The sequence below is a fragment of the Stegostoma tigrinum genome, chromosome 17, assembly GCF_030684315.1.
Source record: "Stegostoma tigrinum isolate sSteTig4 chromosome 17, sSteTig4.hap1, whole genome shotgun sequence".
NCBI lineage: Eukaryota > Metazoa > Chordata > Chondrichthyes > Orectolobiformes > Stegostomatidae > Stegostoma > Stegostoma tigrinum.
This window is the reverse complement of record NC_081370.1, coordinates 35,285,244-35,357,332: the sequence shown is the minus strand read 5'-3', so window position 1 is coordinate 35,357,332 and position 72,089 is coordinate 35,285,244. Positions and strand designations below refer to the sequence as shown.

At 42.5% G+C, this 72,089-nt stretch overlaps 1 protein-coding gene across 3 annotated transcripts; it reads right to left on the bottom strand.

Annotated features, from left to right (window-relative positions):
• Positions 1 to 14,767: 14,767 nt before the first annotated feature.
• Positions 14,768 to 70,794, bottom strand: cdhr5b (cadherin-related family member 5b). Of its 3 annotated transcripts, XM_059652069.1 has the most exons (17): positions 70,473 to 70,794; positions 70,210 to 70,382; positions 67,550 to 67,600; positions 64,731 to 64,820; positions 60,893 to 60,979; positions 60,680 to 60,790; positions 58,793 to 58,960; positions 58,616 to 58,706; positions 56,053 to 56,147; positions 54,276 to 54,482; positions 53,025 to 53,141; positions 49,065 to 49,137; positions 38,759 to 38,914; positions 31,199 to 31,471; positions 25,769 to 26,041; positions 22,569 to 22,741; positions 14,768 to 18,976 (listed from the first exon to the last, which is right to left on the bottom strand). In XM_059652069.1, the coding sequence occupies exons 1-17, from the start codon at positions 70,582 to 70,584 to the stop codon at positions 18,458 to 18,460; spliced, it is 2,769 nt and encodes a 922-aa protein (XP_059508052.1). In that variant the 5' UTR covers positions 70,585 to 70,794; the 3' UTR covers positions 14,768 to 18,457. The 3 variants fall into 3 exon arrangements, with proteins under 3 accessions (XP_059508052.1, XP_059508053.1, XP_048401144.1); XM_059652070.1 differs by lacking the exon at positions 38,759 to 38,914 and having other exon boundaries at positions 70,473 to 70,793; XM_048545187.2 differs by lacking the exons at positions 25,769 to 26,041; positions 31,199 to 31,471 and having other exon boundaries at positions 70,473 to 70,789.
• Between the last annotated feature and the right edge of the window lie 1,295 nt (positions 70,795 to 72,089).

Genomic DNA, 72,089 nt, shown 5'->3' with positions numbered 1-72,089 from the left:
TTAAGGTAGTCAAGATTCCAGCCCAGATGGGATCTATCCCAGTTTATGGCGAGAGGCAAAGGAAGAAATAGCTGGGGCATTAGCAGATATCTTTACATCACCTTTGACCACAGGCGGGGTTCCAGAGGCTTGGAGATTAATCAACATTGTTCCCTTATTTAAAAAAGAAAGCAGGGATAATCCAGGTAATTATTGGCCAGTGAGCCTAACATCCATGGAGGGGATGCTCTTGGAAAAGATACTGAGGGACAAGGTGTGTGCACATTTGGAAGAAAATGAAAGAGTTGTGTCAGGCAGCCTGGTTTTATCTGGGGAAGGTCATGTCTCACTAGCCTGATTGAATTTTTTTGAAGAGATGACAAAAATAATTGATGCGGGAAGGCCAGGAGATGTGGATTGTATGGACTTTAGTAAGACATTTGATAAAGTCCCCCGTGGCAGATTGGTACTAAAACTGAAATCACACGCTGTTTGGGGTAGGCTGGCTAGATTGATATAAAACTAGCTTGGTCATAGAAGACAGAGGGTAGTGATGGAAGGGTGTTTTTCAGAATGGAGACTGGTAACCAGTGGTATTCCACAGGGATGAGTCTTACGCCTTCTGATGTAAGTGATCTGGAGGAAAATGTGGGTGGTTTGCTGATGACACGAAGATTGGTGGTGTTGCTGATGATTGTGAAAGGATACAACAGGATATAGGTTAGTGACTTGGGCACAGAAATGGCAGATGGAGGTTAATCCAGACAAATACGAGGTGATGCATTTTGGAGAATCAGATTTAGATATGAATTATACTGTAAATGACAGAACCCTTAGGAACATTAACATACAGATGGATCTGGGCATGCAGGTCCACAGTTCCCTAAAAATGGCAACACAGGTGGCCAAGGTGATTAAGAAGGCACATGGTATGCTTGGAGTAGAAGAGTTGTAACCACAATGCAACTAAATAAAACTCATGTTAGGCCACATTTGGGGCAATGTTGCAGTTTTGGTCACCACATTACCAGAAGAACATGAAAGCTTTGGAGAGAGTGCAGAGAAGGTTCACTTGGATATTATGTGGTCTCCAGGGCATTGACTATGAGGAAAGGTTAAAAAGACTAGGATTGTTTTCACTGCAAAGTCAGTGGCTGAGAGGAGACCTGATAACGGTCGACAAAATTATGAGAGGCATAGATAGGATGGATAGTCAGAGGCTTTTCCCCAGAGCTAAAGTTTCAATTACAACGGGGCACAGGTTCAAGATGAGAGGGGGAAAGTTTAAGGAAGATGTGCGAGGGAAGTTTTTCACGCAGAGTTAGGAATCTGGAACACACTGCCAGAGGAGATGGCGGAAGCAGGCATATTGGCAACATTTAAGAGGAATCTAGATGGTTACATGAATATGGAGGGAAGAGGGGGATATGGACCGAATAAGGGCAGAAGCTTTGTTTTTTAGTTTAGTTAGGGCATGGTGAGCGGCACAGGCTTGGAGGGCTGAAGGGCCTGTGCTGCACTTTGCTTTTGTTCTTGTGAAATATCTCAGTGAGATTCTTCCCAGATAAACTCCCCTTGGACCAACAGCACAGACTTAACCAGTTTAAGTTTCTGTAAGTTTGCATTGTGAAGTAAAACTAAATAAAGGAAATAGCAATTTCCAGAGATTTATGTAAGATCATTTCCTTCTACGCTTCTTCTGAATTAACTGAAATTTATGATGTTATTGTGACTTATATTGGTACTGGGGTTCTAGGAAGTAGGTCATTTGTTTAAATCGATTTAGTCAAACTCAACTGCCTCAGTAAAACTCAGACCTTAGAGATAGCAAAACAGTCTTTATTTCATTCTGACTTTGGAAAGTTGCATGTAAACCTGGGGTCAAAACAAGCAAATTCACAAAAGAAATAAAGTGAACCAGTTTCTGAAGAAGGATCCTGACCCAAAACATTAGCTTTCCAGCTCCTCTGATGCTGCCTGACCTGCTGTGTTCCTCCTGCTCCACACTGTATTATCTCAGACTCTAGATCTGCAGTTCTTGCTGTCTCTTGTTGATATCTTTTAGATCAGCAGGCCCCACTTCTGTATGTGTGTGTTTGGGGAAAAAGGTGAAATGTGTAGTCTGAACCACTGAAAAGTTGTGAATTGGTGCATTTCAATGTACCTAATAAATGCACTCATTGATATCTAGTTAACAAGTTCATTTATTCATCAAGAAATGAACTGTACTCTGCCCTTCACTCATAGTGGAGCTGATTGTGATGAAATCTTATGTGAGGAGATTTACTAGGATGTTGCCTGGTATGGAGGGCAGGTCTTACGAGGAAAGGCTGAGGGACTTGATGTTGTTTTCATTAGAGAGACGAAGGTTGAGAGGTGACTTAATTGAAACATATAAAATAATCAGAGGGTTAGATAGGGTGGATGGGGAGAGCCTTTTTCCTAGGATGGTGACGGCGAGCACGAGGGGGCATAGCTTTAAATTGAGGGGTGAAAGATATAGGACAGATGTCAGAGGTAGTTTCTTTACTCAGGGAGTAGTAAGGGAATGGAACACTTTGCCTGCAACGGTGGTAGATTCGCCAACTTTAGGTACATTTAAGTCGTCATTGGATAAGCATATGGACGTACATGGAATAGTGTAGGTTAGATGGGCTTCAGATCGGTATGACAGGTCGGCACAACATCGAGGGCCGAAGGTCCTGTACTGTGCTGTAATGTTCTATGTTCTATGTTCTATGCTGTAGGCAGCTCCAACCCAAACAGCAGATTATAATGTACACAAGAGTGCCTTCTTATGGTAAGTTCAAACCATTGCTTTCAACATACTCTCTGCTGCTTGGATAATCCATTTCTAGGGAGTTATCTGTCAGAACTCAAATAATCTACAATAAGCCATGCTACTTTCTGATGTTAATGTCAAAGTAGGTCGATACAGTAATATAAATCTCTCTGGACCTAAATCCATGGTTCCATTTCCTCATTATTAATGAGCAGATTTAAACTTTAACACAGATTGGGAGAGACAGACAAACACCTATCAGGAAGATAGTAGGTTTGGGATGGTTTCCAACAGCAATTTTTCCTGGATGCAACAAAGGGACAAGCAAGATTGGACTTAGTAATGAGCTGTGAGCCAGATTTTATTAGTAATCTAACTGTGCACAAACATATATCAAATAGTGCTCATAACATGATTGAGTTCAATGTAGCATTTGAAAGCAAAAAGTGTTATAGATTTAGATAAAGCCAACTTTAACAAGATGAGGCAAAGACTGTCCACAGTAAACTGGGAAAATCTGCTAATGGGTTCAACAACTGAAGAACAGTGGAGGATGTTTAAAGTAACATATAATGCAATACAAAACCAGTTTATACCCTTGAGAGGGAAAAGCTCTACTTCACAAAAAAAAGCTACGGAAAACTAGAGATAAGGGACAACATAAAACTAAAAGCAAAGTGCAAAATTGCAAATAAAAGCACAGCATCCTGAATAGGAAGGATGCAAAGTCCAGCTAAGGGCCACCTAGCAGCTTATAAAAGCTACTAAAAAGAATATGAAAAAAGGATATCAAAATCAAAAAGATGAAATTTAACAATTAAATCAAGGGAAAACGGGTGGTCAGGAGCAATGTTGGTGTATTGAAGACTGAAGGTGGGGATATTGTCAATGATAGTGGGGAAATGGCAGACATATTGAATAATTAGTTTGCCTTAGTATTTACAGCAGAAAAGGAGGTCAGCTTGATGGAAGTCTCGAGGAAATTAATAATGGTTTGGGAACAAGGACTGAATAAATTAATGTAAGTAAAACATCAGTAATGAGGAAATTATTGAATTCAAAGATGGCAAAATCCCAGAATCTGACAGTTTTCATCCAAAAGTGTTAAAGGAAGTAGGGGAGCACATTGTAGATGCCCTCACTATAATCTAGCAGAGTTTCCTGGATACAGGAGTCATCCTCTGGATTGGAAAATTACACGTCATTCCACTTTTCAAGAAGGGCCAAAGATAAAAACCAGGAAATTACTGAAGAGTCAGCCTAACACCTGTGGTGGAGAAATTATTGGAGTCTATATTCAAGGGCTGGGGTAACTGAACACCTTGAATATTTTAAGTTAATCAGGGAGAACCAGCAGGTAGGTCATATCTGACAGACCTCATTAAATGTTTTGAGGAGGTGACTAAGGGAGTGGACAGGTCTGTGGATGTTGTTAATATGGACTTAGGGACATAGGATCAGGAGTAAACTATTAGTCTCTAGAGCCTGCTCCACTATTCAATACGATCATTGTCAATCTGTGGGATAACTCAATACACTTATCATTTGTCCCCTATCCCTAGATAGTCTCACTGAATAAAAATGTGTATTTCAGATTTAATTTTAACAAGCGAATGAGCATCAAACATTGTTTGAGGAAGAGAGTTCCAAACCTCCACTTCTCTTTGTGTGTAAAGTATTTTCTAACATCTCTCCTGAATGTCCTGATCCTAACTGTTAGATCTCCCAGAAGACCTTTGCTAAAGTCCCATATAAGGGACTGTTAACTATAATAGAAGCCCACGGAGTTGAGGTCAAATGACTAACCTGGTTGGGAAATTGTTTCAATGGCAGGCAAGAGAAAGTAGGGATAATGGGTACGTACTCAAATTAGCAGGATGTGACCAGTGGTCTCCCATAAGGATCTGTGTTCGGGCATCAACTATTCACATGATTTATTAACAACTTGGATAATGGCACAGAAAGTCGTATGTCCAAATTTGCTGATGACACAAAGTTAGATGACATTGTAGACAGTGTGGATGACAGCATACAATTACAAAGGGATATTAATAGACTAAGTGAATGGACAAAACTGTGGCAGATGGATTTCAAAGTTAGCAAGTGTGATGTTATCCATTTTGGACTGACGAAGGGTAGATCAGGGTACTTGCTGGATTGTATGAAGTTAAATGCGGTGGAAGTCCTGTAAGACTTGCGGGTTCGGTTGAAAAGGAAGTTGGAAAAGCCATACTCTCAAGTTGTGACCTAAGGGGAGAGAGAGGATTTGTTGAAATATATTTGTGCTGATGCTTATCATAGCTGTGAAACTGAGAGGTAAAAGCTAAGGTCAGACTAGTCCCATGACCTATTCAAAGACCAGCAAACTGTAGAACTATACAATAATACAGCGCCACATCTCTTATGGGGAATGACGTGTATATTTGTGGTTGTGCAGCTGCATCTTTCTTGTATCAACCACTTCAGGTTAAATTCACAATTTATTTGATGTATCATTTTCCTGTTAACCCCTATTTGATGCACACGGGTTCTAATACATGTTAAAGTCACATTGTTACAAAGTGGCAACTTCTTGCTAATGTCTGCAATTTTTTGGGACCATTTGGTCATTTTAGTTTACAGTTACTGGTGTAACAGGGGGAGAGTGAGCTGGAGAGATGGAGGAGGCTAGGGTGGGAATCACCGAGTGGAAAATAGGCATAACCTCCAACGGTGGAATGAAAAGCAAGGGAGATATGATGAAGGGTCTAGGCCCAAAACGTCAGCTTTTGTGCTCCTGAGATGCTGCTTGTCCTGCTGTGTTCATCCAGCTCCACACTTTGTTATATCAGAGATGTGCAGAAGGCCAGATTCAGGTGCCACATGGGAGTCACATGGTCAAGGGAGGTCAAAGGCTTTACAGTTTGAACATGAGCTGAGGTTCTGGGGTTACTGAAATCTGTCAGACAAGCCCAAAATGCAGTGGATGGAATGGGGAGGTTCAGGGAATGTGGTGCTGTTACAGGGATGAGGTGGGGAAAGGAATTGCTTTACCATTCACTGGATCAACGAACGGAAAGCTCCCGGTGGTCCTCTCCTCTTGGGTACCGTGTATGTTAAGCTGTTGAAGAATGGCTGCCTCTGTTCAGTTCAACACCTAACAGGCCTTACCCACCCTACCTCCCTGCATGATCCTATGGGGAGGACAGCAGCATTCTCCAGTCTCACCACATGGTGTTGACATTGATCACGGGAGGTGAACATTGATTATCATTAAAATTGGAACCAGTTGTCGTAGGCTGGGGAATTGCTGGAAATGCCCCATCAGCAATTGGAGAAAACCGGTGAGTTCAACTCAAGTAGCCTATTAAGACTGAGAACAGATTTATAACTAAAAGGGGAATGATTTTTTAACAGGAATCTTATCCGGATTCCCTGAGTATTTTAGTAATATTCTTCTTACAGCCTTTACTATTTAGTTACACATTAACTGCCCCTGAAAGATGGTCCATAATCACAAGCATAGCTAATGGCCTAGTTACTTATTCAAGTTACAGGATTTTTGATTTATCTCAGTCAGGGAAGTTAATGTTTAATTCAAGTTCTATTTATTCAGTACATTCCCCTCAAATTTTGAATCATTGTTCGTACTTAGAAACGAGAGGGTTATTCCACCTGCTGAGTTTGCTGCCCAGGAACAAGAGATGCCCTCTTGAGATTCTCAGGAGGATGTCATTCTTCCTTCCTTTGTTCATTGACAGGATGAGGGTGTCGCTGAGCTCAGCAGCATTTATTGCCCATCCCCAGTTGCCCAGAGGGCAGTTCAGAGTCAACCACATTAGTGAACTAGATGAGTTTTACCCAACAATCAGCAATGGATCCTCATGGTCATCAATAGATTCTTAACTCCAAATATTTATTGAATTCAAATTCCACCATCTGCCATGGCAGGATTCAAATCAGGGTCCCCAGGCTCTTATGGGTCTCTGGATTAACAGTCCTGTGATAATACCGCTAGGCCATTGCCTTCCCTTGATCAAAACCATCCTTCTTGCAGCCAATACAGGGCTAGTTCCAGACAGTGAGAATTTTTTGAGGGATTCCATAACTCATGTGAGGTGAGGGATGGAGTAGGGGTATCACCCAAACCCACCAATTTCAAGGATTCAAAGTTTTAACACTACAACCAGGACCTTCTGGTTCACTGCAACTGGTCTTTCCCCAAATAGTTGAGGGGATTCTCACTCAAGCTGCAGAGCTGGAGGAAAGGACAATGGATTATGAGCAATAATCAGTCAACTGATTGGCGCGCTCATCATGTGACCTGGAGCCTTTAAGATATTCTGTCAAGCGGCCTCTTCTGATGTCAGGTTGGGATTTTCCATGCATGGGGGAACAGGTTCCTGGTCTCTGGAAAGTCAGGTGGTAACTGGATGCAGGTTGTGTTAGTTAGCAATCAGTCTTGGCCATTGTCACTGGAAGCTGTTAATGTCCCAGAATTGACCCCGGGGAAGTGGAGACAAATTCTGGAGACTCCTGCCCTTTCTGGGAGTGATAGAAATCGTACTTTTACCAGAAGCTGACTCTCAAAGCCATCAGCAAAGGTGCACCAAGTGAAAACACCCCCATCTAAATGAATTGTTTGTTGTGTGATCATAATTCCCCATAAATGGAATAATGTTATCTGCTGGCTGAGCCTTATGCCCTTACTTTCACACGTTAATGTTCCATCAGCGCAGAAAGAGTTCTTTCTGCTTGTTTTTGTACTTTTTAAATCTCAACTTGTCCTACTACCTTCAAAAATGCGTGTACTTACAATGTCACAGGTTTCTCTGTTCGTACACCTCCTTTAGAATGGTGTCATTTAGTTGCACCACTTCTGGTAATGCAGCAGCAAGGGATGCACCACATCTTTGATATGAAATCTTGCAAACAAGCTTTGTGCTCCTGAGATGCTGCTTGGCCTGCTGTGTTCATCCAGCTTCACACTTTGTTATCTTGGATTCTCCAGCATCTGCAGTTCCATTATCTTTGATCACAATTTTAACCTCACTGCGAAGCCTCTTCCAGGGATGCCTAACCTGAAGAAGTTACCCTCCTCCCTCCGGACCAACCTCAGGGGATCTCTCTCCCACTGCAACTCTCTTGTAATTTCTTCTGTCGTGAAACTGCTCGACTGTGTCCTGAAGCAAACCAGGTATCACAGCCACATCACCTTCCTCAGCACCTGCCTATGGAACTGGATCATCCCCAATGGACTACAGTCTACATTTAAGCCTTCCCAATTTGGCCCCAACCATGACCACCTCCACATCCAGAACATTCAGACCCTTCAGAAGTGTTTCTCCCTGCGAGTCCTGAAACAGACACTCGCAGCCAAACACCAGCGTCTCCTGGCACTGCAATCCAGCCTACCCCAGCTCAGAGCCTCCCTCTCCCAGACCTGCAAAGGACCTCTCCTGTTTTTTATCCTCCACAGGATCCACAAGCTGAACACCCAGTTCTACTCAGCTTTACTGGACACTAAAAATCGTAAGTACAACAAATTCACTGGCTCCTGCCACCTCAAAATGGATTCCTCCACCTCCCAACTCCCAAGCCTGTCCCTGTACCTCGCCCACCATGCACCTGCCGCCATTGACCATGAGGCCACGGCTGGTGAAACCACCGATGATGTCACATCCGCCACCACCAGGCACACAACTTCCGAGACCACGAATGCAACTGCTGCTGCAGTCACCGCCTCCACTTCCAGAACTAAACACCACACACACCACCCGCACCGCAGCTGCTGCCACCCACCCCACTCCTCCCACCGCCAATGGGACTCCACCCACCTCTGATGCCGACATAACTCCGCCCACCACTGACGAAACTCTGCCCACCGCCTTAGCCAGCAGCACTCCGCCCACCGCCGATGGAACCCCGCCCACAGCTGACGCCAATGGAACCCCGCCCACAGCCAACGCCGACGGAACCCCGCCCACAGCCAATGCCGATGGTACCCCGCCCACAGCCAGCAAACCCAGAGAAGACGGCCACACTGAGCCCTGCCGCATCTTCACCATCCCCTCAGACCTCCCCCTTGCTGAGGGCAAACGGTCAGTCCTAAGCAAGGGGCTCACATTTGTCCCCCTCCACCCACACATCAACGAATACCAGTCACGTTTGGACATAGAGCAGTTTTTCCGTCACCTTCGCCTCCACACTTACTTCTCTAACCAAGACCCTAACCCTCCCTCCGCTGACCCCTTCACACGCCTCCAACACAAGCTCTCCTCCTGGACACCACCCCCAGGCCTCCTACCCTCCCTTGACCTCTTCATCTCCAACTGCCGTCAAGCCATCAACCACCTCAACCTCTCCACCCCTCTCACCCACTCCAACCTCTCCCCTGCAGAACGTGCTGCCCTCCGCTCCCTCCGCTCCAACCCCAACCTCACCATCAAACCCGCAGACAAGGGTGGCGCAGTGGTAGCATGGCGCACTGACCTCTACATCGCTGAGGCCAAATGCCAACTCTCCGACACCTCCTCCTACTGCCCCCTTGATCATGACCCCACCCCCGAGCACCAAACCATCATCTCCCAAACCATCCACAACCTCATCACCTCAGGTGGCCTCCCACCCACAGCCTCCAGCCTTATTGTTCCCCGACCACACACCGCCCGCTTCTATCTCCTTCCCAAAATCCACAAACCCGCCTGCCCTGGTTGACCCATTGTCTCCGCCTGCTCCTGCCCCACCAAACTCATATCCACCTGTCTGGGATAATAAAATGTGAGGCTGAATGAACACAGCAGGCCCAGCAGCATCTCAGGAGCACAAAAGCTGACGTTTCAGGCCTAGACCCTTTTGTGCTCCTGAGATGCAGCTGGGCCTGCTGTGTTCATCCAGCCTCACATTTTATTATCTTGGGTTCTCCAGCTTCTGCAGTTCCCATTATCACTGATACAATTTCCACCTGTCTGGGCTCCATTTTCTCCACCTTGGTCCAGGAACTCCCTACCTATGTCCACGACACCACCCATGCCTGCCACCTCCTCCAGAACTTCCAAATCCCTGGTCCCCAACAGCTCATTTTCACCATGGACGTCCAGTCCCTATACACATGTATTTCTCATGCAGATGGCTTCAAGGCCGTCTGCTTTATCCTGTCCCACAGGCCCGACCAGTCCCCCTCCACCGACACTCTCATCCGCCTAGCCAAACTCGTCCTCACCCTCAACAACTTCTCTTTCGATTCCTCCCACTTCCTGCAGACTAAGGGGGTGGCCATGGGCCCCAGCTATGCCTGCCTCTTTGTAGGTTACGTGGAGCAGTCCCTCTTCCGCACCTACACAGGCCCCAAACCCCACCTCTTCCTCCGTTACATTGATGACTGTATCGGCACCGCCTCTTGCTCCCCAGAGGAGCTCGAACAGTTCATCCACTTCACCAACACCTTCCACCCCAACCTTCAGTTCACCTGGGCCATCTCCAACACATCCCTCACCTTCCTGGGCCTCTCAGTCTCCATCTCAGGCAACCAGCTAGAAACTGATGTCCACTTCAAGCCCACTGGCTCCAACAGCTACCTAGAATACACCTCCTCCCACTCACCCTCCTGCAAAAATTCCATCCCCTATTCCCAATTCCTTCACCTCCGCCGCATCTGCTCCCAGAATGAGGCGTTCCACTCCCACACATCCCAGATGTCCGCGATCTACAAGGACTGCAACTTCCCCCCCGGAGTGGTCGAGAACACCCTCGACCGTGTCTCCCACATTTCCTGCAACACATCCCTCAAACTCCGCCCCCACAATAACCACCCCCAGAGGATCCCCCTCGTCCTCACATACCACCCCACCAACCTCCGGATACAACGCATCATCCTCCAACACTTCCGCCATCTACAATCCGACCCCACCACCCAAGCTATTTTTCCATCCCCACCCTTGTCTGCTTTCCGGAGAGACCACTCTCTCTCTCTCCGGGACTCCCTTGTCCGCTCCACACTCCCCTCCAACCCCACCACACCCGGCACCTTCCCCTGCAACCGCAGGAAGTGCTACACTTGCCCCCACACCTCCTCCCTCACCCCCATCCCAGGTCCTAAGATGACTTTCTATATCAAGCAGATGTTCTCCTGCACATCTGCCAATGTGGTATACTGTATCCACTGTACCCGTTGTGGCTTCCTGTACATTGGGGAAACCAAGCGGAGGCTTGGGGACCACTTTGCAGAACACCTCTGCTCGGTTCGCAATAAACAACTGCACCTCCCAGTCGCAAACCATTTTATCTCCCCCTCCCATTCCTTAGATGACATGTCCATCATGGGCCTCCTGCAGTGCCACAATGATGCCACCTGAAGATTGCAGGAACAGCAACTCATATTCCGCTTGGGAACCCTGCAGCCCAACAGTATCAATGAGGACTTCACAAGCTTTAAAATCTTCCCTTCCCCCCACTGCATCCCAAAACCAGCCCTGCCTGTCCCCGCCTCCCTAACCTGTTCTTCCTCTCACCTATCCCCTCCTCCCACCTCAAGCCACACCTCCATTTCCCACCTACTAACCTCATCCCGCCCCCTTGACCTGTCCATCCTCTCCGGACTGACCTATCCCCTCCCTACCTATACTCTCCTCTCCACCTGTCTTCTCCTCTATCCATCTTTGACCCACCTCCCTCTCTCTCCCCATTTATTTCAGAACCCTCTCCCCATCCCCCTCTCTGGTAAAGGGTCTGGGCCCGAAACGTCAGCTTTTGTGCTCCTACGATGCTGCTTGGCCTGCTGTGTTCATCCAGCTCCACACTTTGTTATCTGCGATTAATCCCTGTCATATTCTGCAATAATCTTGCAGACTTAAGTCTTTTCAATTTATGGTACTTTAACCCTTGAGCAATCACTTTCTCTAAAGATATTGTCCACAGCTGACCTCTGTGTATACGGATGGGTCAGCACACCCTAGTATACACACTGTGTTGAATCACAAGGGTTAAAAGCATTAGTATAATGTTCAGTCCTCATTAAACTAAAGCATCCAGAACCTGGTCATGATAAGATGGGAATTAAATTCAATAAAGCTGGTTATTTGAGAATCGCTGTCAACAGGAAGCAATTTGCTGGGCACTTTCTGTCCGATCCAGCTTGTACCAGTCAGAGAAACATTATTGTAATTAGGTGAATAATCTCCATGACATTTGTGATAACGTAGTTATGTGTCGAGTGTCTTGTAATTAGACCTTCAGATTGGCTCTCTTGGATCAATCTATAATTGTATTTGACCTAAGTCTTGCAATTAAAGTTAAATTGAAAACCCCAGCTCTTACATAACTTTTGCCATTCTGTGTTTGCCAAAGATGATTCTCCTCACATGGAGCTGCTCATTGAACATTAGATGTGTGTCACTTGCATGTTCTTTGTGAAGGGGGAAATTTCTTGGATGTTGTCTTCTTAAATAATGCTTCATTTTTCTCTCCTCCAAATAACTCACTCCCTTCCATGAATGCTAAAAACAATGGAATTCCCATTGGAAAATCCCACTGCAAGAACTCAGAGCAGGTTAACAAAATCTTTCTGGTAGTATTAGAGATCCTCAGGCTGTTCATTGCAACTCCAGATCTTTCTATGAATAAGATCAGAATAAAATATTTCCACCATTTTTTTTAAGTGTAGCAACCATCCCTCCACACTATGTTAACGGGAATGGATTTATCCTGATCAAGTTAAGCATTTGTACAAGATAATCAAGATCACTTTCAACTTTAATGTCTCTTTGTTATATTCTGTTCAACAACATATTCAACCAAGTCAATATGGCTATATTTATGACATTCTTAAATTTGGTTAGAAAGAAAGAATTGCATCTGTATAGCTCCTTTTACAGGCTGAGGACAGCTTGGAGTTCCTTGCAGTCAATGAAGTATATATATGAGGTATTATTAATGTTATAATGTAGGAAACAAGGCAGCCAATTTGGACACAGTTCCCACAAACATATCACACTAATGCTGTTACATCAATATTTCAAAAGAGGCACACAGTTTCTTCATTGGGAGCATTTATCAGAGAAATAGACAATTTTTGAACCAGGTATTAAGCAATTTTTATTTAAATACAGTCATTTTAAACATTTGTGCTGCACATTCATTGTTATTTTCAATAGAAAAGCAAAGGTTATTTGACATTTTGATCCCACACATGCTGCAGTTTATCATCTCTTGTAAGCAAGGATCCCGTGGAACTGGAGGCTACTACTACACATTCTAGGAACAGCCCAATTTTCAGAATCCATCTATATGTGTCAGAACAGCACAGAACACTGGGAATGTTTATGCTGCCTAAGTAGTGAGGAACACCTCAGCCTATATGGTACTAGTGCATAGCAGAATCCTGGGAGTTTAGTAAGAAGTTCCCTATTCCATTGAAACTATGCTGAGGGAACATAAATGGAGATCTAGAGCACACTCAGTTGGCCAGACGGATCAATTCCTGCACCTGCTAAGGGTACCATGAAGGAATCTCCTCCTCAACCTTTCCCCTCGTATGGCACATTATGACTATTCGTCTCTGCCTGTCTGCCTGTCTCTATAATGAGCCGCGTTGGGTTAGGCAACTTCTTTTTTTGAAGCACCGCAAGCTCAATTGGCTCAGGAGTTAAACTACCAGATCTGCCAGAGCCTTTCTTTCCAAACAATGGTGCCCGAGGAGTTCTGGTTTTGTGAAAGGATGCGGATGGTGATGTGTCCCATCCTGGGCCGCTTATACAGCTTCACTCCACCCCAGAGAGCAGAGTATGGTGCAGGAAGCAGGGCAGTCACAGACTCTGTCATTGAGGGGGTTAGGTAGGTGTTCGGGAGGTGGGCAGTGGGTGAAGTGAAGATGGAAAGGCAGACTGGGGTGGTTGGTTTGAAGTGTGCAGGAGGAAGAGTCAATGTGGAGATGGAAGTAGAGGAGTTGAGGATTAAAAGAGTTGGAGAAGAAAGAGATGAAGTGTCGGTGGAGAAGACAGTGTAGGGTGGAGATGCTGGCTAATTCCAGTGAGGTTTAATGATGTTGGTGACAAAGAATAGCCAGAAATTCCAAGACCTCAGACATCACATGGCTCTAACTGAGCATGTCCAACTCTGTGCGGGCATACATACTGGAGTCACATGCTCTCTCACCACCATCCGGTCAAACAGATGCTGATATAATTATGGCCAATAAATGGAAGCTTTCAGGAAAATGAATAGTACACAGAATTTCTTCAATGCTGCTATGATTTTTCTCCTGGATTTTACTTGGGGAAGATCAATACTTGATTTTTGAAATTTGCAGGATAATCCTGGACATTTCAGAACCCTAGGGTACAGCAGGAAGGAGATAAGAAAGAATATTTTAATGTTGTCCAGGTAGTATTGGTAGGTTCTCCAGACACACCACTGATACTTGGTTTCTTCAAGTGCTTCCTCATTAGACTAACAGATGAGCCTTAAGGCTGGGATAATCTTCCTTTGGACCATGTCTACTCCAGGCATAAACCCAGTGTCACTCACTGGATCGTTCTGGAAAATCTGGACATACTGCTCTTTTTGGAAGAGAATCTCTTACTGGAATCTCTACCCCAACGAGAATTGATTCACCAGAAACAGCGGCTAGCTGTCCCAAAATTGTCTTCTGGCGAGAAAGAATCATTGCGGTGTTATGCAGCCTGCCTTAGTGAACCAGCAGGAAGGATCCAAGAGAATTACCAGCCCAGTTCATCCCCTCCCCCCACTGCACCACACAACCAGCCCAGCTCTTCCCCCCCACCCACTGCATCCCAAAACCAGTCCAACCTGTCTCTGCCTCCCTAACCGGTTCTTCCTCTCACCCATCCCTTCCTCCCACCCCAAGCCGCACCCCCAGCTACCTACTAACCTCATCCCACCTCCTTGACCTGTCCGTCTTCCCTGGACTGACCTATCCCCTCCCTACCTCCCCACCTACACCCTCTCCACCTATCTTCTTTACTCTCCATCTTCGGTCCGCCTCCCCCTCTCTCCCTATTTATTCCAGTTCCCTCCCCCCATCCCCCTCTCTGATGAAGGGTCCAGGCCCGAAACGTCAGCTTTTGTGCTCCTGAGATGCTGCTTGGCCTGCTGTGTTCATCCAGCCTCACATTTTATTATCTTGGAATCTCCAGCATCTGCAGTTCCCATTATCTCAGAATTACTTTTGGAACAGGTTTGGACTATTTCCTCTCCCAGGAAATTGATCGACCGGACCAAATGTGGATTCACGGACACAAATGGATCAGGTGAGCACAGGAAGAGCTGAGGGGTATGGCTTTAGTCAGCCTTTGTATTGGGCTTTACCAAATTGCTTTTCACTTTTTTCTATTGATAAGGTTGGTGTTTCGAGATTAGCAACTCTGTCCCTCCAATGACTGATCACTACATAAGCATCTTGCTGCACATTAGTGAGATGAATTAGCTGTCTGTTATCCGCTGGCACACCTCCGCGCCCTATCCTGTGTATTTCATAGTTCCTGTTATCACCTTTTCAGCATTTACTTCTTCCCCTTCTTACTATCAACAAGCCCTATGTCTCCTTCTCTGCTTTCCCCTGACCCCATAACCTGTCATGAGCATACATACCACACCTTTGCCCACTGTTTTCAGTTCTGACAAAGGTTCATTGGACTTAAAACATTAACTCTGTTTCTCTTGCCACAGATACTGCAGACCTGCTGAGTTTCTCCAGCACCTTCTTTGCTTGGGATAGCTGCTGCTACTGGCTTAAAAGAGTCCATTTCACTGAGGTGTGTCTTCTCTGTCTCACAAAGACTTATTACTAACCACAAGTTTCCTGAGAACTTAGTGAAGTGGTCTGCTGATTATTACATCAGGGCCACGAAGGTTTCTAGTCAAACAGTTCGGGCACACATCCAGAGACACCGCCTGCATACAATATCAATCTCAAGCTGAATATAACTAGCAAGCTTTGATAAGAAAGCAACAACATTATTATTTAATCTCATAATTTAATCTCAAGTAACTCAATAATGTATATAAATTCCCCAAGGTATGCTCTTATGGTTCGTGCAGTTATCTGAGTTCATTAATAAGAAACTTTATTGTTTCTTCCAGGGAACCACAAATATCTCCTCCAGGAAATAGAGAACTAGCATTTCTGAGGCATCTTTCACAAAATAGGGCTGTTCCACTGCTCTTTGCAGCCAATGAAGCAGTTTTGAAGATGAGCCACTTTTATAATACACAAGACATGGTAACTGACTCATGCACAACAAGATCCCACACACAACACTCTTCTCCCTCCCTCCACACTCCCTTCAATCACCTCAGCATTCACTTCCTCATTACCTTGTTACTGTGGTATATTGCTGAGAGATTTATTTTGTTGGGGCTAGACGCGATCAGAAACCGAATCTGAATAAAATGCCTGGGGTCAGAATCCACCTGGGTCTCACTGTATGAGATTGTCACTCACTCCAGTCTCCTACTGCCATCCCTTACCCAACTCCAAATTAAAATGAAAACCTTCGCCAACTTGCCCCAGAGGTTGTGAGCAAAATGAAGGTTGACCTTCCAGTGCAGTACAATGGGAGTTCCACACTGTTGAAGGTATAGTCTTTCAGATAAAGTGTTAAACTAACCAACCAATACTCCCAATAGCTCCCAAAGATCCCCTTGTCATATTTTGAAGAAGAGTGGGTAACTTCTCTTCAGTGTCTTGTTTGATATTTAGCCCTCGGTCATCACCTGTAAGATCTGGCAGTCTGATCGTTATCACATTGTTGGCTGTGGGAACTTGCTGTGTGCAAAATGATTACTATGTTTTCTCAATTACAACAATACTTCCAATTCAAAAATGCTTTTTTGTAATGCCCTGAGGTCATAAAGGTTCTACAGAAAGGACTTTTATTAAGTGGAAAAATAGAATGTGGATGACAGAGGAAACAGAGATGGAGTGACTGGGTGTTGTTTGGAGTGGAGGAGGTTTATCTTCTAATAGGATCATCAGTGTTGTGGGGACACTAATAAGGGTGAGGAGTGGGCTGAGGAAAAATTTCAGAGCATGGAATTCATAGCAAAGGGAATGGCTGAGACAGAGATCACCATTAAATCTTTCAAAGGAGAAACAAGACGAATCCTTAGCTGCAGTATTTTGTAAGGTTAGAAGGGGAAAGCAGGGCCTATTGGGATTAGTTTGGGTTTGATACGATGCAATTTGGCGAGAGTGAGCAATGCAATTAGTTTGGGATTGATACAGGGCTATGGGCTGGGTTCAAAGCTAAACATATTGATTCAGGAGATCTGAAATAAACACAGAGGATGCTGGAAATAACTCAGCAGGTGACCTTCCCTCCATCATAAGTTAGAAGTGGGGATGATCACTGTTAGTTGCCTGGTGTTTACTGTCACTTGTGACTCCTCAGGTATTGAAGCAGTCTGTGTCCATATGGGCAGCAAGACCTGGGTTTGGGTGGATAAGTGACAAGTAACATTCATGTCACACAAGTGCCAGGGAATGATCATTTAAAATGAGAGAAACTAACCATCGCCCCTCAATGTTCAATGACATTACCATTGCTAATTCCCAACTAATAACATTCCAGAAGTTATAATTGATCAGAAACTGAACTGAACAAGCCAAATAAATTCCGTGGATGAAACAGCAGGTCAGAGGGTAGGACTTTTGTTGGCGAGTAATTCACCTCTTGTCTCCCCAAAGTCTAGCCTCCATCCAAAAGACACAAGTCAGGAGTATTATGGAATATTCTCCACTTGGAGTGAAGCTCCAACAACACTCAGGATGCTTGACTCGCTGCAGAACAAAGTGATCCATTTGATTCGAATTTTATTCACCACCTTTGACATTCACTTCCTTCACTGTTAACACAGTGTGCCAGTACTATATCCCATCAACAATATGCACTGCAGTAACACAACTAGGTTCTTTCATGTTCCAAACCCACAACCTCTACTGCCTAAAAGAACAATGGTAAAAGATACATGATAACACTACCACCTACAAGTTCCCAACTAAGTCACTCACCAACTTGGAGCTATATCAGTGTCACTGGATCAAAATCCTGAGCCCAAAGACTGCTGCTTACCAATTAATTGTTGATTAGGGATGGGCAATAAAGTCAATGACTTCCTGTGAACAAAAGAGAATGGCCTGGTAGCATCTTTGGAGAGAGAACCAGAGTTAAAGTTTCGGGTTGAATGACATTTCAGGGCAGTAGGATTACTTTGGGATTGATACAGGGCTACGAAGAGTCTGAGACAATGGGATTTGTTTGAGGTTGATGCAGGGTTATGGGTAATGAGATCAGTTTGGGAATTCACTGGCAACTGATCAGCTGATATTGTTAAACTTTTACGTGCAGAATTTGCATTTAAAAAAATTACACTTCAGATCTTTTGAAATATGGATTTAATGCAAATGGAAGATAATCATTATTCTTATGAGTTTAAATTGGAGGTACAATGTCACTTTCATTGACTGATTGAGTGAAGAGAGTTTTGGTTAAAATGTGGGCACATGCAGGCACCTTGATTATACAGTGTAGATGGGCTTGCAGTGGGCAGCATGTTCTTTAAGATGCCTAAAGTGTTCCACAGATGCAAGCTCTGGGCATTTCTAAACATCTTTAAGAAAGCAACGCATGCAGTGCATTAATTTACAAAAATAATTATGATTTCTTATTTTCTGCTTTTGTGAGTCGGCTGTTGATGGATCTAAAGGGTGATAGAATGTTTATCATATGACTTCAGTTGTATCATACAGTCATCTTTGTTTATGCTATCCAGATCAGAGTAACCTTCTTCTACCACTTCTTCATCATCATGCCACTCTATTACATGTTCTTCATTTGCTTCTGGCTGGATATCCTCCTTAAACCACACTGACTTATAGCCTTCATCTGACCTCCTCTCCTTGGTGAGGATGGATTTAACCTCTGTGTCATTCTCAGTCTCTTCGGAGGAGCGATGTGCTTTGTCATTTTCTTGGATGGTGGAGACAGCATTGGTACTTTGGGATATGGTGGCAGATTGGATATCCGAGGATTCTGTTGGATTGCTGTTTTCCTTTGGTGGTTCCAGGATAGCAGCCAGACCACTAGATTCTAAGATGGGAGGATTCTTCCACCTTGGCCAACTTAACTTTTCAGTCCCTTCAGATTTTGCTTTCTCCAAATATCCTTCATTTGTAAATTGCAGCTTGTCACTGTTTGACTGCAATGAACCTCTGGAAAACTGCAGTGGAGAAGAGAATTCTTGTAGATACGTAATCCCATTTATTGTTAAAGCGTGAGGGCAGTGTCAATTATTCACATCAATAATATAGACACATAGTCTATAAAGACTACTTTTGTGATACCATTACTGTTAGATCTCTATGAATATTCAAGGTTATTTTCATGGTGATTGACAGATGATTAAGGAGAGAGGAAGGAAAGCACTATTCTGAAGATCATGTGGACAGTCAGAAACAACATGTTTGGACAGGGTAAATCTGGAACTGTCTCCCTTAAAGGACTGTGCAAGCTGGAGGCCAGTTGGGATTTTTGAGTTTGAGATTGATAACTTTTTGAGGGTGAGGCTATTGAGCAAAATGAAGCACATGTGGGTGAATTGAGTTCAGTTATGACCTTATGGAGCAGTTGAACAGGTTTGAAGGGGCGACTAATCTCTTCCTGTCCCTTAGAGATAGTGGTGAGGTGGAACTGCTAAGCTAGTGTATACGTAGAACAAGATGCTATGATGTCACTCAGAGCAAACATGTAGATGTGGATGAAGTTAAACTGTAGTGAGAATTACTCAAGATTTATTACAGCCCATCTATCCCAAGGATAGCCATTTGGAGAGTTCCAGAAGAACAAGAAAAGGACGTTTGTCCCAACATATTGGCATCAGCAAATTGAAGTAACCGTGCAGTTAATTTCATTCCACTAAACATTCCCCACAGGCCTCTCCCGCTTTCACCATCAAGTGGCTGCTTCTCTTTTGAGAGTTATTATGGAAATTGCTTCCACTGCCCTTACAGGCAATGGGTTCCGGGCCACAACCATTCACTGTGTAAGCAAAATATTTACTCAAGTTTTGTTTTTATTCATTCATATCCTGTGAATATCACTGGCTAGGCCAGTATTTATTGCCTATTCCTACTTTCCCACAATGCTGTGGGCCTGGAGTCACACATTGGCCATGCCAGGTAAAGATGGCAGATTTCCTTCACTAAAGGTCGCTGGCAAACCAGGTAGGTTTTTCTGAAAATTGACAATGGTTTGATGGTCGTTATTAGACGCTGAGTTCCAGATTCTATACTGAATTCAAATTTTACCATCTGCCAAGGTGGGAATTAAGCTCAGGCCTCCAGAACGTTAGCTGAGTTTCTAGATTAATAAAGTCAGACGTCACACAACACCAGGCTATAACCAATCCATAATCTAGTGTCGTGTGACTACTGACTTTGTCCACCCCAGTACAAATCTAGCACCTCCACATTCGGGATTAATTGTCCAGTGATAATACCACTAGACACAGTTACTATTTATTTACACTATCAAAACAGTCCTTGATGTAGAACACTTCTTTAAAATTTAGTCTTAATCTTCTCAGCTGTAGAGAGGACAATCCCAGAATTTCAATTTTCTCTTCATTACTACCATTCCAGTAATTCAGTACTGCCACAGGGATCAGTGCTGGGGGCCACAGATACTTACTACATATGTTAGCAACTTGGATGAGAAAAGTGAATGTCCTACAGCCAAATTTGCAGAGGGCACAACACTAAGTGAAGGAATAAGTGATGACGATGACACAAAGAGTCCGCAGAGGGGCATAGGTTAAGTGAATAGCAGGTGGTATATAATGTGGGAAAATATGAAATTACGCATGGTGGCAGGAAGGTTGGAGGAGCTAAATGTTAGTTAAATGGAGAAAGACTACAGAAAGCTATGATATCAAAGAATATGTGAGTCCTTGCGCATAAATCACAAGAAAGCTAGCATCCAATTTTAGTGGGGCCTTATCTAAGGAAAGATATACTCGCATTTGATGCAGTCCAGAGAAGGTTCATGACATTAATCCCCCTTATGGAGGGACCATCCCACGAGGAGAGATTGAATAGGCTGGGCACATTCTCATTGGTGTTTAGAAGAAGGAGAGGCAGCCTCATTGGAAAATATAAAATTCTTGAGAACTTGACAGGGTAGATGTGAAAAGATTGATTCCACTTTTGGGGAAAAGTCTAGGACCAAGGGACATAATTTTAAAATAAAGGGTTGCCCATTTATGACAGAGATGAGGAGGAATTTTCTCTCCAAGGTTAGTGAATCTGTGAATTTTTTTACCACAGAGTTGTCAAGGCTGGATTATTAAGTATATTCAAGGTTGAGATGGACAGGTGGCTTAGATATAGGGACTGAAAGTAAGTTTGCACAATTTAGTCATGATACTGAGACAGATAGGAATTTAAGTTATGAAGAGGACATATTTAGGCCCAGATAGGTGAAGCGAGTAAGCAAACATTTGGCCGATAGAGTATTATCTAGGGAAATGTGAACATTGGCAGGAAGAATGGAAAAGCAGCATATCTTATACAAGATCAGAGATTGACAGAGAGATCTGGGAGCCCTGGTACAAGCATCACAAAAAATTAGTATGTGGGTGCAGCAAGTGGTTAGGAAGACCCATGGAATGTTGCCATTTATTGATATGGGAATTGAATATAAAAGTTGAAATACTTTGCTACAGTTGTATAGAGCAATGGTGAGGCCACATCTGGAGTACTGTGCATAGTTTTGGTCTTTTTCTTTAGCTAAGAAAGGATGTACATGCATTACAGGCAGTTCAGAAAACGTTGGCTTCACTGATATTTTTGATGGGGAAGATTTTCCTATGAGGAGAGGTTGGACATGCAAGGCCCCTTTCCTATGGAGTTTCGAAGAATGAGACATGATCTTACTGAAACATATAAGATCTTGAGAGGGTGGATGCTGAAAGAATGTTTCCCTTTGTGGGAGAAATTAGAACTAGGGGGCCTACTTTAAAAATCAATTAAGACTGATATAAGAAGGAATTCCTTTCTCTCAGAGGATAGCGAGATTTGTTTGGATTATGCTCAGAGAACAATAGAAGTGGAGCTATTTAAGGCAGAGATAGATAGATTGATTGATGACCGCCAACGGAGTCAATGGTTATTGATGGTAGATGGGAATGAGAAGTTGAGGTCACAATCCAATCAATGATTATTTGAACAGTGGCTATAAGTACCAAATGGCCTGCTCTTGCCCTTAAAATAATGCTTGGTCCACTTACTTTAGATTGTCTCCCTTAATTGCCCTGACCAAAATATATCGGTCTACAGCTTTCATTGAATTGCATTTTGTTTCCTGATGCCTTTTCCTAGTTTTCTTGGTCTTTGCCACATCTCTGAGCTTTGGATCATCAATAGATTTTGAAATGATGCCCAAGTCATTTCTAGATATAAAATGCTATGATATCCCACCTCTTCATTTGAGATTGCCTTTTCCTAGTTTTGTCCAACCAGGCAGACAGGTTTCTCTGGGACAAAAACAAAGTTGCTGGAAAAGCTCAGCAGGTCTAGCAGCATCTGTGATGGGAGAAACAGAGTTAACACTTTGGCTTCCTCAGTTCTGAGGAAGGGTCACTGGACCCGAAACGTTAACTCTGTCTTTTCCTTCACAGATGCTGCCAGGCCTGTTGAGCTTTTCCAGCAGCTTTGTTTTTGTTCCTGATTTACAGCATCTGCATCTCTTTCAGTTTTTAGACAGCTTTCTCTGTTTAGGTATCTCAGGGTTCAGCCACTCAAATTTTTTTTTACCTTTGTCAATGATCTATCCTGTAATCTTTCCCATTCCATTTTCCTCACGTGGAGTTTGCGAAGAAGAATTCCAATGATGATGAAACAAATAATGAGCAATATGGCTAATGGAACTCCAAGCGCTGCCATGTGTTTTGCTTCATACATCAACTTTGGGTTTACTGCTGGTAAGCCTGGAAGACAGCATTTTATTGAAACAGATGGCATATTGAATCTCTGTGATGCCAGTTATCAAAAAAAATTAATTAACATTTTTTCTTTGAATGATAAAGACACAGAAGCAGCATGAACTCTCTGAGCTTGCTGGCACAGTCCAGGAATATATCCAATTTAGACCTCTCACCCTTGTATTCCACATATTCACCCCTCATCATATCCTCTTCCAGCTGCACAACCCACAATAACTAGTATTTACTTAAGATCTTTAATGTAATATATATAAAAACATAGATCATAGGAACAGGATTAGACCATTCAGCCTATCAAGTTTGCTTGCCCATTCAACATGATTTTGGCTGATCATTCAACTTAGTGCTCTGTTCCCACTTTATCCTCATATCCTTCAATCCCATTAGACCTAAGAACTATATCTAATTCCTTGTTGATAACATTCAATGTCATGGCTCAAGGTGAAAGTATCCCAAGGTGCTTCACAGAGGCTTATTGATTCAAAACTATTGACACCGAATCATTTAAGAAGATGTAAGGCAAAATGTTGCTGAGACAATGGGGATCTTGGTCAGTGATGAGATCCCCGTGTTTTATTTTTACAAGAAGGTCCATTGCAACTTGTTTCATTCAGACTCTCAAGAGGCCAATGGTGAACCTTCCTCCTGGAGATTAAGTAGCTTGGGGGGTGCTGGAGGGCGGGGCGCAGAAGTCTTCTCGATCAGCTGCTGGCCAATCAGAGTCCAGCTCCACAGTGCCAGAAGTGCCACAAGGTGACGCAGACAGCTTCCAATGGTGTTGATCAAGGAGTGATATGGGGTAGGGGTCACAGGAAGAGGGCTGTGGGACAAAGGAGATCAGCAGGAAACTGTCAGTTGACAGCCCAACCTCTGCTTAAGGTCCTCAATTTATGGTGGGACAGGAAGGGACCTGAAGGACTACTCAGCAAGGATTTCAATAAGGGTGGAAGTAGGAAGGTGGCATGGTACTGGCCCTATCACCCACTCAATCTGATTAAATGTTCTCCCCACACCAAATGCCATGGGGGATGGCACAAGATTCCACCTGCTAAGTCGATTGGCCACAAGCTCAGACACAAAGGTGGGTTTAAGGAGTATCTTAAAGGAGCACGGAGAGTTAGAAACATGGAGATACTCAGGGAGGGAATTCAAGAGCTTAGGCACACAACAATTGTGAAATGATTAAAATTGGAGATGCTGAAGAGGCCAGAGTTAAAGGGGTACATTGGTGATAATGGCTTTTGGTGCAAGGGAGTCTACCGAGATAGACAGGGATAAGCACATAGAGAGGCTTGAAGGAGAAATTTATAATCATAAGATTTATGCTCTTCTCTAATTCTGGTCAATTTAGTATCCCATTTTAATTGCTTCAGTATTGACAGCCATGCCTTTAGTCTCCTGGCTCTGGAATTCTCTTCCTCCCTCTGCTCTCTGCTTTTCTCTTCTCCTCTATGACACTCCATAAAATCTGTCTCTTTCTAGGACCTTTTCATCGCCCTAATACCTTATACCATTGCATGGCAAATTTTGTCTGGTAATATCTTTGGATATTTCACTACTTGTGAGGTAATGTTTAAATTCAAGTTGTTGTTGAGATGGTTCATTACATAAAGTACCATTGTTGGTCAAGCTGTACAGTTACAGAAAAAGGGAGAGGAAATGGAATGTAAAACCAGTGCCTGGCTTACTCCAACATACAGGCGCTATCCTTGGCTCAGAGTGACTTGTGCTTTGAAGCTAAAGAGAGCAGAAAATGGGAATATAATCACCATACATCTTAGCAAAGCCTGCCCAATGTATTAAATCAGTTAACATCACACATCTCACATCCAACCCAGTGCCATATGGTCTTACATAAATTTCTCAAGGGAGCTTCTGTGTGAGGGATTCAGGACTAGACTGCCTCCAGCCCTTGACTGTCATTCCAACCTCACTCACCTCAGTTCAGGGGTGCCACAACATTCCTGGACCTCTGGCAGGTGCAATGTCACCAGCTGGAGCAGTCCACAGCGGTGAATAGTCTCTGATTAGCCTGCATCCCTTGGGAGGCCAGACCCACTCCCCAAAACTTGCCACTTCTCTGCTAGTGGTGGTCACAGGAGGAGGGGGCGGTGGCAGCCGCCAAAGGGAAGGGCAAGGGAGTGGCTTTCAATAGGACACCCTTCCCAATACCAGGATCACTGGCATCAGGCACATAGTACCTGATAATGAGGGCATATCCTCCTCTGGGGAGAATTTCTTGAATGGCCTTCCTAGGATACAGGAAAGCTGTGTGTCTTGGGTTAACATATGGATTTAGAGAAGAGTGGACTATTCAACCTCTCTAAGCTGCTTTGCCACAAATGAATTTCACTGAATCATGGGGTCTCAGCTATAATGGGCATTAATTGCTTCATTAATGAACCTGATTGTCAGTGAGTAGCTGGGAATTCTGTGTTGCTAGTTTTGCCTGTTGACTTAATCAGGGAGGCTCTTCCACTTCTGGGACACTGATAGATGGCATTTCCAATAATTCACTGGGCCCCAGCACAGTTCCCTCCGCAATGGGCAGTATTTAATCTAACCCCGTGTTTCTGTAATAGCTTTACACAAACCCCATTCATCTTTAATTGAGCCATTCATTTGCTCTCTCTTGTTAGAAATAATTCTGCATTTGATAAAACGCATTTAATTTTTTTTCCAAATTTCTCCCTGATTTAACCTTATTCACCGGCCTACAGTTGGTAGTAAACTTTTCATTACTTCTTATTACAATCCATTTAAATTTACATACATTGTTGCACTGCTCTGTGGCCTTGACAATTCCCTTCAGCTTGATAAATTTTGCCTCAGTTTGAATTTGCATTGCTTTATAATTCAAAGCCCTATCTTCTCTCCATTTTTGAGTTGCCAAGACACCAGGCCCAGCCCAGTCGCAGTGAAACCTGTCCTAACAGAACAGCCTGATTGTGGGGATCAGTAAGTGAGAGTGATGGTGTAAGAATTGACATGGTGTATGACCAGCTGGCTTACTTGTTGTTCCTGATCCATCGGGTGGTTTCCTGGATGGAGTTATTGACCCAGGAGGCTCAGGGTTATTGGTTGTTATTGATCCAGAGACATGAGGTTTGGTGGTTGTTGGTCCGGGTCCAGGGGGTTTTGCTGTTGTGGATCCTTGTGGGGGTCTAGGAGGGACTTTTGTTGGAGTTGATGGCCCAGTGCTGGTTGGCTTGGTCCCAGGAGGTTTACTTGGTGGTTTTGGTGTTCCATTTCCATTGGATGTGGTCGTTTTCACAGTTGTTGTTGCTGGGTTAGAAAGGAGCTCATTTTAGCAGCCAGGAAATCAGAGAATGAGGATTCATTTGCAACTCTTCAAATACTGAAGTAGTGCATGTGAAATTGTAGCAGGACCTGGACAACATCCAGACATGGACTAAAAATTGGCAATTAACACCCATTCCACAGAAATGGCAGGTAATGACTATCGCCAACCAGACAGAATCTGACCATTCCATACCATATCCATCACTGAAACTCCTTATAATAACACTCCGGAGGTTACCATTCACCAGAAGCTAATTTTCCAACGAAATACTATGGCCATAAAACCAAGTCAACTGCTAGGAATTCCATAGTGACTGACCTTCTGTATCACTAATGCATGTCAGAAGTCAGAAGCATGATCAAATTTCATACATTTGCCTAGTTGGTACAGCTTACACTCAAGAAGCTCTACATCATTCAGGATAAAGCAAGCCGTTTCACTGGCTGCCAATCCACCTAATTAAATGTTTTTTTCCCTTCATCACTAATACAGTGGCAGAAATGTGTACAATACATAGATGGAGTGCATTAACTCACTAAAGCTCTTTTGTCAGTAACTTCCAAGCATCTGATATCTATCAGCTAGAAGGACAGGGGCCACGGCTGCATGGGATCACCACTACTTGCAAGTTCCCTCAAACTGCACACCATCGAGATTTGAAAATATGTTGCCTTTCCTTCAATATTGCTGTGTTAAAATCCCGGAATTTCTTTCCTAACAGCACTCTGGGTATTCCTCCACAAGGACAGAAGTAGTTCAAGAAGATGACATTCCATGGCCCATTAGGAATTTGCATATATGATGGCATAACCAGGAATTCCTATTTCACATGAATGAATTTTAAAAATTGGGATGCCTGAAGTTAATGATAATCTTCAGGCCCTAGAGTGAAAGAGTGTGGCTAGCAAGTTTTTGGCCTGCAAACTGCTTGATCAGGAAGGAGCGAAATCATTTCTGAATCTCTTCACACTTAATTGGCAGCGTGTTGACATTCCTCAGATCGATGTGCACATTAGCAACACATAAAACATTCATTAAAGGATCAAAGGTCAGTTTTAATTCTTTTTCATTTCCTGTTTTCCGTCTGTCTATTTTCCTTAAATCATGGACAGCCAGTTACAGATTTACTTTGCAAAATCAAATGTGACCCAGGTTGAATTGGGTGTACTAAAAGAATTTGGGATGTGGGACTGAAATCCTGATTCAGATCCATGTCTTATTATCTGTGTTAACAACAGGCATGAAGCTCAAGACAAGCCCATTTCATTGAAATATCCTTTCCTTTCCTGAAGTGTTTGTGATGATAAAACTGGTATCACCAACAAGGAAACTGACATGTCATAACAAATAATCATAATGCTTTGTAAAAGTGGGCAGCATATTTTAAATCTAACAAAATTTGTCTTTTTCAATTTTTCAGTCTAATTTCCTCAATACCTCTAGAAGTAAATTGTGAGGGAATTCCTTCTGAAAAGGTTTACAATCTATGCTACACGTAATTGCCTCAGTTATCTCAACTCCTTGTTGCTAATATGAACCAAGGGTGAAATTTTTACAGCTGAAACATTTCACTTTGATCCTTGCTGGCTTATCTGGAGGTTAAACATCACGGTCAATGTCCAGTAGGTGTTGCTAATTTAGATTCAGGCAAATTGCTCAACATTTTGTTGTCAGGTATCAACGGCCTATTCCAAACAAAACAGTGGAACTTTTGTTTTAGCAAGGTTCAGTTGATAATCACTCAGTCTAAAACACAAGGTGTATAGATTGATCAGTAATTCCAGTTACAAGAAAAGAGTGAAATTTCCCTGGAGTACTGGAGGGTTATTAATAAACAGTGAAATTTCCAAGAAGAAGGAACTGAATTTGGAAGGAAACATGACGAAGAACAAGATAGACTTTCTGTGAGAATGCAATCCCTTAAGCACCATGCATTATGCTTTAGTGAGAACAAGGACATTATAGTGCATTCAAATAGAATTTTGACAACTTTCAGAGGAGAAGATATTGTCAGATGAATATGATACTAGATATTTAAAAATTATCCTTAGCATAAGGGAATCACTAACAATGCTAGCATTTATTGCCCATCCCTAACTGCCTTTGAGAAATTGTGATTGATTGCCTCTTGAATCGCCACAGTCCATGTGATACAGTTACATCCACTATACTGTCTAGTGAGGAATCCAGGATTTTAACCTGATGACAAAGAAGGAACTGCAGTATATTTCCAGGTCAGGGTAGTGTGTGATATGCAGGGAGACATGGAATGTCCTACATGGTTTTAATTCTCAGTTATAACTTTTTGGATGTTATCTTGCCACCTAACTGAGGGCTTAAGGCCCATTCCGGGGACCTGAGGAAATAATCCAACTCGATAGTCCTGGTACAGTCCTTGGGGAGTGCTGCACTATTGGACAGGCAGAACTGAGGGAGCAATGCACTATTGAAGGGACAGTACTGAGGGAGCACTGTATTATTGGAGGGGAAGTACTGAGGGAGCACTGCACTATTGGAGGGGCTGCACTGAGGGAGCACTGCACTACTGGAGGAACAGTATTGTGGGAGCACTGAACTAATAGACGGACAGTACTGAAGGAGCACTGCACTATTGGAGGAACAGTATTGTGGGAGCACTGAACTAATAGACGGACAGTACTGAGGGAGCACTGCACTATTGGAGGAACAGTATTGTGGGAGCACTGAACTAATAGACGGACAGTACTGAGGGAGCACTGCACTATTGGAGGAACAGTATTGTGGGAGCACTGAACTAATAGACGGACAGTACTGAGGGAGCACTGCACTATTGGAGGAACAGTATTGTGGGAGTACTGCATTACTGGAGGGGCAGTACTGAGGGAGCACTGCACTATTGAAGGGGCAGTACTGAGGGAGCACTGCACGAATGAACGGGCAGAACTGAGGGAGCATGCACTGATGGAGGGGCAGTACTGAGGGAGCACTGCAATATCAAAGGATCAATATTGAGGAAGCACTACATTATGATGGCCCATACTGAGGGACAACTATGTTGTTGGAGAGTTATTACTAAAGCAGTGCTACACGTTTGGAGGGCCAGTAATGCAAGAGTGTTGTATTATTTGACAGTCAATACCAACAATGCCCTGTCCTCTTGGACATGTTGCCTAGTGGATGAGAAATTAATCTAGGATATCTTCTATTGTCTTGTGTGAGTGTGAAAAGCGAATCTCACTGCCCCCTCTCTCCTCATGGGTCAGTATCAATCTGAAACTAATTCCACTCACATTCTTGCTATACTTTGGGTTCAATCCCAATCTAATCCCAATGCCCCACTTTCACTCCATAGCATGACATACTGCTCGACTTCAAACATGTATTCAACTTTCCCTGAAAAGGTGCAGTTATCCCTTTCTTGTGAAAAAAAAGCTTTCTATACTCCAAATATTACCATTGAAGCAGCATAGAAACAAAAGGTGATCACCCCAACCCTTTTAAACTGTTCTGCATTTCAATTACATCATCTACTCCATGCAAACCCACTTTGCTCCATATCCAGTTTTTAAATTTATCATCAAACAAGTTACCCTTTCCAGTGGTTTAGCGATACAATCTATATCAAATCCTGGATGCATTGTGAAATGTGAGCAGGATGGTGTTAAAATTCTAAAGAGCACAGACAGGTTGATGGAATGGGCAGAGAAGTGACTTACTGCATACGAAACTGATGTGTGAATTGCTTTGATCTGAAGCTGCAATATAAAACAAAGGGTATAATTCTGAAGGTGGTGCAGGAATGGAGGGATTATGATTTATGTATATTTGCAACTCACTGAAACTCACAAAATGGTTGAGCCAGTGTCTACAGTAGCATACTGGATCATGGGCTTTATAAATGGAGGCAGAGAGTACGAAAGCAGTTATGTTAGAATGAACCCTTTAAACCAATTCTTCAACCTTAACTATAATATCATGTCCCGTTCTAGGCACCAGATTTTCAGAAGGATATATATACACAGGAACACAGAAACAGAAATAGGCCATTTGGCCCTGGCAACTGTTCCACCACTCAATGAGATCTGTGGCCTAACTCCATATATGTGCCTTTAACTCCTATTGCTTAATACCTTTATTTAGCAAACATTTCTCTATCTCAGATTTAAACTGATCTCACATCCAGTGCCATTTGCGGAAGACAGTTCTAAATGTCTATCACTCTTTGTGTGTACAGCTGTTTCTTAACATTTCACCTGAATGGTTTGGCCCTAATTCTGAGTCTCTCTCCCCTAGCTCTAGAATCCCCAACCAGAGGAAACCATTTATCTTTACCTACTCTCATGTTTCCTCTTAATACCTTGAAGAATTCAATCAAATCACCCTCTAAATTATAGAGAAAAAAAATGTAACCTCTCCTCATATCCAAACCTCTGAAGTCCAGGTATCATTCTCGTAAATCTACGTTGTACTCCATCCAAGGTCAGTATATCCTTCCTAAGGTGTGATGCCCAGCTCTGGGCAGGGTTGTCAAACCAGGGTTTTGTACAACTCTAGCATAATGTCTGCTTCCTGTAGTCCAGTCCTCTAGATATAAAGGCCAGCATTTCCTTAGTTTTCCTAACTATTTTCTGCATCTATTCATGACATTTTAAAGATCCAAGTAGCTGAACACGTAAGTCTCTTTGAACATTTACTGTATGTAACTTCATATCATCTAGAAAGTACCCTCAACTACCTCTTCTCTGTCCAAAATGGATAACCACACATCTGCTTACATTGAAATACATCTGCCACAGTTCTGCCCATTCACTTGGTGTAAAAACACCCCTTTGTAATTTTGTAACTGTAACCTTATTCGCTGGTCCAGTTGCAACTAAACTTTTCATTACTTCATACTATAATCCATTTAAATTTACATACATTGTTGCACTGCTCTGTGGCCTTGACAATTCCCTTCAGCTTGATAAATTTTGCCTCAGTTTGAATTTGCATTGCTTTATAATTCAAAGCCCTATCTTCTCTCCATTTTTGAGTTGCCAAGACACCAGGCCCAGCCCAGTCGCAGTGAAACCTGTCCTGACAGAACAGCCTGATTGTGGGGATCAGTAAGTGAGAGTGATGGTGTAAGAATTGACATGGTGTATGACCAGCTGGCTTACTTGTTGTTCCTGATCCATCGGGTGGTTTCCTGGATGGAGTTATTGACCCAGGAGGCTCAGGGTTATTGGTTGTTATTGATCCAGAGACATGAGGTTTGGTGGTTGTTGGTCCGGGTCCAGGGGGTTTTGCTGTTGTGGATCCTTGTGGGGGTCTAGGAGGGACTTTTGTTGGAGTTGATGGCCCAGTGCTGGTTGGCTTGGTCCCAGGAGGTTTACTTGGTGGTTTTGGTGTTCCATTTCCATTGGATGTGGTCGTTTTCACAGTTGTTGTTGCTGGGTTAGAAAGGAGCTCATTTTAGCAGCCAGGAAATCAGAGAATGAGGATTCATTTGCAACTCTTCAAATACTGAAGTAGTGCATGTGAAATTGTAGCAGGACCTGGACAACATCCAGACATGGACTAAAAATTGGCAATTAACACCCATTCCACAGAAATGGCAGGTAATGACTATCGCCAACCAGACAGAATCTGACCATTCCATACCATATCCATCACTGAAACTCCTTATAATAACACTTTAGGCGTTACCATTGACCGGAAGCTAATTTGCCAACTAGAGAAAACAGAAATTGCGGAAAATCTCAGCAGGTGTGGCAGCATTGATGGAAAAAAATCAGAGTTAACTTTTCGGGTTCAATGAACCATCTTCAAAACACTAAATACCATCTAAATACTATGGTTTCGATAGCAGGTTAGAGGCTAGGAATCCCACAGTGATTGATCTTTTGTATCACTAATCCCTGTCAACCATCTGCAAGGTACAAGCCAGGAGTATGATCGAATACCCTATGTTTGCCCAGTTGGTGCAGCTTCTACAACACTCAAGAATCTCTACACCATCCAGGACAAAGCAGGCCATTTCACTGGCTGACAATCCACCTCTTTCCCTTCACCACTGACCCAGTGGAGGTGATGTATACAATATATAGATGGAGTGCATGAACTCACCAAAGTTCTTTTGTCAATACTTTCCAATCACGCGATCTCTACCACCTAGAAAGACAAGGGCCATGGTGCATACCATCCAGATTTGGAAATAAATCGCCATTCCATCTTTGCTCCTGTGTCAAACTCCTGGAATTTTCCTTCCAATCAGCACTCCGGGTATTTCTCCCCAAGGACAGAGTAGTTCAAGAAAACGACGTCTTAAGGGCGTCTAGGGCAGTGCACTAAATGCTGGTATAACCAACAGTTCCCATTTCCCATGAATGAACGTTTAAAAATTGGGAGACCAGAGGTAATGAAAATCTTCAGATTAGGATTTGCAGGGGTCTGGCTAGCAAGCCTTACCCTTGCTTGATCAGGGAGGAGCAAAACTATTTCTGAATCTCTTCAGACTTACCTGTTGCACATCCATCAGTTTGATTGGTACTTTAGCAGCACCCCAATCATTTATTATATGAATGGAGGACAGTTTTAATTCTTTTTCTCATTTCCGCTTTTCAGTCAGTCCCCACATTATTTTTCTTATTTCACAAACAGGCAGTTATAGACTTGCTTTGCAAAATTATATTTGGCACAGATTGGATGAACTATACAAAAAGAGTTTGGAATGTGGGTCTGGAATCCAGATGCAGCTCTGTGTCTTATTATCAGTGTTAACGATGGGCCTGAAGCTCAAGACAAGTCATTTTACTGAAATATCCTTTTCCTTTCCTCAAATGTGGTGATGACAAAGCTGGTATCACCAACTAGGAAGCCTACCCCTCATGGCCAACAAATAAAACACATTGTAAGGTTGACAGCATTATTAAAATCTTAAAAAATTGCCTTTTTTTAATCTTTCAGCCAAATTTCCTCAATGTCTCTGGGAATAAATTGTGAGTGAATTCTTTCGGAAAATGCTTACAACCCATGCTACTCATAAGTTGCCTCAGTTGTGAGATAAATGTGAGGTGCTACATTTTGGAAAGGCAAGTCAGGGCAGGACTCATGCACTTAATGGTAAGGTCCTGGATTATTGTGAACAAAGAGACTTTGGGGTGCAGGTTCATAGTTCCTTGAAGGCGTAGTCACAGTTAGACAGTGTCATGAAGAAGGTACTTGGGACATTTGCCTTTAGTTTCAGTGCATTAGTATAAGAGTTGAATGTAATGTTAGGACTGCACAAGACATTGGTTAGACCACTTTTGGAGTATTGCATTCAGTTCTGGTCTCCCTGCTATAGGAACGATGTTGCGAAACTTGGAAGGCTGCAAAAGGGATTTATATAGATGTTGCCAGGACTGGAGGGTGTGGGCTATGGGGAGAGGCTCAATAGGCTGGGGTTATTTTCCCTGGAACATCAGAGGCTGAGGAGGGACCGCACAGATATTTGTAAAATCACGAGGGGCACGGACAGGGTTAACAGCCAAAGCTTTTTTCCCCGGGTAGTGGAGTCCAAAAGTAGAGAGCATAGGTTTAAGGTGAGAGGGGAAAGATTTAAAAGAGATTTAAGGGGGAAATGTTTCACACAGAACTGTATGGAATGAGCTGCCAGAGGAGTTGGTGGAGGCTGGTACAATTACAAACTTTAAAAGGCATCTGGTTGGGAACATTAATTGGAAGGATTTGGAGGGATATGGGCTAAATGCTGCCAAATGGGATTAGATTAATTTAGGATATCTGGTCAGCATGGATGAGTTGGATTGAAAGTTCTGTTTCCATGCTGTACAACTGTATGACTCCATCGGAACTCCTTGTAACTGATCTAAAACCAAGGGTAATAAAATGTGAGGCTGGATGAACACAGCAGGCCAAGCAGCATCCCAGGAGCACAAAAGCTGACGCCTAGGCCCGAGGCGTCAGCTTTTGTGCTCCTGGGATGCTGCTTGGCCTGCTGTGTTCATCCAGCCTCACATTTTATTATCTTGGAATTCTCCGGCATCTGCAGTTCCCATTATCTCTGATACTAAAACCAAGGGTGAAACTTTTACAGCTGAAACACGTCATCAAGATTTGATCCTTGGTTGTTTATCTGGAGGTTAAATATCAAAGGGCAATGTCCAATAGGTCTTGCTAATTTAGATTCATGCAAATTGCTCAACATTTTTTGTCAGGCAACACGAGCTTATTTCAAACAGAACAGTGGAACTTTTTTTAACAAGTCAGCTGATAGTCACCCACTCAGAACTGGGGAAGTCACCGGATTCGAAACATTAACTGTGTTTATCCCTTCACAGATACTGCCAGACCTGCTGAGCTTTTCCAGCAACTTTGTTTTTTGTTCCTGATTTACAGCATCCGCAGTTCTTTCAGTTACATCCCCATTCCCTGTTCTCCCTCCACATCGCCCCCTACATTCACCTCAAACTCCAAGTACAAAGAACTCCTGCATATTTTCACCTCCTAATTCAGCACAATTCTTGCAGATGTTATCCCAGAACTTCCTGCTATCTCCCACTCACTCTGTGTTAAACACCTAATCTGTGAGATAGTACTATGAAAGATTGTAGCAAAGAGATAGATCATTGAACTCATCACCTGCATGACAATTGCTGGGGCAGTTCTGATTTAATTCCACTTTGTCTCTTTGTGCCTATAGCCCAAAATCAATCCTAATCTAATCCATTGCCCTATTCACACTGTCACAGCCCTGTATCCATCACAGGCTAATATCACTGCCCTCTCTCTATTGAGAGCCTGGTATCAATCCAAAATTAGTTCCAGTCACACTGTCACTCTACTTTGGGATCAATCCCAATCCAATCCCAATACCATACTTTGACTCTATAGCTCTACAATTTGCTCTGCTTCAAACATTTACTCAACTTTCCCTTAAAAGGGGAAAATTTTCTCGTCTGAATTGATTTGATTTGGTGAGAAGAATGGAGCTGCAATATAAAGCAAAGGTTATGATTCTAAAGGGGGTGCAGGAATGGTGGGATTATGAGATATATGCAAGCCACTGAAAGTGGCTGGTAGGCTGAGCCAGGGTCTAAATAGCAGACTGAATCCTGGGCTTTATAAACGGGAAGGAAGGACAAAAGCAAGTTGTTAGAATAAATCCTTTAAACTGATTCTTCAACCTGAACTATAATATTGTGTCCTGTTCTAGGCACCAGATTTTCGGAAGGATATACGTACACAGGAACACAGAAACAGAAATAGGCCATTCAGCCCTGGAGACTGTTTCACCATTCAATGAGATCTGTGGCCTAACTTCATATACCTACCTTTGACTCCCTTAATACCTTTATTTAACAAACATTTATCTATCTCAGATTTAAAATTAACAACTGATCCTGCTTCCAGTGCCATTTGTGGGAGACAGTTCCAAATATTTACCATGCTTTGAGCATAGTGCTGTATCTAAACCTCTGAAGTTCAGGTATTATTCTTTTAAACCTACATTGTGCTCCTTCCAAGACCAATATATCCTTCCTAAGGAGTGGTACTCAGATCTGCTCACAGTACTCTAAGTGTTGTCTAACCAGTGTTTTGTATTACTGCAACATAACTTCTGCATCTTGTACTCCAATCCTCTGGCTATAAAGATCAATATTCCATTAACTTTTGAGACTGATTTCTGCACCTGTTTGTCATATTTTAATGACTTTTGTACCTGAAACATCAAGTCTCTTTCGACATCCACAGTGTTTAACTTCATATCATTGAGAAAGCAACTTGATCTATACTTTTTCAGTCCAAAATTGATAGCCTTACATTTGCTTACAGTGGCCTACAGTTTGCCTATTCATTTAGTCTTTAATATTTATTTGTAATTTTATACAATCATCTAGACTGTCTATGATGTGGCTTGTGCCATCAGCAAATTTGAATATATGACTTTCTATGCCATTATTCAAGTCATGAATGAATAACTGAGGCCCAAACACAAATCCTTGTGGGTCACCTGTGGTCACATCCTGCCAATTTGTGTATCTAAGCATTAACCCTACCTTTTGCCACCTGGTATTCAATCAGTTTCGCAGCAAGATCAGTAACTTGCTTCCAGTTCCCAGGTTTTAGACAGATGACTTCTATATCTAGTGACTTCAGAAAGGTGGTAGCTGGGTTTCTACAATGTGCTCCTCTCCTTCCTTTAACAACTCAGATGGAAACTATCAATTTCCAGGGGCTTGTCACGTTTTAATTTCATTAAATTCCTCATTCTGATATTTTACATACATTAATTTTATTTAGTTGCTGTTCTTGATTTACTATTAATTTTATTAGGTCTTCCATTAAGCTTTCCTCCTTTGATACTACAAATACTGAGGCAAAGTAATTATTCAATATGCCTGCTATTTCACCATATTCATTGACAATAGCACTGCTTTCAGTATTTAATATGCCAATATTCCTTCTGACCACCTGCTCTCCCTTGATCTAACTAAACATTCCTTCTTATTGACTTTCATGCCCTGGCACGTTTCCTTTTATAATTCCTTTTAGTAAATCCTGCAAGTTGCTTTCTGGCCCTTTGTTGCCTTTGTATCTTTCCCATTGAGCAAGATCTGTGTCTTTTATTGTATTTTTGTAAGCCCTTTCTTTTAGTTTAACACTGTCTTTTATCTCTTTAGTTGTCCATGGCTGTTTTTTTCAGTGAAGTGGAGCTTTTCCCTCTTAGAGGTGTGAAGGCAGTGTGTGTGAGTGAGACCGAGCAGAAGAGAGATTTACGTGAAGGCTTCCAGGGATAAGAAGCTACTGTTACTTTCATAAATCGGATAGTCTGGAGATGTTCTCCAATGTTGAGAGGTGATTTGATGGATATACTTGCTCAAGGTCTGGGACAGGATAGACGGGGGGGAATCGGATTCCTTTGCTGAGAAGGTTGAAAACCGGAAGCAACTGTTTTAAGATGTTTTTACGAGGCAATGGTGATACTAAGAAAATCATTTTTACACAGTGAATGGTTAGGATCTGGAACACATTTTGTCTGAGAATGTGGTGGAACCGGAATCAATCGCACCTTTGAAAAGAAGATAATTTCCTTTTCTGAAGAAGACGCATTTCCAAGGCTATAGGTAAAAAACAGAAGTGAGAGGCTCTAGGTGAAATGCTCCTGCTGAGAGCTGGCACAAGTAAAATGGACTAAATGGTCTGCTTCCACATGGGAATTGGACTCTGATTTTATTTTGTGATAGTCTTTAAAATTACTCTATAGCATTGTCCCCCCTTCACCATGTCTTCAGCTGTCTCAGCCAACTTTCTGAAAATCCCTCCAATCATCTCTTCACCTCTCACAAAACTCTCACTTGCCCTTTTAACCTTTCCCAATCCTGACTTGCCAGATATTTCTTCTGCAATCACTTTATTGCTCGTAGACATTAGGTAAATGCATGTTGTTATAATACAAAGAAATGTGTATGTCGGAAACCTGAAACAAAACAAACAGAAAGTGCTGGAGAAACTCAACAGGTCTGGCAACATTTGTGCATGGTTTTGTTGCATTGACTGTTTTGTTCTTTGTAAATTGTCCTCGAGAGATTGTAAATTAGAAATGAGCAAAGAGCCCAGAGGAAAAGGACAATCGTGGACATTAGGCTTGGATTTCTTGTCAGGCTACAAGAATTACCACTTGAGTTGGGACAAGCATGCAGGTACAGCAGGCAGTGAAGAAAACTAATAGCATGCTGGCCTTCATAACAAGAGGAATTGAGTATAGGAGCAAAGAGGTCCTTCTGCAGCTGCACAGGGCCCTGGTGAGACCGCACCTGGAGTATTGTGTGCAGTTTTGGTCTCCAAATTTGAGGAAGGACATTCTTGATATTGAGGGAGTGCAGCATAGGTTCACGAAGTCAATTCCCGGAATGGCGGGACGATCATATGTTGAAAGATTGGAGCGACTGGGCTTGTATACACTTGGGTTTAGGAGGATGAGAGGGGATCTGATTGAGGCTTATAAGATTATTAAGGGACTGGACACTCTGGAGGCAGGAAGCATGTTTTCGCTGATGGGGGAGTCCAGAACCAGAGGACACAGTTTAAAAATAAGGGGTAGGCCATTTAGAACAGAATTGAGGAAAAACTTCTTCACCCAGAGAGTGGTGGATATATGGAATGCCCTGCCCCAGAAGGCAGTGGAGGCCAACTCTCTGGATACTTTCAAGAAAGAGATAGATAGAGCTCTTAAAGATAGTGGAATCAAGGGTTATGGGGATAAGGCAAGAACAGGATACTGATTGTGGATGATCAGCCATGATCGTAATGAATGGTAGTGCTGGCTCGAAGGGCCGAAGGGCCTTCTCCAGCACCTATTGTCTATATTGTCTATATAAAGTGACAGGGACTGTGACAACAGTGTTGTGATCTTTATAGATGGGAATTCTTGAGCTATGAGTCAGCACACTGTGAACTTAGCACTTCTGAAGAAGGGTCTGGGTCCCAAAACGTCAGCCTTCCTGCTCCCCTGATGCTGCTTGGCCTGCTGTGTTCATCCAGCTCTACACCTTGTTATCTGTGAACTTAGCTGTTGGTTTAGTTCCTGACCCATTGGGTGGTTTACTGAATGAAAATACCGGACGCTCACAGTTATTGCTAGTTGGTAGCCCAATACCATGAAATTTGGTATCTGGTTTTGCTTTTGAAGTGTTTAGATGGGTGGACAGCTGCAATGCTAACCCTTAGCATCCTACCTGTAGTACCAGTCCCAGGTCCAGGGGGCTTTGCTGTTGTGACTCCTGGGGGTTGAGGAGGGATCTTTGTTGGAGTTGATGCCCCAGTTCCAGGAGGTTTAGTGGGTGGTTCTGGTGTCCCATTTCCATGTGTTGTTGTTTTCACAGTTATTGGTGCTGGATTACAAAGTAGCTCACATCAACAACCACAAAAGCAAAACTTAAATAACCAACAATTAATCAGTAAATGTATTGGTGATGAAAGGGTGGCCTTCCAATTAGTACTCTAGTAAAGATTCCCACTCTCTGTTTCAAAGCATGTGTTGGCATCATCCAACATCCAAAATCAAAATCTAAAATTGCACAAAACCTTCCAGTGAATTATTGCCTGCTTAACATATTACAACAGCTTCAGTATTGTTGAAAAAAACTTTTGAAAATATTTTTATCTTGCACTTATCAGGACAATTCACATGAAATGCCAATGTAAAGGAAAGCAGCATCAATACTGGATGAGAAAACAGCACTTATATTCTGTACATCAAATGACAATTCAGGGCCATGGGAATACGCCATTCAGCCCACCCAATCAGCCCAACATGCAATTAGATCACTGCACTATCTCCATATCCCTAAATGCCACCAACATTAAGAAACGTGTTGAATTCCATCTTGAACATATTCATTGTTTGACATTCTATTGGCTGGTGGGGTAGATAACTCCAAACATTCACCACACTCTGAGTAAAGAAATTCCTCCTTTGGTGATGTTGCCAGAGAGTCATAGAGAGAGAGAGAGAGAGAGAGAGACAGAGACAGAGACAGAGAGAAAGGGATCGACAAACAAAAAGATTGATAATGATAAGCTGAGAGAGAAAGAAATGATGGGCGGTTCAAAATGAGTTGGCTGTCCGAGGTGAACCTATAAAAAACAGGACCATGCGGCATGGGGAGAGGGTAACAAACAAGGAGGAGGGTGTTCACATTCTGAAACTCTGAAGGCTGTGGTGTACCTAGACAAAAGATGAAGTGTTGTTCCTCCAGATTGCCTTGCTGGAGAAGTACAGCAGGTCCGAGACAGAAATGTCAGTACAGAAAGATGGTGATGTGTTGATGTGGCAGTTTACCAGAAGCTCGGGGTCATTTTTACGGACAAAATGTGGGTGAAATGCAAAACAATCACCTAATGTGCATTTTGTCTTCCCAGGAGTTGACATTGTAAGCAGTGAATACAGTAGACTTGAGTAGTCAAGTAGGTTGAGTGAAGTACAAGTAAGTCAATGCTTCAACTGGAAGATGTGCCTGGGGGTCTGGATAGTGAGGAGGAAGGAGGTAAATGGGCTAACGCTGTACCTTCTGTAATTGCATAGTAAAGTGCCTTGGGGCCATTAGAAATGGAGGAGGAGTGGATCATGGTGTCCTGGGGAATGGTCCCTGTGGAATGCTGATGATGGAGGTGAAGGGAATACGTTTCTGATGGTGACATCCTGCTGACGGTGACAGTTATGGTGGCTTATGATACTTTGGTAAGTAGGCTGGTGGGATAGAAAGTGAGGACCGCCCCATCAGCGTTGTGGGAGGGAAGGAAAGGGGTGAGGCCAAAAGTGCAGGAAATGGGACAGACATGGCTAAGGGCCTTATCTTAGTAGCAGAGAATTCTCGGTTGAGGAAACAGATGGACATTTCCAAGCCCCACCCCACTCCACCCACTAATCTTGGATGGTGGTATCGTCAGAACAGATGCAATGGAGAAACAGGAAGAATGCGATGGAGTTCTTACAGGTAGCAGGGTGTATGGTTGAGCTCGCTGTGAGGGTCACTGCGTTTGTAATGGGTTTCAATGGCTGATTACCCCAGAAAAGGAAACAGAGATTTGAGGAAGTGGAGGGAGAAGTCAGAGATGGGCCAGGTGATGGTGAGATCAGGGTGGAAATTGGAAACAAAACGCTCTCTGGATTGGTGCACCCTCCCAGCCTCCATAAGCACTGGACATCCAATTGAAATGGTATTCCCTGTTACATGCTGCATCTCCTGCTGGTATGTACATTGGCCCTGCACATCCTAACCAGGGGCTCAACGCTTGAGGCTACGCACTCAGAGGAATTGTAACACTGGCAGAGGCTCTGACTCACTTTACTCAGGACGGAATGAATGAGTTTATGTCGCAGACAGGGACCAGTGCCCAGCTGGAGCACACATTGAAAATATGGCTCTCTAATGTGTAACCTCGCTATTCTCACATACAGAGACAGTAGGAGCAGCAGATGCTGGAGAATCTGAGAATAACAAGGTGTAGAGTTGGATGAACACAGCAGGCCAAGCAGCATCAGAAAGAAGGGTCTAGGCCTGAAATGTCATCCTTCCTGCTCCTCTGATGCTGCTTGGTCTGCTGTGTTCATCCAGCTCGACCTCTTGTATCTCCTATGCTCACATACATCTCCTTTTTCTCATGCATCTTCAATTTCTAATCCTTTTCCTCCTCAAGTGCCACACACCAACAACAGGTGTGAGGGCCCAGAGCCTCAGCCCCAACATCTTCACTGTGAGTTCTAGAATTCAATCACACTGTAGTGGCTCAGCAAGGTGGCTCACTCATCTTTTCAAGGAAACGGGAAAGGGTAATTTTCTTAATTAACCATTCATGTGTGTGTGTGGGTGGACGAGTGCTTATTATCCATCCCTAGTTACCCTTGAGAAAGTGGCAGTGGGCTGCGTTTTTGAATAACTACAATCTATTAAGTGTAAATAGAGTCACAATGCCAATAGTGAAGGTGTTCCAGGATTTTAACTCTGGTTATATTTAAGATGCTGAGTGCCTTGGAAGCGAACCTACAGGTGGTGGTGTCCCCACGTACCTGCTGCCTTTGTCCTTCTAGATGGCAGTGATTGTGGATTTGGAATGTGCTATCTAAGGAGCTTTGCTGAATTTCTGTAGTGCAACTTGCGGACAGTACACACTGCGGCTACTGAGCATCATTCGTGGATGGCTTAATGTTTATGGATGTGGTGTAAATCAAGCAGGTTGTTTTGTTCTGGATGAAGCCATGCTTCTTGAGTGTTGCTGGAGCTGCACCCATCCAAGCAAGTAGAGAGTATTCCAACACACTCTCGACTTGTGTCTTGTAGACAGTGGGCAGAATTTGGGGAAGGAAAATAGCAATGATAAAATAGTCATACTTGGAAGTGAATGTACTGGTCACAATGGGGGTCCATTTTTAATCTGTAAAGGAATCAAGTTTATAGAGAAAAGTCAGGAAGGTAGAATTGACGATTATCTGATCAGCCATAATCTCACCAAATCTCAGAGCAGACTCAATGGGTTGAATGGCCTCCTTTTGATCCTACATCTAATGGTCTTATAGCCTACATAAGTTCATAGGAGTTCCACATTCTCACCACTTTCTAGGTTAAAAAAAGTAAGGAAAAGATATACACTTGAAAGGAGATATTTTCAGAACATTGGGAAAAGAGCAAGGAAGTGGGATTGATTGGATATCTGGAGAAAGATCTGTAACAGACACAAATAGACAAATGTTCCATCTGGCTTGTACCATTGTTTTGATTCTATGATATTAAGGATTTTTGTAGTTCTGTTTCACAGTTACAGTGTTCTGAAGAAGTCACATCAGACTCAGAAAGTTAACTCTTCTTCTCTGGCCAAGTATACTTCCAGGACTGCTGAGTTTCTACAGTATACTCTATGTTTGTTGGCCTTCTAAAGTAAGTTTTAAATCTGCTTCCGCCACCCTTTAGAACACAGAACATAGAACATAGAACAGTACAGCACAGAACAGGCCCTTCAGCCCACAATGTTGTGCCGACCATTGATCCTCATGTATGCACCCTCAAATTTCTGTGACCATATGCATGTCCAGCAGTCTCTTAAATGTCCCCAATGACCTTGCTTCCACAACTGCTGCTGGCAATGCATTCCATGCTCACACAACTCTCTGTGTAAAGAACCTGCCTCTGACATCCCCTCTATACTTTCCACCAACCAGCTTAAAACTATGACCCCTCGTGCTAGCCATTTCTGCCCTGGGAAATAGTCTCTGGCTATCAACTCTATCTAGATCATAGTAATTCACTGGTGCAATGAAGGTAATGGTTATCTCCCTGCATGAGAAGTAAGTGAATTTTCATTACTTTGGTTTTCTGTTTTGTAAATGATTAATCCAGAACCAATTAAAACTGCAAACAGTTTAAACTTATTGGAGAGTATGGTACAAAGGTTGGAAGTTTAGATCATACTAGGCCAGTGCTGACTTATGGGTGGCCTCATTTAGAAGTGACTGAAATCTACGGGATTGTGAGAAAAATCTAACTGGTTCACTAATACCCTTCACTGGGCTCTTCTTTAAGCCAATCTGAGCTACACCTGACCCTCGTCCAACATCATGGGCAGAATTGTATCTAAACCAATTTACACACAGTGGTATGAGTTGAGAAGGTGATTATGGTAGCGAACAGGAACATGTTTATATTAAGTGAGCATTTCCATAGTTTTCATGCAAGCATCCTGTTTGTGGCTTTCTCAATTAATCACAGAGTCTATGTTTAATGATAACATGGTCTATCAATTTAAGAATTTCTACTAAAAGGAACAGCCCCAAGGGTCAGACTGGCTGAATTGTTAATTGATTCCTGAGGCTGCAACAATCACAGGAATAAAAAGGAAACAGAATAGCACTGTCTCTCAGTCAATCTCTCTCCCTCTCTGAAATTGAGCTGCTGCTTTGAGGACTCCAGGCAAGTTTGTTTTCCAAGCACAAGACGTAAAGAACAACCTCACAAACCAAACAGATGTGAATGGAAATAGCTGGGGACATCAGCAGCATAAGTGTACTCCCTACACCCTTTGCATCAAGTGAATCCGAGACTTCATGAGGGCAGGATAGATGGGTGTCATAACTCTTTCAGATGCCAAGCCCCGCATTCTGACTTTTTCAGCATTCTCCTGCACAGCACTCCTTCGAGCAACATACCCTGAAGGTCCATTCATTCCTGTCTGTCTAGATACCTCTTCACCCTCACGAGAACAGTCAACACTCAGGCTCACCATCGCCAACGTCACGTCCATGCTTTATATTCAACATCCATAGTTGTGAAATTCCATCCTCTGCACAATATCCAATTCTCACACTCCTTATTTGCAGCTTTCTCTTCCTGCAGTAGAAATGAGTGCCAAGTTCCAGGGAGAGGCAGAGAAATGAACAGACCAGCTTTCTGGCCATTGGCAATGCATACTCACCTAATCCACAGAAAAGAGGTCTCATTCCAGGAGGATGAGGATCTCAGCTGTGAGCTGCCATGAAAGCTTGACACTCCTGAGGCTCTGACAGTGGCACGCAAGTGGGCCCAGTGTTTAGTGTTTCACCTCCTTAGATGTAGGTCTCTGTGTCTATCCCTTCTTCCCTGCGTAGCAGCTGAAGAGAAGGCTCTGCTAGTGTTTCTGGTGATTTTAATGCTACTATTGCCCTTCCTCTTGCTTCTCATCAGAGTGGCAGGGTAAAGCTTCACAAAGAAGGCTTCATCAGCGTATTCAGATCAAAAGGATTGAAGGCCACAGTAGGTGAAATAACTTTCAAAACACTGGGACTCACTTTTAAAGCAGCAACACCACACTTTCAGATGCCCGATCACATAGACAGGTCCACAGCTGTGTCATTTTGCTCCATCATTTATTGCTTATATGGTTAGTCGGTAGCACACTGGCATCTGAAATGCAGTTCTCTGGGTTCAAGTCCCATTCCAGAGCTTTGCACAAGAATCAAGGCTGAGCCTCCAGCACAATATTGATCCACTCCACCTTTGGTGGTGTCACCTTCTGGTTGAAGCATTAAACCAAAGTTCACCTGCATAAATGGGTTCATGCAGAAGAACCCAAGGGGTTATTTCAAAGAAAGGTAGGAGAAGTTATCCACAATGATCTGATTAGTATTTATAATTTAATAAACATCACAAAAACAGATGATTTGATCGTTATCACTTTTCTGTTTGTGGGAGCTTGCTTTGCACAACTTTGCTGCTTTGTTATCTGTATTCCAACAGTGACTTTACTTCATTAAAGTAGCTTTCAGACATCTGGCAGTCATGAAAGGCACTATATAAATGAAGTCTTTCAATCTCACTCTTTGCAGACTGTTTAGTTTGTTTTTAGCTGCATTGCTAAATGCCTACCTGTTTTGTAATCACCACATTGACCCTGGTGAGCTTTACATAGTTTGGGAAATCTGTTATAGCTAGAATTCAGAGTTTAAAGGCTCAATTAATTGCCTATTTCCATATTTACGAGAGCCATCAATAGCTCCATGGGGCTTTCCCATTCACCAGCAACCCACCCGAGTAAAATCCAAAAATCAGTGGGATTGTGTCAGCTTTTTGACCTGACATCTATTTTCAGGGTTCTAGACCCTCCCCTGCACTAGAGTGCCACTTCCTTGATACTTCAAAAACTGCTGATGACTCTCGATGCCCCTAAAAGGTTATCAAAATACTGAGTTATAAAATAACCAGTAATCAAAGAAGGGCCAACCTAACCTTCTTGGGATGCCAGGGATGGTTCATATTCCACACACAAGAACAATATTTAAAAGAGACTCCATATTACATGTCACCACAAGTGCTGCAGAAGAGTTTTGTCTGGAGTTTCTTGTTCTGTCACTTCTTGCCTCCAATGATAGTCTTCCTGCTCTGGAGTCAGAAGGTCCTGCAGTTGAACACCACTCTGGACAGCAGAGGTGAGGTGAAGAACTAAGCTAATGTTTGGAATTCCAGGTTGAATCCTAGCTCTTGATGGGTTTAGGTAATCCCCTTCCTTCTCATCTTATGGCAACCCATTAAAAATCTCCCCAGTTTGACTGAACTCCTAGAATCAGCTGGGAGAAAAAAAACAGTTACGGCCATGAAAAGAGCTTTTGTACCAATGTCTGTTCAACTGTTAAGCAGCAAATGAACAGGAGGCAATGGTGTAGTGATAACATCACTGGACTAATGATCCAGCAGTGCCAAGAAAATGTTCCAGGCACAGGCCTATAATGGCAGATGATGACATTTGAAATCATTTTAAAAAATCTGACCCAGTATCAATAATGAAACCACTGTTGAAAGTCATAAAAAACCATCAATTCCACTAATTTCCTTTCACTTAGGGAAGGAAATCTGCTATCTTTACCTGGTTTAACCTACATGTGACTCCAGGCCAACAGCAATGTGGTTGACTAGTAATTAGCATCAGGCACTAAACACCAACCTAGCCAGTCATGCCTTCATCCCATGAATAAATGTTGAAAACAATCTTCTTTGCAGTGATTTTAAGGATGAGTTAAGACAATTTACAACGCTAATTCATAAAATTTCAGACAACAATATTTTTTGAATGTGACATAACGTCAAGCCCTAATCCACATCATCACTATAATAAAGGACATTCCCATCCATTTCCACATTCTACAGTGAATCTTGAGCAATTACATACTGAGAGAGATAATCCTTTGTGTACCATGGTGCATTTCTATCATTATTTATTTCACCTCATAACCAAAAACATGAAGTATCTTTTAACCAAAGAAGGTGCTGGAGAAACTGAACACATCTGGCAGCATCTGTAGAGACAGAAACAGAGTTCATATTTCAAATCCAATATGACTCTTCTTCGGAATTGATGGGGTTTCAAACGGAACAGGTGGTGGAAGTGCTCAGAGCAAAAAACAAAGGGAGAACTAACAGTAGTAGAGGAGTGATGGAGATGCAAAATAGATGTAAATCATAGTGTGAATAGTGGAAAATACGTCAGCTCTGCTGAAAGTTAGCCCATGGAAACAAGACACTAGGGTTTAGGTTGGGGGGGGTGGGGACCAGAGTTTGGAGGAGAGGGGAGGATGAAAGTATAATCAAAATGTAATACAGTGTTCAATGTCAGAAGTTGTTCAGCTCAATATTGAGTCCTGAAGTGCTTAAGCAGTAAACGAGGTTCTGTTCCTCCAGCTTGTGTTGTGCTGCACTACAGCTGACCTATTTCCAAAGGTTAGCATAACAATACAATCATGTATTGACATGGCAAGTCGCTGGAAGATTGGGGTGATTATTGAAACATGTACAGTTCTTATGGGACTTGATATGGTACATTTGGAGAGGTGTTTCCCTTTGAGGGAGAGTCTAGGACCAGAAGGCATGTTCTCAGAGTAGGAAGTAGTCCAATTCAGATAGAGATGAAGAGGAATTTCTTCTCTCAGAGGGTAGTGGATCTGGAAATTCTTTATTGCTGAGGGCGGTAGAGGTTGACGTGTTCAGTATATTAAAGGCTGAGAAGGACAGTTTTTTTTTAATCAGTCAGGGAATCAAAGACAAAGAAGAAACAACAGGAATGTTGTGTTGAGGATTGTCAGATCATTGAATGATGGAGCAGACTTGATGTACTGAATGGCCCATGTCCTTTCCTATGTCTCATGATCTTCTGTTCTTATTCTGAAAAAGAGATATTCCACAAAGTATTCACCCAATCTGTGCTTTGTCTCATCCATTTGGAGTACATCATATTGAGAGCTCTGAATACAACAGACTAGACTGAAAGAAGTATAAGAAAACCTGGAGCTTCATCAGGAAGGTGTATTTGGGGACTTGGACGGTGAAGAGAGAGGAGGTGAATGGGCAAAGCATTACATCTTCTGTGATTACATGGGAAGGTGCAATGGGGAGTGAAGAAGTGTTCGGAGTGATGGAGGAGTGGGTCAGCTATCATGCAGACAATAGTCCCTGTGGAATGCTAACAATGGAGGGGAGGTGTGTTTGATGGTAGTATCCTGCTGGATGTGGTGGAAATGGACAATATTTTGAGCACAGAGCCTGATGGAGTGGAAAGCGAGGAGAAAGGGAATCTTGTCTTTGTGCTGGGAAGGTGGCAAAGGGGTGAGAACAGAAGTTCAGGAAATGGGTGAACTCAGTTGAGAATCCTTTTAACCATGGTGGGATTTGATGGTTGAGGAGAAAGGAAGACACATCAGATCTACCCTGTGGAAAGTGAAAGGCTCAGGTAGTGGACAGAGGACTCCAGTCCAATAAAGTGGCATGGAGGCAATGGTGATGGAAGAAGAGTTCAATGCCACACTGTGCCTGGATTTCATTGGCATGATGGTGTAAGAGGATAAAATGGAATCCTTTACTGAATATAAATCCCTCAGCATCAGCATCAGAAGATAGCATGAATACATGATGGAGGCATGATTAGAAGTTGTAAGTCATTTTGGATTTGAAATGTTGGCTCTATTTCTTCTTCCACAGATTCTGCCAGACATGCAGAGTGTATCCAGCACTTGCTGTTTTTATTTCAAATCTCCAGCATTCACAGTACTTTCATCCTTTAATTAGCATTAGATTCTGTAGTGGTTACTCAGTGCATTTCTGAGTTCACGAGATAATTTACACTGTCCAAGCAATTTCTTTCCATACCCGATTTTACTGTGACTGCTGTAAAAGTGTTTGCAAGTCAGGATTGTGTGCTGAGCTGGTCAGAAACATTCAGGTGATGGTGGTCCATCTGCTTGCTGCCTTGGTCCTTAGAAGGGCAGGGGTTTAGGAAGCATTGGCAAAGGAACATTGGCAAGTTGCTGCAATGCATCTTGTGGATGGTATACACTGCTACTGCTGAGTGGCACTGTTGGAATTCCCAATGCGAGATAAATCATGACTTTCTGCTCATCCATTTTACTCTGACTATGAGAACAATGATGGGCAAAACATGTGGACATTACATGCTATTACATAAAATATATGGAAGTGAAACTAGTCATGTGGCCCAAACAGTCTATAGTGGGCTTTATGCTTCACTCAAGCCTCTCCCATTATTCCCCATCCAAATCCATGGTTGTTTGGCTCAGTTGGTCAGATAGCTTGCTTCTGATCTAGAGTGATAGCAATGGGTTCTGTTCCTGTACTGGCTGAGATCGCCATGAAGATCCTACTTTCTCAACCTTTTCCCTCACATCAGGTTAAACCACTACCAGTCATCTTTCTGTCTAATGGGGGAGTGGGACAATGACAGCATTCCACTGTTTTTCTGATCATCAATGCTAAGTTGACTAATCTGTAATGTCTTGCACTCACTCCCCAGAAATACAAATTCAGAACATCACTTTTCTTACTTACTAGTCTTGATCTATCCTTGGAGAAGTTTTAAAGATTATAAATACTTAAACTGTATCTGTAACTGGTCTCATAGAAGAATGCAGAACCACAGCAATCTCATCAGGTCACACATTGCACAGTTTCTCAGGTTGATCTGCTTCAATCTAATATGCCAACCGTTTGAATATAACAAAACACTTTTTACCATCACTGCTGGTAACTTGCACTTTGAGTTTTGTTGTAGCATTTTGTCCATGTTCGTCATCAATTGCTGTTACCTGTCCAAGTACAGCAGGTAGAAATCACACATTAATAGTAGGCACCGCAAAATGACAGACCATCATTCTACAAATCAGCTGAAATGAGTCACACTTTCATTGCAATTGGTAAGGTGATAACGCCCATATTATTTGAGCTCTATGATACACAACCGTAACAGTAAGTCAGGAGGTGCATAAATTGGGGGAGTAAGAAAGAGAATGTTGCAAAGAGAAACTGTCAGCTTGACCAAGGGCAGGTAGGAACAGAGAAAAACAGATTATTTTCTATATGTGGAAAGCTAGTACTGTAGAGGAACAGAGGGATTTAAGTCACCTGATGAAGGAGCAATGCTCCAAAAGCTTGTGATTTTAAATGAACCTGTTGCAACTATAATTTGATGTTGTGTGACTTCTCACTTTGCCTACCCTAGTCCAACACTGACATTCCTACATCATGACACAGAGAAAAAAAGACCAAGTGTTTCATCCACCAGACACTAACTGTACATAAATACTGTTTACTTATTTTAATTTCCCTCCATATTTTAAAATCCTGATACCAATGGAATAAGGAATCTCTGTTTTCTGATCTTTGGGTGTCAGTGTGCTTAAATTGGGTGTTATGTCAGAAAGGATATAATCACCTTGGTGAAATTCACCAGAGCGATGCTCAAGTTAAAAGGGTCAAATTATGAAGAGAGGAATACATTCAAGCTTATTTTTCCTTTTGCATAAGATTAATGTTTGTTTTTACGTATTTAAACTGACGTCAGTGTCACTGGTAAAGCTGGAAAATTTGTTGTCTATCTTAAATTGTCTTCAGACATTTCAAAGTTCAGTAAAAAATCAACCACATTGCTTTAGGTCTGAAGTCAAACGTATGCCAGATCTTGTAAAGATGGCAGATTATACAATCATAGAGATGTACAGCATGGAAACAGACCCTTCAGTCCAACTCATCCATTCTAACCATTTGCCAGCATTTGGTCCATATCCCTCTAAACCCATCCAGATGTCTTTTCAATATTGTAAATGTACCAGCCACCACCATTTCCTCTGGCAATTCATTCCATATGCGCACCACTGTCTGTGTGAAAATGTTCCCCCCTTTATATCTTTCCCCTCTTACCTTAAATCTATGCCCTCCAGTTTTGGACTCCCCCACCCCGGGAAAAAGACCCTGCCTGTTTATCCTATCCATACCCCTCATGATTTTATAAACCTCTATAAGGCCACCCCCTCAGCCTCCGACACTCCAGGGAAAATATTCCCAGCCTCTCCCTATAGCTCAAACCCTCCAACCCTGGCAACATCCTCATACATCTTTTCTGAACACTTTCTAGTTTCACAACACTGTTCCGAAAGCAGGGGGGCCAGAATTGCATGCAGTACTCCAAAAGTGGCCTGAACAATGTCCTGTACAGCCGCAGCATGACCTCTCAAGCCCTATAACTCCATGCACTGGCCAATAAAGGCAAGCATACCGAATGCCTTCTTCACTATATTGTCTACCTGTGACCCCACTTTCAAAGGACCATGAACCTGTACTCCAAGATATCTTTGTTCAGCCACACACCCCAGGACCTTAGCATTAAGTGTATAAGTCCCATTAGTAAAGCAGATGGATTTTTATAATAATCAATTATAGATGCCATGGTTACCATTATTCAGACTATCCTTATATTCCAGACTTATTAAACAATTTCCAATTTTACCAGTTGCTATAGTGGAATTTGAACTCATGTTGCCAGAGCATTGGTCTCTTGTTTACTAATCCAGTTAAATTGTCACTATGCCCCCAGTTGTTTCAGTTAATTAAAGAAGTTGACCATTGATAATCTGTTTTCTGTGGAAATGGGCAGACTTTTTAACACCTCTATTAAATTTCTTCTTCATGGTGAACGATCTCAGCTTCTTCAGCTTGCACGTGTACCTGAAATTTCACATCTCCTGGCTGCCCTCTCTGAGGCTTTCACTGTGTCCAAAACAGGACATAACTTCGGCTGAGACCTAACCAGTAATTTATCAATGCTTGTGTATAATTTTGATGAGGTAGAGGAGGGGAAGAGACAATGAGAGAGAATGGATTAGGGAGTGCTGAGAGAAGGAGGACAGGGAAGATTTCAGGCAGACAGTATATTTTGTGCTGTCTGGAATATGCACTCTTATCAGACAGCAAGTACTAATATACTTTATTTTGTGTTGGCAGAATCTCCTTTATCCAAAGGCTCACTAGACTCCTGGAACCTCTATCTAAATAATGCCGTGACAGATGGAGGTTTGAAAGCATTCAAATCCTAATGTCTCTTACATTGAACTGAAGTGCGTAGCTAACCATGTGCCATGCAATCAGGAGCCTGTGTTGCCAATTTGACAGCATCTGCCCTAGATGCCAGTACCTATTCTAATACCATCACGCAATGTCCTGCTCCCATCTTCTTCATTGTCCTGTCAGACTCCTTGCCTTTTCTAGTCTGTCTCTTACTGTAAACTTCCCTCATCTTCTTACTTATTACAACCAGTGTTATACGCCTTGAGAGAATTGTTTTTATTTACCGAGTGAATGAAATTAAAATTAGTTCATCAAAATTTTCATTTGCCACTCCGTCCTGAGACACCAAGTATCAATTGGGATAGGTTTGAATGGCAAATCCATCTCAGCTTTGCTCCAAGCATGATCAAAAGTGCTAAATTCCAGAGGTAGAGTGAGCGTGACTGCCATTTGCATCAAAACTGCAACTGGAGTCAATGGGAATCAGGTGGCATATTCTGCACTGATTTAAGTCATACCTAGCACAATGGAAGATGTTTGTGGTTGTTGGAGGTCAGGCTATTGGTGGAACATCATTAGAGGAGTTGCTCAGAGTCGTTCCAAGGTCCAACAATCTGCTTCATCAACCGCCTTTGTTCAATCATACGTTCAGAAGTGGGGATGTTCATTTACAATTGTGCAGTGTTCTGCACCACTCATGATGTTTTTTCAACTCTCCATTCCCATATGCAGCAAGCCTGATCAACATCAAAGTTTGCATTGATAGGTGGCATTTGTACCACACAAATTCCAGTCAATGATTGTCTTCAACAAGAGAGAATCTAACCATCACCACTTGACATTCAATGGCATTGCTTACACTGAAAGCCTACTTTGAATATTCTGGGGGTTACCATTGATTAAAAACTGAACTGGACCAACTTTTTAAGAAACTGTGGCAACGACAGCAGGTCAGAAGTTAGGAATTCTGCAAAGGGTAATTCACTTCCTGACAAATTAAATCCTGTCCATGTCTCAAGCAGGAGTTTGAAGGAATAGTCTCCAATTATTGGATTCATCCAGCTTCAAGAACATTCAAAATACTTGACACCATTCATGACAAATAGTCTACTTGATTGGCCCCCATCTAACATTCTGAACATTCAGCACCCATCATCATGACACTCAGCAGTGTGTACAATTTACAAACACACCACAGGAATTCACCAAGGCTTCTTCAAGAACAATTCTTCAAATCTGAGACCTCTACCACATAGGAAAGCAAGGAAAGTAGTTGCATGGAAGTGCCACAACCTACAAGTTCCCATCCAAGCCACACCCTCTCTAGTGTTGAATACTGCTGCTCCTTCTCTGTTGCCAGACTAAAATCCAGGAATTCTATTTCCATTCCATTGTGGCAAACCCGGACTGCAGGGACTGCAGTGGTTCAAGAAAAAGGCTCAACACTACCTTCTCAAGGGGAATTTAGATTGAGCTTTCCACCAGGGTTCACATCCCATAAATTAGGAATGGGAATGCCAGACACCTTCAATGACCTTGTGGGATCTACACTGCATTATGATACTTTGATTAGATTAATGGACAGTTATTGTACACTGTGTGAAAACAGCAAGTTAAGAGGGAGAAATCTTACCAATAGATCGTATAGGTTGGATGCAACAAGTTTAGTCTTAGTAAAGATAAATCCATCTCTGTTAATGATGAAATTATTACTCGGTGTAATTTTATATTTTATTGAAGGATTTATTTTCTGCAAAATAGAAAAGATAATTAAAAATTGTGACTAATACATGACATCAAATTCCAAAATTGAATAAGTCAAGATACATTGACAGACATAAATCAAGCTTGATCTGATACTCCATTCTCGTCAAGACAGAGAAATCTGGATCAGGATCATAATCAGGAGGATGAGAAGATAACAGTGATATCCTGAGGCAAAGAGAGGTAATCTGATGAACAGTAATGAATGGAAATGATATTGATGCATGATGAGGAGGTATTGATGTAGAAGAGAGAAATGTTGATGAATGGAGAGGGGTTGTTGATGGTCAGAGAGGGGTATTGATGGATGCAGAACAATAGTGATAAGCAAATATTGTGTATTGATGGACAGTGGGTGGTACTAAAGAACAAAGAAGGTATTTGGGATGAATAGTAGGGAGTACTGAATCAAGAGAGGGGTATTTACAAATAGAGAAGGACATAGAATGAACAAAGAAGGATGTTAATGAAAAGAATGGGAATGTTAACGGTAGAGGGTATTGATGAAAAGAGAATGTTAATGATGAATAAAGAAGGATATTAATGAATAGAGCTGTGCATAAGTGAACAGAGATTAAATAGAGATAACAGAGTGTGGAGCTGGATGAACACAGCAGGCCAAGCAGCATCTTAGGAGCACAAAAGCTGACGTTTCGGGCCTAGACCCTTAATCAGAAAAAACTTTTCTCTGATGAAGGGTCTAGGCCCGAAACGTCAGCTTTTGTACTCCTAAGATGCTGCTTGGCCTGTTGTGTTCATCCAGCTCCCCACTTTGTTATCTCGGATTCTCCAGCATCTGCAGTTCCCATTATCTCTGACACATTATCAGAGATTAGATAGACGTGAGTATGATGAATAGACAAGAATATTGATGGTCAGTGAATGATAAAGTAAAACAGAAAGGGGAACTGATGAATAGAGAAGGATATTGATGAATATGAGTGTAACTAATACACAGAGAGGGGTATTGATGAATGTAATAGGCTGTTGTTGAACAGTGAGTGGGACCGTCATAGGAAAGGGCAATATTGCTAAGACTCTATTATGTTGTACAGATTAATCATACAATTAAGTCTATGTGTGCTATCCAAACCAACTCACTGCTTTTTTTTTTACTTACATCAGGAAAGTCACAATCCTCAGCCTTAATTATAACAGGTTTTGAAGTTGAACCCTGTTCGAAGACAATACTTCCAGGTTCTGAGTTTTCTTGCATATTCCCATAATAGATTGTCTTTGTAAACTGTGGTGGGCATTTGTTTACCTCCAAAACGTTGAGAGTAACAGTGGTCATGGAATATTTGTAGTGATCATTCTCCTGATAAGCCTGTGAGATAAAAACAGATGATTATATCTTCGATAGTCACACCCATTGATGCAGTCTGTCATTGGTTTTGTGTAGCCTCGAGAGGTTATTGGGTTCTCTCAGTGTCAATGGAGTTACCTAGGATCTTGCAGTGAATGGGGGTCTCCTGGGATCAGTAGGTTTTCTTGGTGTCAGTGGGATCTCTCAGTCTCAATGCGCTTTCTCAGGATCAGTGGATCTCTAAGGGTCTGTGAGGTCTCTTAGGTTAAATAGGCTCTCTTGAGGCCTCTAAAGGTCAATGAAGCCCCTCAAATTTAGAGGGTTTCTGAAAGTCAGAGGGGTGTATCACACTGGGGTCCCCTCTTACTGGGGTATCTGAGAACCAACAGGATCTCAATGGGTTAGAGCAGTTTTGTGGGGCTGGTATGAGCCTCCTAGTTCCTTGTGATCTCCTGGATGAGTCGATCACCTAAAGGAACTGAGGAAGAGTTTTCTGGAGCATTTTTTCCACGAACGGTGGTGTGCCTATTTTCTTCATTTTAACCGGGAGGATATGTGCATCTATTGAGTAGGCCTCTATCATGAATCACAATAAGGCATCACAGCTCTGTGGTGGATAGACCAGGAGGTGTTTACTGATCTAGTACAGCTATCCATGTCTGTTGTTTTAGAAAGGTATTCAGGCAGTTTTGCTCCAGTCAACCCAATGCTCAAAAGAAATACACACCAAAGACCAGGTGTAGAGATTGATACATGCCAATTTTAGATCACAAAAAGTAGCCTTTAACCATTTGGGAACATGTAACTGAAAACATTAACCAGCACACCCAATTCCACAATCCATATTCCCATCAACAAAAACGTTTTGTTGGGAATAGAGCTTTCCAAAATTTACCATGGTCTAAATTCTCCCATTAGATCAGAAATCCTGGGGTGTACAATTACAAATCTCTGTGTGATTAGAATGGGATTGGTTTTTGATCAAATGGAATTTTGACTTGTTACTCCTACTGTAAAATGCTGAACCTTTCACACCTAATGAATGGCTTTGAATGCAATCCTTGGTTCAAAGAAAAGTTAGTCAAGGATTTGAAAATGTTTTTCGAAGAAATTTTAGAAAGCAAGTGCTCAGCAGCACACCCTAAATATTATCGCACTTTGACCCCATTTCAAGTCTAGAGAATTGTTGTGATTCCTCAGTGTGAATTGAGAGCTGGATTGGGAGGTGACCAGTTGGCAACCTGTCAGAGGTTGGGGCGGGGTGGGGGTTGGGGTGGGGAGGTGGTTGACTGAGAGAGTGGGAGTTTTTTGGAGCAGGAACACAATTGTTGTTTCTCAGCTGCACCTCTATGGTTGTTGGCACCGCTTCAGAGCTCAGAACTCCACAATTATAGGTAGTGACCCCTTCAGGGGTCTCAAGCCCCACTTTGAGCAGACTTGGTGTAGAGCTTGTCTCTTTTTTAAATCTGACAATGATTTCTTTGAACGATAATGAGTCAAAGGAACTAACTTCCACATTACATTATTGCTGATCTACTAATCAGAAAAAAGTGTACTTTTATCTTGAAGACGTAAGGCCTGGTGTACGTACCACAACTGTCAGTGCAACTGGATTTAGGCTTTTTACAGGTTTACTCATGGTTATCTCCCCAGTGTTTTGGTTAATTTTAAAAGTTTTTCCGTAATCTATGAAATGAAAATCAGTGAATGAAAATAAAACTCAAGGCATTTTACTCATTATGAAATCAACATCAACATGAGACATTGTTAAATGCAAATTATCCGACCATAATCACTGTACAGGAAGCTGGGAGGGTGCCAATCAGATCAGCTCCATTGGACACAATTGGGTCGATAAGCCCTTAGAATACAATAGCAGACAGATAACCTAAAGTCTGTACAAATTGCTGGCTACAGCCCACTTTTATGGGGGTCTGAGTGACACGGGGCATGGTGGGACTTGTGATAGAATTGGATGAGAAGTCAAACAAGTTTGATCTCAACATCGAGATTATCACACTCCATTGCTTCTTGTCGGGTCACAAAGCAGGTCTCTGAGATGTCTTCTTAAGGCACAGTTCACCTCATTAACATTCAGCTTCCTGTCATACCAAGTGTGCCAATTCAGCTAGATAATGAGAAATATCGACATGGAAACCAAAGCAGGGACCTGACAACTTCAGCATACTATTTGGTCTGAAGGACTCCCAGAGTCTCAGAGCACTGCCTGTGGGCTCCAACCACATGCCACACGCAGCCCTCGTCCATGTGTTGTGGGGGGTTGGTGGATGCAGCGTTGGAGAGGATGGAGGAGGATCCTCTAACCTGTAAATGCAGGGATGCAGGTGGGGTAATTAGGGAATGCGGATTGTTGTTTCAAACGCAAAATGTTTAAAGCTAAAGGAACACCAACTTCTTCACAAGGGTTTTCAACAAAACAATTAGACCACAAGCTTCAGCTGGTCAGGACGTGCCCACTTTAAAATAAGATCCAGCAAGTTAAAGGAGCCATGCAGCTTCGAGCAGCTTAAAGCCCAAGTGTAGCTATTGCTGCCATGGAATCTAGGACACTAAAGTTTCAAATCGCAACCCTATTGGGAGTCACAACCCACAGTTTGAGACACCCTTCTGTATGAGCTGCTGCTCATGATAAAGGCTACTGCCACCATCCTCTTCAAGTGTTGAGAGCGTGGTCTGGTGTGATAGAGGAAAACCATTTCCAAGTCTAACTAGAAGAGCATCTTGTTACTAACAAGATATATTTTATTTCCTGCATGCAACAGTTAGACATTATATTGATAAGCTATGCAGTGTTACAGAGATTTCGAAAAGGATAAAATTTTAGGGTCTGGCTTCTTTGATATCTTAAATCATTCTGCCCAGAATTCAATATATATCTTTCAGACTCACATACAGCAGTGGGTGTGTTGGTAAATATGTAGCAAAGTTTTGGACATTCTCAAGTTTAGAGAGGATAGAACATAAGAAACCAATGACCAATGTTGAAGTTCAAAACCTGGCAGAGTTTGCTTTTTTGCCTTTTCTGCTTGGGAAATTCCCTGCCATCACCAATTTAATACCAGCAATGATGGTATGAGGTCCTTATGGGCCCACTTAAGACTCTCAATTAGCATCGGAGCAGGAAGACCATCCCTCCCACATTATAATCAGGGTGGAGGTGGGAAGGTCACTGGGTCATCAATCCCTACCCTTCTCCCTGATTCAAAGCCCACCTTGTCTTCAAGCCTGCCTAATTGGAAAATAAAACCATAAGATATAGGGGCAGAATCGGTCCATTGAGTCTGCTTACTGTTCGGCCATGGCTGATATGTTTCTCAACCCCATTCTCCTGCCTTCTCCCCGTAACACTTGATCTCCTTACTAATCATGAACTACCTATCTTTGTCTGAAATACACTCAATGACTTGGTCTCCACAGCCCCTTGTGGCATTGACTTCCACAGATTAGTCACCCTCTGGCTGAAGGAATTGCTCCTCGTCTCAGTTCTAAAGGGTCATCCCCTCAGTCTGAGGCTGTGTCCTTGGGTCCTAACCTCTCCTACCAGTGGAAACATTCTCTCCATGTCTTCTCTGTCCAAGCATCTCAATTTTCTATAAGTTTCGATCAGAGTCCCCCTCATCCTTCTAAACTTCATCGAGTATAGGCGCAGAGTCCTCAACCACTCCACAAATGACAAGCCCTTCATCCCTGGAATCATTCTTGCAAACCTCCTCTGAACACCCTCCAGAGCCAGCACACTCTTCCTTCAATGTGGGGCCCAAAACTACTCACAATATTTCAAATGTGGTCTGACCAGAGTTTTATGCAGAAGATCTCTGCTCTTGTATTCTGGTTCTCTTGAAATAAATGCTTATAAATGGATGCTATTAAATTCTACAGAACATTCAAACTGCTGCCTCACCAGTGTTTGTAAAAATTTACCAAAACTTGCATGCTTTTTTACACTGTTTTTCTACTAATAAGGCCAAGGATTCCATATGCTTTTTAAACAGACTTCTTAACTTCATAAATGTGTGGACATACACTCTCAAAATTCTGTGATTCAGGTCTCCCTTTACAATTAAGCCAATTATTGCAGATAATAAATTAAATCTATAAATCAATAGACTATGGACCTTTTCATGCTAACTCACCATGCACCATTCTGTATTGAATCAAGGTATTGATTCCTTTATCACCATCAACAGCTTGAATCTGCTGAGGTTTCAGCTGCAGTGGACTAGTCTGCAATAAACAAGAGAAAGAGCTTCAAGTGATGAGAGGAATGTGCGCTAGAAACTGACATTTAGAAAGTCATGATTTACTACTACCTCAGTCACGCCTAGCTTGATATTTCCTGTGTATATTGCATTACGGCAGATGCTGGCAGTGGGACCGACAATTTCAATACAGGGTTCAAACTCTGGTGGCTTGTTATCTTGATCCAAAACACTAATATTGATACTCACTGTATCAGTGACATTACCATTTGGACTTTCCTGTAACAGCAAGAAGATAAAAAGACCTACATTTAAGAACAGCTTTCACAGCACAAAGCGCTTTACAAAAATAACAACAGCTGAAATTGATATAGTATTTTTAATGTAATGAGACATCCTGTGACTTTTCACAAGAGCAGTATTTAAATAAAAATATAACTTGGTGTCACATAGGTTTTAATGCCTGTTTTAAATACGACAGGAGAGATAGACAGGCAAAATTCGTTATGCAGGGTATTCCAGAGTTTTGGACGCAGTAGGTGAAAGCATGGTAACCAGTGGTCCAGTGTTTCCAATCCAGGATGTTCAAAGGTCAGAATTCAGTGAGTGCAGATATAGTGGAGCATTCGGGTTTTAGAGAGGATTATAGAGATATGGAGGAAACAGGCAATATAGATATTTGCAAACAAGGATAAGAATTTTAAAATCAGAATTTTTGGAACTCAACAAACACCAGGGTAAAATAATGGCAGGACTTAATATGATACGGACAGCAGAGATTTAAATTTCTTCATGCTTACACAGGTAGAATTTGGAAACCAGTCAGCAATACATAGGACGAGTTGACCTAGAGGTAATAATGAAAGGAATGAGGATTTTAAAAATAGTTGGGGTTACTTAGGGTGAGGTTGAGCAGTGTTATGGATCTTGAAAGGTACAGTCTTTGTGAATATGAAGTTAAAATTTTATCTTGGCAAATACAACAGCAAGGTTGTGACAAATTGGTTTAATCTCAGAATGTTTCCGAAGAGAAGGATGGAGTCAGTAATTTTGAGTTGGTTCGGGCACAATACCTTCAGGCTTCTCAAAATTTAGCTAAAGGGTATGTCTGCTCACCCTGATTGTTGGATAATCAGTTGTGATGCCATCAGCATCAATACTTTCTCATTATTGATTCTCCGAACTTTCCCTCAGTACTGCTCCTCAGTTGGTGCAATTGTGCCTTTCTGAGGGTTCAGCACTATGTTGGAACTGACCCACTGATATGGCAGTATTGGCTCAGCACTGTCTTTCCACCATGCACTGTTCCCTCATGACTGAATCTGACAATGCAGCGCTGGCTCAGTACTCTCTTCTTACAGTGTGGCACTCCTTCAGCACTGACCCTTAAAAAGATCAGTGTTCCCACGGTATTGCCACTCCAATAAGTGCAGCATTCCCTCAGCACTGATCCTCTGACAGTGCAGCACTCTCTGAGTACGACTCTCCAAAAGATTAACACTCCCTCGGTACTCCCTTTCAAACAGAGCAGTGCTTCAGCAGTATTGCTCCTCTGATAGTGCAGTATTGCCCGAGTACTGAATCTCTAAATGTGTCATTCCCGCAATACTGACTCTCTGATAGTGCAGCTCTCCGATTATGGACTCATGAAAGAGGAGTACTCCCTCAATACTGATCCTCTGAATACATAGCACTCCCTCGGTACTGCACTTCAGAAGTAGTGATCCCTCACTGGTGATCCTTTGACAATATAGCACAATTTCCATATTGACCCTCTGAAATTGTTGCATTATCTTCTGTACTGCACAGAAAATATCATTTCATATCATGTGATCAAGTCGCTGAGGTGGAATGTGAACCTGCAAATTACTGACTCAGAGGTGAGTGTGACTGAGCCAAAGCTGACACTGCATAATAATTAAATTCCAGCCATGTGGACTCCTTAGAATCTCACAATGCCTCCAAACTATAATTGTGAAATAAACATTGAAATCTCACCATTGCAGATAAAATCAGTTGTAAGATCTTGGTCTTCTCATAATCTATTGGCTTTTTGAGAATAATCTCGGGTGTATTTTGAGTCTTTAACTTGAAATATTTTGCTCCATCCTACAGAAGGCACAATATATATGGATTAATTGAGTTAAGTGATGTGACATTGCTCTATACAATCTAATGGAAGTGATCTATGAGCTGGGAACTGATACTTACTGTGTTTGGATCCAAATGGTAGAAAATTTGGTCATTATCAGGATCATTTGCTGCCACTGTTTTCCAGGTTTTATTAACAGGGAATAACTTAAGGAGAGTGAACAAGATGTAGTAAATTTGTGCACAAATAGCAAGAAGCTAGCCTTTAAATTAAAAGCAAACTAATCTGACATCTGAAGTTCATCCTAAGTTCTAAATTTCTTGAGTTCCTCCTTCCCTCTCATTTTTTGATTTTTAGCAACTTCTGGGATCTTACTTGTATCCTCTGTAGTGAACCTTATGCAAAATACCTGTTTAATTCAAGTCATCTAGTTTCCATCATTAATTCTCCAAGTTCACATTCTCTAGGGTAATGCTCACTTTGTTAATATTTTTTCTTCTTTTGGGAACAATATTTATGGAAACTATTACAATGTATTTTTACATTTCAAAGTAGTTCTCACTCATACTGTTATGTTTCCCTCATTATTAATCTTTTAGTCATTCTTTGCTTTTTAAAAAATATTCTGTATAAGCTTCTGGTCTGCCACCCAGCTTTTAATCATATGCCTTTTCTTCAAGTGTAATTCCATCCTTAACATTTACTTTAATTAACATGGATAGCAGGCTCTTCCTTTGAATTTTTATTACACATTGAAATACACATTTTCTATGTATTCTGAAATACTTCATTAAAAGTCTGCCACTATACCTCTATTGACTTGACATTTCACCTAATTTGCCTGTTCGTTTTTGTCTAGCTCGGCTTCACGCCTTCATAATTGCTCTTATTTAAGTTTAAAGTGCTAGTTTTGGACACACTCTTCTCTATCTCTCAAACTGAATGTAAAGTTCAATTATATAAACAGAGATAATGGGAACTGCAGATGCTGGAGAATTCCAAGATAATAAAATGTGAGGCTGGATGAACACAGCAGGCCAAGCAGCATCTCAGTACAAAAGCTGACGTTTCGGGCCTAGGCCCTTCATCACCCTCTGATGAAGGGTCTAGGCCCGAAACGTCAGCTTTTGTACTGAGATGCTGCTTGGCCTGCTGTGTTCATCCAGCCTCACATTCAATTATATAATGATCATTTTTGCTGAGGAGTGCCTTTAATAATCAATTCCATTTGCTGCACAATTCCAGGCCCAGTATAGCCTACTCTGTCCTCGAAAAAATGCTGCCCTGAGAAATTTTCCCAAAAATATTCCATGAACTTCTTACCAAGGCTAATTTTGACCATCTGATTTTTATCCAATCTACATGAAGATTGAAACCACCCTTGATTATTCATCATACCATTCTGATAAACTCCCATTATTTGTTCCTTTATACTCTGCCCTACCACGCACTTACAGTTAGGAGACCTGTACACCAGTACAATAAATGACCTCTCGTCGTTATCATTTCACGACTCCACGCAAAACTACTTCAACACTAGGTTCCTTAAACTTAAGTAACCCTTTCCTATTGTGCTTATACTATTAGGAATGAACAGAATCATACTCTACCTTTGTCTAGCTTCCACAATGTCATGTGCCCTGTAATATTCAGGTGCAAATCTACTTCATCCTGCAGTTATTTCTATTTAACGGCTATCAGATTGTACTTATTTATTTCTATTTATGTTATCAATCATCTTTTTTTGTGCACTCAGCTACAGAGCCTTTTGTTTTCCTGCTTGTTCCTGGAGCACTAATACCAACAGTGTACAAGCACAGACCAACCTAACAATACAGCCCCCACTTTAGACAGGAGAGGTGCCACACTCTCAAACCTGAACTTACTTCTATTGCACCAGCCACTGAGCTACACATTAATTTCTCTAACTTTATTTGCCCTAAGATAATTTTCATATGGCTCAGGTAATAATCCAGAGATTACCACCTTTGAGATTTCACTTCTTAATTCGATGTCTAGCTCTTCATACTGACTGTGCATAGCCTCCTTCCTTTTCCTTCCTATGTCATTGGTATTTGCTTGGGCTATGACAACTGGGCCCTTCCTGTCCCACTGCAAATTTTTCACTAGCTCTAAGCAGATGTTCCTTAACCTGGCGCTGGCTGGCTCTCAATTCTTGCTGCACAGAACAACATCAATCCCCTCCCCTCATTCTACTTTTCCCAGTACCACTACATTCATTTTGCTTCCTCTGATTGAATAGATGCCTGTACTATGGTCAGTTAGCTGATCTACCCTGCAGCCCTCATTTTCATCCAAACAAACTGAAAATACTTCAAACTGGACAACTACAAAAGCTGATGTTTCTGCAAACCTGCTCTGGGTGTCCCATGACCTGCTTCGGTTACAGCCATGTTCACCAGTCTCAGAAGACTCTATCCCAAGGAGGGAGTGCCTCCTGGTTACAAGTACTTTGGTAATTTTCATTTTGCTCAGGTAACCTTCCTCTTTCCCTTCATCCAATTCCTTTACTCACCAAACTCCCTGCACTTTGTTCAGAGTTGTGAATAGTGCTAAAATGCATTGCTATACCTATCTTTAAATGTTCTGACTTAGCTCAGCCTCAGGTATAGGAAAAACAGTTTAACCTAGTTTCCTTAATGAACTAATGCAGCTGCTCTCCAGTGGAGAGCTCATATCTTCCTGCTTAATTATGGTTGGAATTTAGAATTTAAACGTTGAAGTTCAGTTAGATGGTAAATGTGGAATACAAACTAAATTAGATTTTTGGGAGAAATACATATATTACAATTCCTTTTCCTCACCCAGCGGCCATCACTCTGTTCAAAGTTACAATTCGCAACTGCAAATGTCTCACATTTGAGTGAGGCTTGGGCCATAAACACTTTTACCAACATTATACCGCCTATAATTTTCCAATCCTTCTTGGATCTCAGGATGCTGTCAGTGGACTGAAAATTGCTAATATTGCACACTTGATCAAAAAGTAGTGTTCATGTGGCATACTATGATGTGCAATAAAGTGTCCTGAAGAAGCCTAACTTGAGGACAGTTCTTGACCTTCCCCTCTCCTCTACCAGCCTATCTTGAAGCCAATCTCCACCACATGGCATAAAACCACACAATAAAGGGGGTACAATTCAAACTGAGGTGCAGGATCAGAGAGACCTGGGGCACATATGCATAAAACATTGAAGGTGATAGAGCAAAATGAAGAAAGTGGCAAAAATACACGGGATTGTGGGCTTTATAAATTGAGGCGTAGAGTAAAAAAACAAGGAAATGACAGTGAACTTTTATAAATTACTGGTTCAGAAACAACTGTAATATTATTTCCAATTCTGGACATCGTACATTAGGATGAATATGAAAGCATATCCAGAAGGACGATTTGCAAGAATGCCTCCAGAGAAGAGGAATTTTGGTTATGTAACTTGAATACAGGCAGTGGGGCCGTTTGCAAAGAAGAAAAGGTTGGAAAGAAGTTCGGTAGAGTTGTTCACAATCATAAGGGCTACAGTAGATAGAAACTCATCCAACTGGTGGAGGGATCTTGAACCAGGGTTGACAATTTAATGTAATTGACAAAATTAAGCAGTAGTGGCACCGGAAATTCTTTGTTATGCAGTGAATAATCAAACCTGCAATGCAGTGCTTCGGAGAACAGTGGATGCAGATTCAATTATGGCTTTCAGAAGGGTGACAGATAAAAGTAGAGATGTAGGTCTGTCTGTATTGCTCTTACAGACAGCCAGCATGACTAGAATCGACTGATTGACCTTCTTATGTAACCTGCTAGTCTATGATTCTATAGAGTGGTAGCACATTTTCAGCATAGAATGAGTGCAATGCTGCCCACCATATTATATATTAAAATAATTGTACGCAAATATTTCACTACAGTGAATGGAGAAAAAAATGAAATTGTTACCTTACCTCATTAATGCTGTAATTCAATACCTTTTCGGGGAACTTGGGAATATTGTCATTCTCGTTGTGGATCTCAATAATTAATGGCAGTTGTTCCTTTTAATGAGAATTAGTAATACAATCCCATCAAACAAAGGCTTCAGTTTTAAATATGCTGTTTGCCAATAATCTTTGAAATGCTTGACATTAACTGAATAATTATAGCTTGTTACATAGATGTCAATGTGCAATGCACATCATTATGCTGTGATTTTAAAGAATGTCCAGTAACTGCGAGGCTAGAAGGAGTAGCTATACAAATCAATTGGTGTGGTAGGAAAGATTGTTTAAAAATGCCAGGAGTACAAAAACAAGAAAAAAAAGTTAAATTTTATAATTGAGTGTTTTGCTCAGTTCTGGGCATGATGGGTTAGAATTGGCCTGGGAAAGTCAAGGCTTTGGAGAAGCTGCACAAGTGGTTTTCTAGGGAGGTCAGGGACAATAGTTATCTGAAGATATGGAGCAGCTGGGATGTTTTTGCTCAGAGTGGAGCTGATTAAGAGGAACTTTGATGGAAAATTCCAAATTTTAAACTGTTTTGGAAGATATGCAGATAATATTGCCGACATGGGTATTGCTGAAAATAGGCATGTTTACTTGACGCTTTTCACCTTGCACTCATCAGGGCATTTGCAAGAATATTACTTAAGGATAAAGCTAATATTTTCACAACATGAAAGGAGACTGCTGCATGGTTGGCAACTAGAATCTGATGAGTAGAAATGTTGCCATGGAGAATGTACCCATTAATGCTGATTGACAGTTACAGCCAGGCTTTGATAAATTTTAAACCAGGCATGTTGACTTTGAATTGGTCGAAGCACTGCCCCCAAGATATAAGCCAATGAACAGCTATTATTTTGTTGAGTTCAAATAGGTACTGTGCATGCACATGTTCTTTCCCCTGTGCCAATCCATCTAATCCAAACATCTTTGGACTGTGGGAGGAAACCCACACAGGCACAGAGAGTAGAGCTGGATGAACACAGCAGGCCAAGCAGCATCAGAGGAGCAGGAAAGCTGACGTTTCAGGCCTAGATAATAAAAGGTGAGGCTGGATGAACACAGCAGGCCAAGCAGCATCTCAGGAGCACAAAAGCTGACGTTTCGGGCCTAGACCCTTCATCAGAGAGGGGGATGGGGTGAGGGTTCTGGAATAAATAGGGAGAGAGGGGGAGGCAGACCGAAGATGGAGAGAAAAGAAGATAGGTGGAGAGGAGAGTATAGGTGGGGAGGTAGGGAGGGGATAGGTCAGTCCACCTCTACATTGGGAAAACCAAGCGGAGGCTTGGGGACCGCTTTGCAGAACACTTCCGCTCGGTTCGCCATAAACAACTGCATCTCCCAGTCACAAACCATTTCCACTCCCCCTCCCATTCTTTAGATGACATGTCCATCATGGGCCTCCTGCAGTGCCACAATGATGCCACCCAAAGGTTGCAGGAACAGCAACTCATATTCCACTTGGGAACCCTGCAGCCCAATGGTATCAATGTGGACTTCACCAGCTTCAAAATCTCCCCTTCCCCCACCGCATCCCACAACCAGCCCAGCTCTTCCCCTCCACCCACTGCATCCCAGAACCAGTTCAGCCTGTCTCTGCCTCCCTAACCTGTTCTTCCTCTCACCCATCCCTTCCTCCCACCTCAAGCCGCACCTCCATTTGCTTACCTGCCACCTCATCCCGCCTCCTTGACCTGTCCGTCTTCCCTGGACTGACCTATCCCCTCCCTACATCCCCACCTATACTCTCCTCTCCACCTATCTTCTTTTCTCTCCATCTTCGGTCCACCTCCCCCTCTCTCCCTATTTATTCCAGAACCCTCACCCCATCCCCCTCTCTGATGAAGGGTCTAGGCCCGAAATGTCAGCTTTTGAGATGCTGCTTGGCCTGCTGTGTTCATCCAGCCTCACATTTTATTATCTTGGATTCTCCAGCATCTGCAGTTCCCATTATCACTGATACAATTTCAGGCCTAGATACTTCTTCAGAAATTTCTTCTGAAGGAGGGTCTAGGCCTGAAACATCTGCTTTCCTGCTCTTCTGATGCTGCTTAGCCTGCTGTGTTCATCCAGCTCTACACCTTGTTATCTCAGATTCTCCAGCATCAGGAGTTCCTACTGTCTCTCAGGCACAGAGAGAACAGGCAAACTCCATACGGAAGTTGGCCAAGGTTGGGATCACACCCGGATCTGGGTTGGGAGGAGACAGCAATGCTATTCACTGAGGAACCATGCTATTCACTGAGGAACCATGCTATTCACTGAGGAACCATGCTACCCACTATTATGTGTTGCTCCTGGTACACATGACTGCACCACACGGTGACAATCCTAATTGATTGTTAGCATAATTTCTCGCAAATTCAGGATTATCCATCAATCTTGCTTCCTACGGAAGGCAACAAGGTAAGTCAGGTTTGGTTATTCACAAAACAACCAGAGGGGAGATGAGGACACATTTTATTGGCAACGTGGCTGTTACCAGAACAGCTTGCATGAAAGGGTGGTGGAAGCAGATTCAATAGTAGCTTTCAAAAGGCAATTGATGGAAGACTTGTCAAAAATATTTACCATAGGAAAGGATCAGGTGTAGTGGTACCACTGTGTAACTGAGCAGTTCTATCAAAGCGCTGGTGGAGATGGGCTGATTGACATCTCTTGATGGTCTATCATTCTATGATTATTTTGCAAGCTGTCATGTTGGTCTGATTCATTATATTTCATTTTGCACAAAATTCACCCAGATTTTCATTAAGTAATGTAACTTATTGAAAGTTACTTACCGCCAGCATTCCACAGTGCAATGTGAATAGTATTACAGGTGACGTCAGATTCTGTCAGACAACAATGTACACAACAATGTCAGACTATAAACAGTGCCATTTCATCATTCTTAACTTTATTTATCATTCCAAAAAAAATATAATCATAACGCACAGGATCACCCTTGAGGTCAATGGTTTTACACAGTAAACAGACACAACATGATGACAAATATAGGCCTGAGTTTTACACCCACAATTAGTGTGTGTGTGTCCCCCAACTCTACCCTCACCACAAACATAAAATATGGCACACTGACATCAGATTGACAATTCTGGCACCAGGTGCCAGTCTCAGAGAATACAGAAAGCAGATAGACAAGGAAATCAGAAGATTATCCAACATTTAGAGATAAACAAAAACTATTGAGCTTCTTTCAAAAGAAATCACTTGCTTGCAATTTTTTTCATCATCTAGTGCATTTTTCAGAATGTTGGATGGGCCAAAGTTTGTGTGTATTTTTTTACAGCATTGACTTGGCTCACCGAGACGAGTGAGCAAGAAGCAAGCAGACTAGCTATTTGTCATTCTGCTTCCTGCACTTCGCCAATAAACATAAGCCCCAGTACCCTGTCCCAGAACTTTCAAATGAGCTCACTGCTTTTGTGTAAATCCTTACGAATGTTTCTTTCACCACTTGGTGAGTTGAATCACAAGTACTATGTCACTTATTCAATGCCTTACATGGGGCATGAAATGGGAGGACAGGAAAGCAACAGGAGATATTGCTGACTGGGAAGGAGTGGTTTGAGGTACTCTTTCACACGTTACAGCCTGTCCCTATGGTGCCGTGAGCAATTGCCATTGGTTGAGAACTTACCGTGTTCTAATTTAAAACAAAAACTGAGAGGGAAGTAAAGCGTACTTTAGCCTTTATCACAAGAGGTTACTGTAAAGGTGTAAGAAAATCTTGCTGCTATTATGTTGGATATGGATCTGAAAGGGTTAATGCTGAGACGTGCCTTAAGGACTCCACTCTGTGATAATGTCATGTGGACCTGATGGGAGTACAGCTTAGGATCTCTGAGGTATAATGGAAAATGGCTGCTCGTCTCAGTAATCAATGTAATTTGTACATAGTTGTTTAAATGTATATAAATGGGAACTTGTTAGAAACAAAAGCCTCTTCTTGTTAGACCAGCCAATGGTTTTCCTCTAACGTATGAGATCAGCTGGCCCTCTAAGACCCCACCTTAAAAGAGGATGGTGGCTGAAGGCCTACTGCATGATGAGCAATCGTGCAAACAGTCTCACGCAACAATGTTGTGTGCAGAGATCGTTGCTCACGCAACATATTACACGGAGCCTTGGTAACACTCAGCCTGGAGTACTAAGTATAGTTTTGGTTCCCCTTACCTAAGGAAGGATAAACCTGCCAAAAAGGAAGAGCAACAAAATTTCATGAGATTGATCCTGAAATGAGATGGCTGTCATATGAGGAGAAATTTAGTAGAAGGGGCCTATATTCTATGTCAATTAGAAGAATGAATAGTGTTCTTATCGAAATACGTGAAAGTTTGTGAAGTTGGAACATCGAGAGGCTGTCCAGCTGAGCTCACAATAACGGGTCTGAAACATGGGTACAAGAGGGGACAATTTAGTCCATCAAAACTGTTCTACCATTCAATGGTTGATTTATGATGTAACTCCATTTCCATGCCTACTTATCACTTAATATCATTAGCTGACAAAAAAGTGTTCAATTTCAAATGTAAAATTAATAGTTGATCCAGCATCAAATGCTTCTTACAGGAGAGAGTTCCAAGCTTCTACTACCCTTGCAGTGTTAAGGTTTGTCTTAAGCTTACTTCTGAAAACTCAGCTTTTAATTTATAGACTGTATCGTTGCATCCTGCTCTTCCCGCCAGACAACTACTGTTGTGTCTAGCTATCCTCTTTGTTTCTTATGATATCTTCAAAATTTAGATTAAATCATCCCTAATATTTCTAAATTTCAGGGAATTGAGGCCGAACGTGTGTAATGGTCCCTTGTAATTTCACTCTGGGAGCTGAGTATCTTTCAGGTAAATCCTTTCAAGGCCAATGCAACTATACCCCTGTGTCTGTGTGGATCTCCTGTCTTCCTGTGGCTGTGTGAATCTCCTGTCTCTCCCTGTGTTTGTGTGGAGCTCCTGTCTTCCTGTGGCTGTGTGAATCTCCTGTCTCTCCCTGTGTTTGTGTGGAGCTCCTGTCCCCAGTGACTGTCAGGATCTCCTGTCCCCCTGTGACTGTCTGGATCTCCTGTCTCCCTGTCACTGTCAGGATCTCCTGTCCCCCTGTGTCTGTATGGATCTCCTGTCTCCCTGTCACTGTCAGGATCTCCTGTCCCCCTGTGTCTATATGGATCTCCTGTCTCCCTGTCACTGTCAGGATCTCCTGTCCCCCTGTGTCTGTATGGATCTCCTGTCTCCCTGCCACTGTCTGGATCTCCTGTCCCCCTGTGACTGTCTGGAGCTCCTGTCTCCCTGTGACTGACTGGAGCTCCTGTCTCCCTGTGACTGACTGGAGCTCCTGTCTCCCTGTGACTGGAGCTCTGGCCTCCCTCCAACTGTCTGGAACAACTATTTCCCTGTGTGTATCTTGAGCTCCTGTTTCCCTGCGACTGGTTCATTGAGATTACCTCAAAATCGATTGTTTTTGTGAGCACCAGTGTGGTCCCATTGACAGCAACATCAGGTGTCTTTGACGGATCTAATATTGTAACCGGAGGTTCCCTTATTGTTATATTACTGATGACCAGGTTTGCATTGTTATTCTCTTTCACGTGTATGGGATTTTCTGAAACACAACAAGCTAGAGAAAGATAGAAAGGACGTTAAACTTACAGTTAAAAAGGGACAAACAAAACAATTGTTCATGCATAATATGAAAGGTGTGGCTTACCCTTGTTGGGAGAGCAGTGGTTATTAACAGCAGCAGTTGCATTTATCTGAAGAACTGCGAACAGGATGAACAGCAAGATGTGGGGGCCACAAATCGTGCGGCTTGTGTCCATTCTCTCTTGGACGCTGAAGATTTTTGCCAAAAATCATAAATAAAGCCTCACTAGGCCCAAGTCACTGAACCGAAACTGTCCCAGCCTCAACCGCTTCTTTCTGTTAGCAGCTTGAAAGGAATCCGAATCAAAATAGACTGACGGAAATATTGGTGCTTGTTGTTCCAACCTTTGCTTCATGGCGTTATTACTTTATTGCTATTCTGCATACCCAGTCACTGTTTAATTCCCACTATGGAAAGTCATAAAAGCTGATCACATCCTGCACTGACACGCCACTGGCTGCTCGTCAAAGGCTAATGAGATACAGTCTCACTTCAAGTGGGTGTGAATGTTTCATAGATTCCTTACAGTGTGGAACCAGGCCCTTCGGCCCTACAGGTCCACAGTGATCCTCAGACCCAGGCCCTATAACCCACCTAATCTACACATCCCTGAATGCTACAGGCAACTTAGCATGGCCAATCCACCTAGCCTGCACTTCTTTCAACTGTGGAGAGAAATCAAAGCACTCAGAGGAAACCCACACAGACACAGGGAGAACGTGCAAACCCCATGTAGGCAGTCACCCGGGGATGGGCTTGAACCTGTGTCTCTGGTGGTGTGAGGCAGCAGTGCTAACCACTGAGCCACCATGCTACCCTCTCCAAACTGTTGACAGATCTGAAAAATACATTTCCTGATAGACGCTTCTGATCAAAGTCTCCAACTGCTCTCCAAGGGCCTATTACATTGCTTCCAAGGGTGGGACTTTAAAGGAGGACACCAGCACCCACACCCCAGCTTTCCCAACCACCACTCATACTATTAATTGCCTCTTAAGCACTTCCCCCAACTGTCTCTAATAGTTCACCAGCCTCAGAGGAGAGGGTGGTAGAGGCTTGCTCATGTCCCTTGGTGGATGTTGTGAATAAGATAGATCACTTGTAAGCCAGAGTCATGCCTACTCTTGGGACTTTGTCCACCATCACCACGGTAATATCTGGCTCTGCTTACTCTACACTTAACATCCTGATCCTGGCCTTCACCATTTCTCATCCAGGGCACAGCAGCCTGGTCCCAGTTCCAAGAAGTGATCATCATTGGGAACTGAATGCTAGCCCAGCAGTTTCACAACTCCCAGTGGCACTCCTCAGGCTGGAGAGCTATGACCAGGTCTCAGAGAGGGAGCCTCATCCTAAAGGGGCATGAGTATCCCTCTGTGATTGAAGGATTTCACATTAATTCCCCTAAACACAATCTAGGAACACTTGCCTCTTGCTGCCCCTTACTTGGTTTCTATCCCAGTCTATACCCAGATAGTTAATGACGCTATGATGTTGACCCCTCGCTAGAATTTCTTTGTAAATTTGTTCCTGTACACTATTCCCATGCGGTGGTGATCTATAGATTGCATTGAACAATGTAGTTATATTCCTTAGTTCTAACTAAATTAATTCCACCCTTGACCTCTCTGAAATCTCTTTCTCCAGAACTGCAATGATGTCCTTACCCTAAAACCCTCT

Excerpts from the sequence above, each read along its gene's own strand:
- cdhr5b (XM_059652069.1), bottom strand. The coding sequence starts at position 70,584 with ATGGACACAAGCCGCACGATTTGTGGCCCCCACATCTTGCTGTTCATC. Across the intron at positions 58,961-60,679 it reads AACTGATTTTATCTGCAATG|GAAAGTCCAAATGGTAATGT; the intron begins GTGAGATTTCAA and ends TTGCTGTTACAG. Across the intron at positions 31,472-38,758 it reads ACCTGGGACTGGTACTACAG|CAACAACAACTGTGAAAACG; the intron begins GTAGGATGCTAA and ends TTTCTAACCCAG.